Below are 72,089 nucleotides of genomic sequence, written 5' to 3' on the forward strand. Positions count from 1 at the left end.
GGTACTCAAAGGACACAATAACTTAACACATATACAGTAATAGAATATGTCAAAAGTAGATTTTGGTCTTGATGAGTAGTAGTACTACATAAGAGTTAAAAGACCATTCTTCTTCACCATGAAGCCAACATATAGGAATATGTTCTATGCCACTTGTATGATCGAAAGATCAAATACCTAAATTCGATTCGTAATGTCTCCAAATAGAATCTTAATCTTAAAAAACAATGGACAACACGAAAATATCTTAATGGCATCGAACTACCTAGTTGTACTATAAAAGGAGATCAAACATAGTTGATCATTTCACAAACAAAGCCAAACCGAGCAAAAACAAACACATAAATCATTTACGAATGGCAGGTAACACGTATGTGACAAAAGGCTACTCGACCTACACCAATATCCCAACTCAACGAGGTGGTTATTATGATCATGAACCCAAACACTCGGGTAACCAGTATGTGGTTGACACCAAGAACATTGAGCGGGTTCATGGCCCGACTCATGGGCACACCGACTATGTCGGTTCTCCTGCAAAAGCTGAGCTCTTGAAGGAGTACGGTCACTCCCCAAACTTGTCAGGTGGGCCCAAATAGGCACCCAAGAACCTTTTTGATGACTATGAGCCGAAATATGGGCGCAACTATGAAAACTCAAGCCCACCCATCAGCCCAAATAATTATAATCGTGGTTACTTTTCTGAAGAATCAAATCGGGTCCACTCAGGACCAGGTTATGTTAGGACCGGAAATGTTTCCGGTCCTAATAAGACTTGGCAGGCTGCCGGTCCACCTGCCACACATCATCCCCTCACAACCTCGACTAATAATGTCAATGAAGCTTTGGGATTACTTGAAGAATCCGTGTATTATTCACCACGTGCGGACCCAAGGCGAAGAGGGGTGCTTGATGATCTGTCTACCCGTTCACAACCGCTTGAACCACAGAGGCGATATGCACGACCTGCTTTCGTGGCTAAGTCTAATGATCCTCGTAATAACTTCACTAATATGGGGAGTGCTATTGATAGTCATGAGGCCGTGAGGAGGTACGGTGGCACTTATATGCCTTAAAAAGCTCGAAAATGTATGTTTTTGGGCTTTTGATCGAATCATAAGTGAGACGTTCATGTCTTTTTAGGTACTTTTATCATACTAATGTTGTACTTGAAGCTTTTATAGGGCTTGGTTATTGTCATTTAGGTTTGATTATGATGCATGTACTATGTATGAATTATTATTGGACACTCGGGTGTAACTATAATGATATGTAGTTTATAAAAATATCCATGTCTTTTTATGTAATCTAGTAACTGTTAATCAAATCCCTAGTTTTTAGTTTTCGTGTCTTTTATGGGTTTGATTCGGTTATGAGTCACTTTTCGGTTTTACATTTGGGCTTAAATATGCTGGGTGCAAAAATTGGCCAAAAATAAAGATGCGCAATTTTCTCGGCTCTGCACCGGACCCGGAACCAATTGCTACTCGTACCCGGAACAAGACTTGACCCTGACCCGTCGAAACCAGTTTTACCAATACTCAGTCAAAACCAACCCAACCACCCAAAAAAACCTGAAAAACCCAGTCAAATACTCAACTATAGCCTGAACTGGTTCCTACCCGATCCGGCGTTGACTTTTGTTGACCATATCGGGAATCGGTTCCTAAAAATGCCCGGTTTGTGCACCTCTACTTCTAGTAGTAGTAGTATTAATTTAATTATTAATGAACTTTGGAGGTAACTTTCTATTAACAAGCATTCAAACAAGTTTTGTGATTCATTTGTATAGGTCAGTTCGGTTTGGTTTAGAAGTTTGATTGGTTCGGTTTTATAACTTCAATAAACGATTACTAGTTTGGGTTAGTCACTTTAGTTCGGTTGGTTGGTTCGACTTCAATCTGAACTCGAAAGCAAGACGTTATTGTTAGCAAACGTCGTATAATGTGAACCTCCGGAATATAACCAGATATTTAGGAAATGCAAATTTAAAATAAATAAAACAGCGAATGAATTTAAAAGGATTAAAAAAAGAACGATTTAATTAACAACGAAATAGAAACAAAAGCGACCCGATACATATTCAATATCTAGCTCTTTGACGCGGTTTTTTCTTTAGCTTTCTGAATCTTCAAAACCTTCTTCACAATCTTTTGTTCTTCGACCAAAAACGCACTAACGATCCTACAAACAACCCAACAACATTTTCGTGTAAACAAACAAAACACTCAAATTTAACAATGAAGACAAAGTAGTAGAAGATGTATAATACCTTTCTCTTACAGCACCAGCAGATAAAACTCCACCATAAGCTCGGTTAACAGTTCTTCGGTTCCTAGGTAATCTTGATCTCTTGTATTCAGCTGGCCTCAAGTGCGGAGTCTGAATTTATATACAAATGTTAACCGTTTTATAAAACCAACTGAGAGACTGATCATTCGATACTTGCAAGATTAAAACAATGAATGTTTATAAAACTATTTGTTAATAATATTTAATTATATTTAGTAAATAAAAGTCGGTTGGATATCATGTTGAAAAGTCGGTGAAAACCGTTTACAAAACCAAAAAATACTTTATTTCGAACACAACTTAGTTTTCGCTAAAATTTATATCAAAATATTCATAATAAAAAAAATAACAAAATCATGTATCCCACTCTTTTAAAGCCAAGTTATTTGAACAACATAGAACTAAATGTTAAATTAAAAATTATCATAAAAACTATAAAAAAAATAAAAACTAAACAAATAGGCTATGTGAATATTGAATAATTTCATACCATGAATAAACCATTAATTGAATCCTCATGTTACATATGACAGCTCTCAAAACCACTCACAAGAAAGTGGTACGGTGTTCACATGAGCGTAGTCCAACTTAACTAACCTACCCCCACGGTCATAACGTGAGGGGCAAGTGAGCCACATTGGCTTACGCTCTCACAAATACCATACTACTCTCTAGTGAGATTGTGAGAGGTTCTATGAACCGATACAAAGAAGACACACAACACGATGATTCATACACGCGCCATAGATAAACAATCGAGAAACAATAAAAACGAAACCAATATAATAGTCTATATATGATAATGAGTCAGTAGTAGCTGGTTGCAAGATCATTTTCTCTTTAAACAAAGAGAAATCATTAATAATCCGTCAAGTTTTATCATCATCCTCATTATCATTATACAAATCTACAGGTGCAAACAAGCCAAGCCGTTCACAAGTTACACTAGAACAGATATTTTAAAAAAAAAAAACAAAACAATCCAAGCCTTATCAAGCCCGAGCCTCAAATAAAGCACGTTTAGGAACGTTCGAAATGATCACAGCTCAGGCTCACTCGATAAAAACTCAAGTGAAACTAGCTACAAAACTTGATTTGAAATGACATGAGCCAAGCTTGCTCAATTTGTTTAACCAAGTCGATCTCGACCCACGCTCAGCTCGGGTCATGATTCGGTTCGTTGGATCGTTATCAGAGCTTGAAGTTAAACGAGCCCAATAACGACCTACATCCTCAAATCATGACCGAACCAGTGGTGGGTTAGGGATCAGCTCGATTACAAAAATGAGCCAGCTCAGATAAGGTCATTTCAAATCAAGTGTTTTTTATTAGCATCATTTAAGCTTTTATCGAGCTAGCTTTGAGCCGCAAGCTTTTTTAACAACCTGACAATTTATTCTCAATATATAAAATTCACAAAAAGATGTATATAAAATAAATAATAAATAAGCTTAAAAAACCTAGAAAAAGTATATAACAATTGGGAAAAAACAGGCGAATTTGGGCGAATTTTTGAAGGAACAACGCCCCCCCCCCCCCCCGGCGCGATATTGGGGCGAAAAGGGGCGGAGGCGGGATGTTTTTGTCGCCAGAAAGGAAGAAATGAATATTATTATATTAGTATGTGTTATATATATATATATACACATATATTACTATTTGTAGCCCCTACACAATTACACCTTAAAAACAAATTTCTACCCTTTGCTGACTGGGCGCCACATGGCGCAAAACGCTCCATTTTGTAACCCCTCCACTACGCATAGCCTAACAGATGGACTTACTGTTATGGTTTATATTTACTAACATTGTCACTTTTTGTATGTAATGTTTTACAAACAAATAATCATCAACATATAAATAGCCCCAAAACATATATATTCTACACAAGAAAATTTGCAAATATCCATATTCAATCAAAACTTAAAATTTACAATAAATTCATTAATAAAAGATATCAAAATCCATATGTAACATACATACATACACCCTTATATTATATCCACCAAAATAAGTATAACCAATTTCTAGTTTTTACTAATTACTACATCCACTACTTCTTCATCTTCCTTTATAAAAAAAACAATGGATCAAAGATATAGAAGTGGGATTATTACAACTTCTACAAATAATATCTTTGATAAATTTTATATCTTTCAACATGGGAAAAGCAAGAACAAACTATCTTCGACTCGAACCTTCCGATCGACGAACTTTATGTTGTTTAATTTGCTTTGACACCAAATCAACTGATCTCTACTCAATCTTGGCAAGTTCAAAACTCTCGAAACTAACCTTAGTTCGACTTGTGACACGAACATGTGTTGGTCCAATATGGTTTCTTGTTGTTTTTGAAACTTCTTGACTATGCAGTTTCCGGTTCGTAGCAAGTCTTTTAGCTTCCTCTCTTTCTGTGAAATTAACCAAGAAAAGTTTTAGAATGTACAGATGTTGTTGCTAGGGGTGTGCGTGGTGCAGTTCGGTGCAATTTTGGACTAAAACCAAACCGAAAACCAAAACTTCGGTTTTTGGATATTTTTTAACCGTTGCGTTTCGGTTTTTGCCATTTGAGCTTGAGAATTTTAGACTGAAAAATAAAAGTTGGCCGAAAATAATGAAATTAGGTAAAAATAATTTTGTTAATTGTTAACTAAAAGACTATTATACAATTGACAATAAAATATTTGAGTTACATATTTATTTAATTCTTATAAATTACTTAAATAAAAAACAAAAAATAAATAAAAATTTAGGAATTCGGTTCAGTTCGGTTATTTCGGTTTTTATTACATGCAAAACCAAAACCAAACCGTCAGTTCGGTTTTTACAAAAACATAAAACCAAACCGTCGGTTTTTGTTTCGGTTCGGTTTTTGTTTTGGTTTCGGTTCGGTTTCGGTTTTTCGGTTTTTGCCATTTGAGCTTGAGAATTTTTGGCCCAAAAAAATTGAAATTAGGTAAAAAATAATTTTGTTAATTGATAACTACTAGACTATTATACATTTGACAAAAAAATGTTTTGAGTTACATATTTATTTAATTCTTATATATTACTTAAATAAAAAACAAAAAATAATAATAAAAAATATATTTGAGTTACATATTTATTTAATTCTTATAAATTACTTAAATAAAAAACAAAACAAAAATAATAAAAAAAATATTTGAGTTGCATATTTATTAATTTCTTATAAATTACTTAAATAAAAAACAACAAATAAATAAAAATTTAGGAATTCGGTTCGGTTCAGTTTTTCGGTTTTTTATTACATGCTAAACCAAAACCAAACCATTAGTTCGGTTTTTACAAAAAACATAAAACCAAACCTTCGTTTTTGTTTCGGTTTGGAATTTCCGATTTTTTCGGTTTCTTGCACACCCATAGTTGTCGCATAGAGTACAAGCAAGTTAAAAGTATAACCTTTTGGTAAACTGTTTTGATGTCCATAAAAAGGTTATAGTCTGCAGGGTCTTGGAGATATGCTTTACTGCCTTGAAGGATTATGGTTAAGAATAAATTTGTAGTGTCTCTATCGGTGTGAAGAAATTCCCAAAATACCCCCATGGATTCTTTGATCATTTTCACCATTGTTGATATTGAAACTGCTTCCTCCTGTTCTTCCTTCATTGCCTTCTTTTGTTTCAAATTGTCGTCTGCAATAAAAATCAAGAAACAAACTTTTTTCAAGAAACATTTTTTTAAATCAAGAAACAAACTTTTTCAAAAGAATCAAGAAACAAACATTTTTTTTCAAAAAGTCAACTTTTGACTTATAGGAGTTAAATTAACTATGTTCATTTTCTAATTTGATATCACTTGTGTATTACGTTCGACAAAAGGTGCAAATTTCGGCCCGTTTAGAAACGAACGAGTCGATCCAAGATCATGTTTATTTTTAAAATAACATGACAAACAGGTACAATTTAATTTTAAAAAAAAGGTTGAAAGTCATAAAAAGTGTATTTTTAATAGATAAGACCTCATAAATCATTTATTCAAACCGAGAGTAAAGCATAGCCATATAGAAGTTATCAGTAAAAACGACGCATTTTCACGATTTTTCCGTAAAATTCCATCCTTTAGAAATATGTCTTATTCAAATATAGATGTGTTTACCTCCAACAGAACGGTCAAGTTTTGTTGAGGTAGCATTTTTCGTATTTTTTGTGGCGGTTTCATTCTTAACTTTCACTATCTTGGTAGTTTGACATCTATTTTTATCATTTTATGTTATTAATACAATCATCATCATGATCATTTTAACTATTATTATATAAAACCTCCTAAATCATTGTAGTCACATCAAAAAATATACACATAATCGCATACGACAATGACAAACGAATAAACTACAGAACACTTCTAAAACATTAGACAAAAAATGTTTCATGTATAACTTAAAATATATAATATGTTCAACTTTAAAAAATACCTTTAATAGCGGGAACTTGAAGAAGACCACGAAGCGCACACCGTTGCTTTGTGTAATTCTGAACCCGAGGCCCTTGAAACAGTTCATCTTCAGTGAACCTTCTAAGCAGAACATGAAACTGTTGAAACTCGATGGCGATTTGGTTATACGATCGGTATCCTTGCGGATCATAAAGTTGTAATTCTTTTGTTTTTTTGTACTGCCAATACAACATCTCCCATGAAAGACAAGCGTGTCCAACGTATACGATCTCTAAATCTTTATGTAATTCGGTGATGGATTTTAATGTGGGGTCCGCGTAAATTCGTCTTAATTTGCAAGGCCATAAACTTGGTAAAAGAATAGATTTAATCGCGGAAAGTGACGCGTTTTCACCTGTGTTTGTCTGCTCTGGATGCTTCATCCTCAGAAAATCTAGAGAAATTATATAAATTAATTATTTTTTTCATTTAATATAAGCTTATAATACAGAAGTTAAATTTCCTGTTAACATTTTTAGAATGCCGATTTTACCCCTGTGTTACAAGTCATGTCCTTTAGTTGTAGGGATAAAATTGTCATTTTAAAAAATAACAGAAAGTCTAACCTATGTTAGTGGAAATGGCGTAAGAAGTTATATTTTCTGATAACTTTTTTAGAATGACGATTTTACCCCTGCGTTACACACTTTGTCCTTCTTTGTCCTTCATTTGTAGGGGTAAAATAGTCATTCCAGAAAAGTTAACAGAAGTCTGATTTATTTTAGCGGAAAGGACATATGAAGTGAGATTCTCAGTTAAAACATTTGTAAAATGACGATTTTACCCTTACGTTACAAGTGAAGAAGTTATATTTTCTGATAATTTTTTAAGAATGACGATTTTACTCCTGCATTACACACTTTGTCCATCACTTGTAAGGGTAAAATAGTCATTTCAGAAAAAAAGTTAACAGAGATCTTTTTTTAGCAGAAAGGACATATGAAGTTAGATTTCCAGCTAAAACATTTGCAAAATGACGATTTTACCCTTAGGTTACATACTCCGTCCTTTAGTTGTAGGGGTAAAATTGTCATTTATTTTAAAATTTGACAGAAAATCTAGCTTCTATTAAAGGGCATTCATTGTAAATTGTAATTGTAATTATTGAAGTTATAGGACACAACCTACAAGCTAACCTATATTATAGTTGAACAACACAAAGTGTAATTTACTACTATATAAAAAATTTAAAAGTGTAAAGCAAGAACCATGTTATATGATTATTGATTACAAGGGGCATACCCCTTGAGCTCTTCATTTAGATGTGATAGTGACATCATGTACTTAGGACAATTATTAATATGCAAGTTGATAGTATCAAACATCAAACAAAACCTACTTTTTAAGCATTTTTCATTAAACAAATCTTTAAAAAAAATATTCTATTTTAAAATTAACAGTCTTTTTCTTATCCTCGTCGCCGTATGAAGACAGATATCATCATCTCCATAACAATATATACACGTGTCGGCTTACATACTTGTTGTTTAACTTCTCTTGAAAAAGCCATCAAAAACAAATACTAAAAATAGAAAAATATGCAAGGGATGGTAATATGGTATAACCATAAAATCTAAAAAAAAATTATCAATTCTATTTCAAGATAAAAATTGGATCTTGAAATAGTTTGCATAATTCTTGTGATTTTACTTTTAGACTCATATATTCAATAACCTTTAAAAAAATATTTTATTTTATTTTAAAACTAACAGTCTTTTTCTTATCTCCGTCGCCGTATGAAGACAGATATCATCGTCTCCATAACAACATCTACACATGTCGGCTTACATACTTGTTGGTTAACTTCTCTTGAAAAGCCATTAAAAACAAATACTAAAAATAGAAAAATATGCAAGGGATGGTATAACCATAAAAACAAAAAAAAATGTTTTATCAAGATAAAAATTGGATCTTGAAATAGTTTACAAAATTCTTGGGATTTGACTTTTAGACTCATACATTCAATATAAGTAATGAATGGTTATTTGTAAAGTGGAGAATATATGAAAAGCAGACTTTGATTGCAAATGACATTTAGATGATTATTCACCATACGCGAGTCTAGGGGCGCATACGAATAATATTCATGAAAGAATTTGTATCATGCAATTTGCAGAGAATAAGTATCTTGGTACCAAATATTAAAGGTCATAAAAAATTTGGTGACCAACTCATAAAAACAATTTTTACAAATAGAAACACTAAAGTTAGATGTTAGGTCAACTTTTTATGTTAAAAAAGTCAACTTTTCGAACGAAAACCTTTTTCACACTAAGAATCATAACTATTAAATTAGGGGTGTGCGTGGTGCGGTTCGGTGCGGTTTTTGATTGAAACCAAACCGAAAACCAAAATTCAGTTTTCGGAGTATTTGAAACCGTTCGGTTTCGGTTTCAGTTCTTCGATTTTCATTTTGGTTTTGGTTCGGTTTTGGTTTTTTTGGTTTTTGCCATTTGATCTTGAAAATTTTAGGTCAAAAATAAGTTTTCAAAAAATAATTAATTTAAGTATATATAATTTTGTTAATTGTAAAATAATAGACTATTAAACATTTTACCAAAAATTATTAGAGTTACATGTTTATTAAATTCTTATAAATTACTTAATATAAAATATAAAAAACAAAAATTTAGAAATTCGGTTCGCTTCGGGTTTTTTCAGTTTTTACAAAAACATAAAAGCAGACCGTCGGTTTTTGTTTCGGCTCGGTTTTTTCGGTTTGGATTTTTTCGGTTTCTTGCACACCCCTATGAAATTAGAAAATAATATAGGGTTAGAGAACTTACTAATGGCCTGCAAAGTTTGGTAATTTAAGACGTCTAATTTCCGCATTCTCTCGTTATAGCTTTTGTAAAACTTCTGGATTTCCGCCATTTGATCTCTATGCTCTAACTTCTCGTTAACTTGTAACGGTTTATAATCTTCTTCCACTCGGGGCGTCTCGCATTCTTCGAGAATGGTGGGAAGACCTCCGGTTCTCGAGTTCCTTAACTCCATTTTCATTTGACCGATTAATTCTTGATGTTCTAACAACACGTCCGCATCATCTTCTTCGTCCGAATCAAATTCCCATATTCTTGAGCTTTCGAAACAAGAATCTGATTCATCCTTATCGTTACTATCAAGATTTTTTAATTCTTTTTCGAGATTGGGTTCGAGTTCAATGTAATCACCGTCAACCTCTTCTTCAAAAGACGAAACCAAATTTTCTGACTCAGGTTCGTTAACGGAATCAGCGTCTTGAAGACAAATCGAGTAAAACCCGTCACTCGATTCGTCTGATTCGGTTTGATAATCGAGAATATCGTATTCGTTTCTCATAATAAACTCTCCGAGCCAATTATTCGGTCCCGGTCCCGGTTCCGGCTTCAAAACGACATTTTCACCGAAACTCGACTCGGGTTTCTCGTGTAAATCTCGAACTTCGTCACAACCGACTGAATCAACTTCATCTGTATAGGAAACATTAACCTGTTGACCAGTTTGACCCGAAAATGCTTCTTTTTCGGTAAAAATATTATCTTTTTCATCAAGATTCAAACTTTCTTTAAAAATCAAATCTTTATCAACTTCATCTGTACCGGAAACATTAACCCGTTGACCAATTTGACCCGAAAACGCTTCGTTTTCTGTAAAAATATTATCTTTTTCATCAAGATTTAAACTTTCTTTAAAAATCAAATCTTTATCAACTTCAACCTGTTTTATTATACCCTTTTCTTTAATAATATTAATATCATCTTCAACAAACATTTCTTGAACCGTAAAGCTTCCGAATTCTGGTTCCGCAACGAACCCGCCAAAATCTTGAACAGACATAAACTGGTACTTACTTGTACTCATCTTAGTTTCCAAATTAACTTCATGGGTACCTTTATTTTTAACCAAATCGTGTTCTTGCAGCTGAAACTGAAACCGGAACCCGAAATTAAACTCCGATTTCTCCGGTTTCTCATCTTCATCGAACCCGCTTAAGTTCGGGACTATACTGTCTTCTTCCTCGTTGAACCCCACAATTGGACTCAAATTCTTCTCACGTGTATCGTCAATTCGTGATCTGTAAACAAAAAATAACATAATTAATATCAAATTAATCAAAATTCCCAAATTTGAGACTTACCCTGCCAGGTGTTCGACGAAATGCCAGAACGAGTTCAAAGCAAAATCACGTAATAAAACCCATATAAAATTGCAGACTTTGATCATGGTTTTCTGAACCAAATCACTTGGAAACGATTCATATACGAATCTGCAAAACAAAACAACGAAATTAGCAACAAAAAGTTTAAAATTTTTGAAATTTAAACATACCCTGCCAGGTGTTCGACGAAATGCCTGAACGAACTCAAAACAAAATCTCGCAACAAAACCCATATAAAGGTGCAAACTTTGATCAGGGTTTGCTGAACCAAGTCAGCTGGGAACGATTTGTGGGTGGGATTGAAGTGGGTTGTCATGATATTGGTATTTAGATGATGATTTTTGTCATTCTTGAAGTGAAGATAAGTGATGAATTAGTAATTGAGAAGAAGAGATGTGTTGCGTGCACCCTTGGTGGCGAGGATTGTGGGGTGATAAAGATTTCCATATGATGATGTTTTGGAAGAAAGGTACTTGGATGGGAAAGAATTTATTGGAAAGATTCTAAATTTAATGGATTATTATATTTTATTAATATTTTAAACTTTGAATATTTCGTGTTTGAAGCATGATTAATGACACTTTTTTATAACCGGCGACGAATTCGTTAAGGGCGCGTTCGCTTAACGGACTTTTTTTAAAGGATTTGGAATTGGAATAGGAATGGAATGTTTGAGAATCCATGTCATGTGTTTGGTTGGTTAATATGTATTGGAATTGGAATCTTCTTCATTCTTGGGTTTTTTTTTTTAGAATGAAGGCAAAGGCGGAAACGTTTTAGTATTTTACATTTTTCGTTTTTGATTTATATTTTGAGTTATGCTTTTTTTATTAATTTTTTGAATTTATTTTGAAGGGGTTTTTATTGTTAATAAGAAAATCCTTAACAATCCTTTCAAATAGGTGAGATTTTAAAGTCCCATGAAATGTGGGATTTGATGGGATTTAGTTTCCATCTCATTCTTTCATTTAATGAAACGAACATATCAATTCATGGGATTTAAAATCTCATTCCTTAGAATTTCTTACAAATCCTTGAAACAAACAAGCCCTAAATGTGTTATTGGCCGAAATTCATTATATTGTGATGTATTTGTCTTTTGATTAGAGAAAACCCTCATTTAAGGCCAACACCCGTGAACAGGCACCTGAATGTATGGCAGTGCGGTGAGATAAAACTCGTTCAATTCAAAGAACATCGTCTGCTCGTCTAGTCTCACATTATCATCTGTTGTTGCTGCAGCTAATGATAAAGGTAGGAACCGAATCTGAATCACATATAATACTAAGTATCTCTCTTATCACTTCACCATTAGTTCATTAAAGACTAATGACACACTTGATTTTTGCTTTTGCAACAAAGACAAGACTCATTTATAAAAAAGGTAAGATTGTTTTAGATTTAAATTCAATAGATTATATTTTATTATTATTTTAAACTATGAATATTTGGGGTTTGAAGCATGATTAATGACACTTTTAATTTTTGGTTTTGTTAGACAAATTCATTTAATAAAAAGTGAGATTGTTAAGATTTTAAATTAAATACATTGCATAATAATAATAATAATAATATTATTATTATTATTATTATAAACTATGAATATTTCATGGTTGAAGCATGAGTAATGACACTTTTAATTTTTGTTTTTGTTACCAAAGACAAATTCATTTTGAAAAAAAAAGAGAGATTGTTTTAAGATTTTAAATTTAATAGATTATATTTTATTATTATTCGGAACTATGAATATTTGGTGTTTGAAGCATGATTAGTGACACTTTTAATTTTTGTTTTTATTGACAAAGACAATGTTGTCTTAAAAAAAGAGTGAGATTGTTTTAGGCAACATATATGAAAGTATGAATTTGGGTTGAAAGCATAAATAGCAAAGTTCAATACGCACCGAAAAAACGAGGGATCTTGGAAAAGAATAAATAGTAAGTGTTCTTTATGCGATGATGAACTCGGGTCGATGAAACATGTCTTACTATCTAGTTATGTGGCGTCGGTCATATGACAATTTGTGAGTAATTGGTGTGGATTAATACCATTGATTTATGCATTTGAGGTAAGAGACTTATTATAAACAAATAGTATATACTTTAGATTATTAAAAAGCATAACCTAGTTTTGAAGCGGCTATGTTCCAATCCAAAAGTCTACTCAAAACTTAAAACATAAGTTAATAGGGGTCTTTCAAAAATTTACATCCAACTTAGCTAACTCACCCGAGTTGTTTTCATGGGCCTGGGTTTTAATTTAAAGGCTAGTTAATAGAGGGGTCTGTCAAAAATTAAATTAAAATAAAAAAAATAAAAAAGCAAGAGCAAAACTAGTGATTAAAAAAAGAAAGGGAACTCGAGCTAGAGTTTCAACTCCACCTACTTTTATCAACAATTCCATGATTATATTTGGTAAAAGAACTTTTAGGAATCTTAAGTTTTATATTTTTAAAGAACAAGGTTCTAGAAGGAAAAAATAAACACTGTTTGATGTGTAGCTTTTCGAAACTCTTAAAAGCTTTAAAATACTAATATAATTAACATTTTCTTTTTGAAAACTCTAGCTTCTATATAAAAATACCATTTTGTAAATTGTGCAAATAGAACAGGGTTTATTAGGGTAGGCTCTTACTATATTTAATTAGCATTGCAACAAGGACTGGAATCATTGCCCCTTAAGCTATCACTAAGGATCACTTGATATGATATTAAAGTGTTGCTATGGGTGTCACACATATAGTAGCGGTTCCACCTCTCACACTACGTGTTGTCGAGTGGCTTTGACGCCCTTCACGTCATCATCACTTAGAAAAACATTGCTTCGAAGTCTTTTTTCATAACGTCTCGCTGTATTGTAAAACTACATTTGTGTGTGTGTATGAGTGTGAATAAAAGAGAGAGAGAAAAAAGCAGCCATGGCCCACAAACAATCCTCCTTTACCGCCCATTATCCGGACCCCCCCCCCCCTTTTATACCCCACACGGCCACACCATATGGTCTAAGGTGTGTAATTTTCAATTTTTAGTTACTAATTAATCATTGTCACTAAAAGTATAAAAAAACAGATGATTGTTAGTATTGTGTATCCATTTAACGATATTATTATGATAATGCATACCTAAATCGAAATACATATTATGATAATGTGTACCTGAATCGAAATACATGTAACTGCAACCATTACATAAGCTAGTTTAAAAATCAATTGCAACAATAAATGTTTATAAAACTTATTGAATTATAAACTGTTATAATGTTATGGTGATTAATGTGACTATTTGACAATGATACATTGTCTCCATTGTTGTTGATATTTGGTTCAACAAGTTTTTTTGGTTCAGCTGTTGTGCACACATTCATGATTCTAGTATTTTCAACTTGTCCATTTAAAAAAGTATTATTTTATTAAGATGTATTCTTAAGATACCAATTCAAAATGGGGTCCAACTATTAAAATATTAATAGCCGTACGTGTGTGGCTTGTTTAGTATAAAAGCAAAGAGAACGGGTAGAACTTGGAAGAAGTGATTTAATGAATAAAGGTTTGTCGGTTGAGTCGTTTAAGGTGCTGTTTGTTTTTGCAGACATAAACTGTCTGCAAGCTGATTTCATCTGTTTTCATGTCTGCAACTGAAGATGTGGTCTGAAGATCTGCAAGCTGAAAATATAAGACTGTTTGTTTTTATAAGCTGATACTGTCTGCATAACTGTCAAACTTATCTCACAAGATAGAAGTCATTTATTCAAGTTACATAGAAAATATAATAATAAAATTGTGGCGGCGGACGGTGGGTAGTGGCGATGGATGGTGGTGGTGGTGGACAGTGGGTGGTGGTAATGGACGGTTTTGGTGGGTGGTGGACGGTGGTAGTTGACGGTGATGGCGTCCGACAGTGGGTGGTGGTGGTGATGAACGGTTGTGGTGGGTGGTGGACGGTGGTGATTGGTGGTGGCTGTGATGGATGGTGGTGGTGGTGGTGGTGGCGGACGATGGGTAGTGGTGGTGGATGCTGGTAGTGGCGGCGGACGGTGGGTAGTGGCGGTGGATGGTGGTGGACGGTGGCAGTGGGGGATGGTGGTGGTGGCGTACGGTGGGTGGTGGTGGCGGACGGTGGTGGGAGGAGTGGATGAGAGGGTGGCTTCAAAGGGATAAGAGTATGATTTTTTTGCGAAGATGTTTTAAGCAAGATTTCTTTGCTTTTCTTTTAAGATGAAAGAAGATAACTTAAGATCTGTTTTAAGAAAAAAAACAAACAGTCTTCAAGGGTAATGTCTGCGCGCGTGCAGACATTAGCTCCCTTGAAGATGTTTGAAGAAAAAACAAACACCCCCTAAATGGACGGTCTAATTTTCTTAGTGTTATATTTTTTATAAATATTATTGACTTATTGCATGTGCTACATCTATATTTATGGTTTTTGTAATGCACTACTTTTAATTTTAAATATATATAAGTTTTTAATAGGCCAAATCTTGAGATAGTAATCTCTCATTTTTAGGATGAAATGAAAATAATCGAGTGAGTCAGTAGACTATATGATCTAAATTAAACCTTAAAAAAATCTCTCACTCTCTATCATGTGTAGAGTCAGGGGAGTATTAGTTTTATTATATTCTTAATTTTGTTTATCATTATTGACTATAGCTATTAAATACTTTAGTATATTATTTTATAACTTTTTATTATCATCTTATTAATCTATTAAATCAACACAATGTTTTCACATGTTCAACTACTAGGGTGTCTACCTAGGCTTCCATGTCATCTTATTTCCATTCTAAGATTGTCTAAAATTGTGCCATTTGTCATCTTAACCACAAAACCCTATCAAAAAAAAAAAAAATCGGTCCATTTTCCATAATCCACAAACAATCCAGCCACTCATTTTTCTCTCTAATCTCTATACGAACATACCAAACTTAGCTAAACCTAATACGCCGCTACTATTCTACACTAATTCCGGCCGTCGTATTCCGCCTTCTCCGTTATTCACCATGTTATTCTTCAGTTCCATCTTTGGAAAGGTCTACAATCGTTTGGTTTCCGTTCAATTCATGGTTTGTCATACCAGATGCAATAAGGTTTTTTTCTCGCAATTGATGTTTCTTATAACAGATCGATTCTCCGGTGAACATGATAAAGGTAATTAACAGACGATTTTTTTCACCTTTAGATTCTTAATTATTATAATAACATCCGATGAATATAGTCCAGCCAAACGATTAAGTTGTTCATAATTAATTTTTATAACATAACCTTATGTTAAAATAAATTTTACGGTCAATTATATATTATTTTCTTTAGTCAACAATCATAATTGAACTCTTCATTGTTTTCCGACCACTTTGTTATTTATATTTTTATTTCGACCAATTTCTGTTTAGATTTTCATTTTATACCGTATATTCATTTAATTTGCGGGCAATTTCAAAATATTTTATGTAGTCAACTGTCATAATGTATTCTTATTTGGTTTCCGGTGATTTTCCAATTTATGTTATAATTGTCTATCAATTTCCGTTCACTATTTGATTTATTTTCCTGCAATTTAGTATATAATTAAATTTTAAATTACATATTAAATTATAATATTCATGTTCCAAAAATAATTTATTCAATGATTTATTACAATGTAGCTAACTAATTCCAAGATTAGTTTACGTTTTGACTTACTTTTCAACTCATAAATTTTGAAAGTTTTGACTAAAATAACCGTATTCAAATAAATAATTTACAAATTGAATGTTCTTTATTTATTTTGATATTATTATTTTTAAAGTTTTTGACTAAAATAACCGTATTTGATATTATATTAAGAAACAATAACTTATTTTTGGAGTATTTTATTTAGAATATATGAACGGTATGATTATATTCAAATTCAAATTCAAATTTCTTTAAAAAAACATTTATATTTTTAGAAACAATCAGTTATTTTTGGATATTATAATTTAATATAATACGGTTGATTATATTTGATTATATTTTAATAAACTTTCTATACATAACATGTTTAACAAAATTAAACCTCTCTACATTCTACTATATAATATGTAATCACATATTCATTTTTCATAATCATATTCATTTTATCCCATTCGTATTTTCTTTATCATGTAAGCTTCTACACTTTTGATAATTGTTTTTAGTTTTCTGTCACTTTATTTAACTGTTTTATATTTCATTTTAAGCATATGTTAATAGAAGCTCAGACCTTTACCATGCTAAATGAGATTGATGTTCTCAAAACATCAACATCAACTCTTAAGGTTAGAGTTCTGAGGCTTTGGAGTATCAAAGATAACAAAATTGTCAATGATGATTTTTTGATGGAGATGGTTTTAATGGATGAAGAGGTAACACTGTATTTATTAATCTGTACATATGTTATACTTTCTACATTATATCATTAAATTAATACTTATATCTTTAATGACAGGAGAATCGAATCCAAGCCACCGTTTACAAACAGGATATCTTTCGATTCAAAAGATTCTTGAAGGAAAGCTCTACTCTTACTATTGTTAATCCTTGCGTTGGTCTAAATGGATCAAACTACAGAGTTATTGATTCTCCCAACAAATTAGTGTTTGGACCAAACACTCATGTTAATCCATGCCAAGATTTTGAAGGTCAGATTCAAAATGATTTCATTTGAATCAGTAATCAATAAACAAATTTCTTTGAAGTCCACAATTGGTAAATTGTTATTACTATTCAAAGAAATTATTTATTCAATTTATCCTTAGATTTCCAGTTAATGTTTGCCTTAATTTATTTAATTCTTTCTTTTAGATATAATTGGTCATGTGGTTCATGTTTTCAAGACGAATGTTTCAAACGTCAAAGACAAAAACAAGTGTACAATGGAGTTATGTGATTTAAGGTACCACTGTTTGTAGATATTTTATTTAAATAATTTTGTTAACTTACATTATCTTGATTCTAAACACTTATTCATATTTTAGTGGAAACTGTGTGTATCTCACGCTATGGGATCATTATGCTTCCGAGCTCTCTAAATATGTCATTGATCATTTTGATGAACCACATGCCGTTATTGTTCTCCAGTTTGGTAGGGTTAAGTATTACACTGGTTCTGATGGTAAATGTAATAATATTTAGTGTTTTCAAGTTAATTGAAATAGAAGCATAGCACCTTAATCTAACTTAATCTAATTTATTATTCATTAATATTCTATTTTTGTAGAGAAAGTCTATGTGTCCAATTCTTTTGGATCTAATGTTAGCCGTTTGTTCATTAATGACTACTTATTTGAGATTGAAGAATACAAAAACAGGTATATTATTTTGTTTTCTTTATTTACTTTATTTTCTTTGATATATTAGATTTGGTTATTTAAATTTTAGCCCTTATACTTTGTATTAAATGTGTAAATTTTATATACGTAGTTTGGCCGAAATCCTGATTGCCAATGATGTCTCTATTCGTAAGCCGATTCCAGTCAATGTGCTCTCTTCTGTTGATGATGAGTTTTTGAAAGCTACAGATTTGTTTAACATTTGTGATATTTGTACCATTATATTTGTAAGTTAATTATTAAATTCACTATTTAAACCATTATATTGCATAATTTGTTTTTTATGCTATTGCAGCTTAAGAATATCATTATCCTTGGTACAACTAAGGCCATATGTCCAGATACAGAGTGGTATTACATTGGGTGTAATACTTGTAGCCGTAAACTAATGGAAAATGTTGGTGAGGGGGTAACTGAATATGAATGCAAAACATGTTTTAGGTGTTGTTCCTACACCTAGGTAATTAGTGAAAACAAATTCAAATATTTATTTACAAAATATTCAGTATTCTATTTTGGTTTGTAGTAACCTAATTTAAAATTTATATAGATTCAAGATAAAGATAAGGGTTCAAGATTCGACTGGTGTGGTGTCGTTGACTCTCTTCGATAGAGATGCTAAAATGCTGATCAACAAAACTGCAGCTGAATTGATTGATTCTCAAAAGCAGGTTAATTTTTAGTAAATTTAAAGATTTTTATACATAATAGTTCACAATTTGTATTTTTAAGTATTTTTTTTATTTTTATTTTACAGAATGATGTTGAAAATGATGGATTCCCTGCAGAGTTGGATTCTCTGTTAGAAAAGAAATTTGCTTTTAAAATCGATGTGGCAGAGTTCAATTTCAGAAACAGTGTGGAGGATTCCGGTATAAACAAGCTTACTGATGACACAAATATTCTCAGTGAATTGCAGAAAAGGTAGCATAGTCGTTTGGTAATTATTTAATGCTACATTTTTTTTATAGTTATTGTAATTTCCATTAAATGAATTTTTTGTTACCCTTTTAATTTTCAGCAAACCGATTCTAATTCTGTTTCTTTGGGAGCGTCTATGTCGGAATTCAATCATCTGGTTCTGTTTCTGTTAAGGTATATATATTTGTTAAATATTATAATTCAAATTTATATATATAGGTGAAACAAACATTTGTTACATGATTGTCTGATGTTGATTACTTTATTAATAACAGGTTTCAGATATTGGAGATAACCAGACTCCGAATTCAAATGTTGATGATTAGGATGTGGCAAGTGAGGAAAAGGTAGTTTCAACGTCTTCTGACGACAAACTAAAGAGAAAGTTGGTTGAAGTTTTTGAAGTTGATGATCAACCTAGCATGTCTGCAACTAAGGTTAAGGCGAAGAGTTTTGAAGAGATTGGGAAGACCAATGAAGCATGTGATGTTACAGCTATTTTGACTCCTAAGTTGGAGAACCCTTCTAAGTGAACGGTTAAACTTTGTTTTTAAATTTATTCGGTTTTGTTTTACATCTTAAGTATTTCTATTACTTTTGGATATTTTATGTTTGGTTTTTTTAACATTTGTTTTTTGAAGTGACTATCTTTGGAAGTTGGTTGTTTATTTGATTTATCCTTAATTGAATGTTTGGTTAAATTTCTGTTTGTATTTAATTTTTTTAATGGTTGCTTTTTTATTGTATATAAATTCTATTAAAAATGACTCTGCCATTAATTTTGAATGTGACACAAACATAATTTATATTATTCAATTGAATTTTATTTACAATAATGTTATCCACCATCTTCTATAAACATAATTTTAATTTAATCCATCATCTTCTATAAATATAATAATTTGTGCTTTTTAACTTTGTTTTTTTGGTAACACCTTATTTATATCATTTTGTTACATTTTCTATAACATGTTTTTTTATTTAGTATTTGTGTTACACTTTTAAAAAACTAACTTAAATAACAAATGAATATAGATTCTATTATACATATTAACAATCTATTTTTTCTATACATATATCTTTATCAGATATTTAATTTATAGTTATATTTGTTAAGAAAATACACTTTAAACATAATTATATTTTCTTATCAATATATCGTGTTTTAACTTTAGTAAGTTTAAAAAAAAATAATTTAAATCTTAGAAAAAAATAAAAATTTATTATATCTAATTATATTATAATTTATCAATATTTGTATAACTTTTTAATTTGATCCATTTGAAATAGCCCATTACTTTAGGCCCATATATATCTTTTTTATCAATTTAAATATTAACGACTCTTCAATTACATTTATGTTAATTATCATAATAAATTATATGTCTTCGATTTTTCAGTAGTTTATGTCGGCAAAGACGAACAGAGATTGAATCAATGATTTCGAGAACTTCGAAGCGTTTAATAAATAACTCAATATATGGAAAATGTAAGTATTATTTGGTCTAATAATTTAATTGTGTTAATTCAAACTGTTCCTATGTATTTAGCCCTAATTTAAAGCGATCGAAGATTATTTTTAGTCAGAATCTTTAGTTTTGTTGTTTATGTTTTGGTTATAACCCTAAGTCTATTTAGTTAGTTCGTGTTCAACTTATTTAAATTTTATTATAATCTCCTTGCATGGTTGAGGATGATGACTGTAATATTTTAGTGATTAAACAACAAGGATTGTTTATTAGGTTGGTAATATCAACTGATTTGTTGTTTAGTCTTTGTTTAATGTTTTAATGGATTTGTTTAATGTTTAATTAAGATTTTGGCATACAAATGTTTGTATTGGGCTTATTACTAAATCCCGTGGAATAAATTAAATAATCATTTATGTTTTTATATAAATTTTATTATTAATTTATATTTATTTTTTGGACAAAACAGATTGTTATTCCCTCGGTTTGCATTTTCTATGGTAATTCCAATGGATAGACGGTATGTATTTGTAAAATTGTAATTAACCACATATTTTATTCATTTTGTTAATTCTTCCATTATACTTTAATTACCGCATCATATTTATTTAAGGTACTTCCATATGAGTTCTGTCAAAGAATTTTTGAGCCAGGTGCTAATATGCACCCGGTTGTAGTGTATCACAAAGACAAAGATTGGTTTATTCAAATTGAATTTATAAACGCGAGTTTTGTTTTTCAAAATGGCTGGAATCAATTTGTGGAAGACAATGGTTTGATATTTGGAGATGTTTTGGTTTTTGCTCCCGTTAACGAAAATGAATGGACATTCGTTTACGTTAGAGATAGTCCAGATATAAATGACATGGTTCTTGATGCTGTTGTTCTTTATCCCACTCTTAAATATCTTGTAAGTAACGGTGTTGTTTTTTTAATAAACAGTGAACAATATGTTTTGTTAAATAAAATGTGGATAATAAAATTAGTTTAATCTATTTCGTTTTATTTATAATTTATTGTAGCCATTGTGAGATGATCAGATACAAAAACACTTTTGTTTAGAGCCTGGAAAGTATGACGAGATCATTGCTCATTCTGCAGATGGAATGTTATGGAATTTAACCATCCAATGCGTCAAACTGACTACTCCGAGATTTGCTTTCGTTGGTATGTGGGAAGACATGTCCGCTCATTGTAAATTGGCTGTCAATGATTATTTGGTGTTTCAACGTCTTCAAGATACGTGGACATTTAGAATGTTTTTGATAGCCGTGGTATTGAACGTGTCAATTTCAATGATGAGTTTGTATACAACGGTCTGACGAATCATCCGGAGTACGGTTATGTTCCAATGGTGATAGACATTGAAAGTGATGATTAAAATGAACAACAACTACTACTGGAAGGTAGTTATTTACACTTTCTTTTATCTTATAATTTTTATTACAGTTTATATTAGTAATACACTGATAACTTAAATTTATATTTATAGGAGTTGATGTTGGTGTGGAAGATGATGATGAGCCGGTTTTGGATATTATTGTTCCTCATGTTCTAGAAGAAAACATTTTGGAGGTGGTTATACGGAAAAGGCTTGTAAGTAAACTCATACTATACATGAATATTAATGTAATGTTATGGATTGTTTAGTAACATAACTTTGTAATTATATTTTTGTTTGTAGCGTTTGCCTGTTGAGTTTGCACGGAACAATAACTTGGATGTTGAAACAGATTTGATGTTAATAAATCCAAATGGTGTTGATGTCGAGACTGAAATTGCTATTGAACTCAATGGTTATAATGAGAGGTATCGCGTTAGACATTGGCTGGCTTTTGTTCGCTCGAATGGTCTTCATATTGGAAGTTTAGCTGTTTTCGAGTACAGCGCCGCTACTCATTCGTTGATACTCACTCATGTTGGTGGTTAATTATGATGGGTTGTTTTTGATGTTTAAACTTGAACTCTTAGTCCGTCACTTTTCTACCTGGGTGTATATTTTATGTTTATCCGTATGCTTTTGTAACCAAATAACTTATTTAGGTTTGTTTATGTATGGTTTGTATTATGACTTTATGAAATCTTATTATTATTATTATAATTATTGTTATTATTATTATTTTTTTATACAAATACTTATAACTTATGTAATCATAAATAGTAACAAAATAATATCAAGAATATCAGAAAAGATTGTCACATACTAACATCATAAATTTGTTTATTTTGGTCCATATATATTTTTAATTATGATCATATTACCCTACTAAAATAAACTTTCCTTAATATCTAACTTACCTTATTGTTTCCTTGAGAATTAATATAAATTACATTATTTTTTATATATAAATCATTCTAATCTAGAACAATCAAACAAAGGCTAGCCATTTTCTTTTGGATTATTGTTATATCTTTCTTCCTCAGGAAAAAAAAGTTAAGTATCGGTTGTTCAAACAGTTTAGGTAAAAAAATTTTCATTGATTTTGAGTTCGATGATTGTTTGTCACAATGTATATTTAACAAATATTTTCTGTAAATTTGTGGTTATTTCACAATTACATATTTTCCCGGTTTGGTTTTTACATTTTAATCTTGATTAAAACATTAATTAAAATCCGTATATATATATATATACTTTATTCCGGTATTTCTAAATGATAATGAGTTTCATTTAGAGTCATGCTATCTAATGGTGTTTTGAGTGTTTAATCTATAATACTCCATGTTTCTATCGTAGGGTTCGTTCAAGTCGGCTTACGTCACGTGTAAGGTTTGTCTGCTATATTTTTTTTCAACATGTCCACATCCAAAAATAAAAGAAAAAAGGAAGCGTCTTCATCTTCTCAAAAATAAGCTAACTAACGTTGGTATGTTACAAAATATAAGTTTATTATACCCACTTAAATAATGTTATATTGTTTATATTTGTTTAAATAACCAATAATGTGATTTTTGTAATTTATAATATCTTTATAATGTAGTACAAAGTCAACGATTACCATTGTCTTCCATTTCCAATAATGCAACTTTCATGGATTATCAACAAACACCCATTCTCAATCTACCATATCATTTAAATCAAAACCACATTGAAACTTCAAATATCCACTCTTCGAATGTACAAAACAACGGTTAGTATATAAAAAAATTTTGCACAAAAAATATACTATATACTTTGCTTAAATATTGATATTATTATCTTTCTAATTTCAAGACCCTCAAACATGTTCACCATCTGTGAATCATGCGGCTTCCAAAAGGAAAGAAAGACGATTAATTTTAGATGCTAAACGAACTGCTTCAGTTGACAGTAAGAAAAGTGGTGTACAGAAGAACTCATCTGGTATTTTGTGTTTTGGTTATTTGTTTCTTAAAATTAAGCACTTATATATGGTTTATGTTTCTTTTTAAGTAACCAATAATGGTAATTTATTAATTTTTATTATGTATCAATTTAGACCAAAGTCAACAGTCACCATTGTCTACCATTTCCAATAATACCAATTACATGTGTTATCAAGCAACACCGATTGTCATGCTACCATATCATTTAAACAGAAATCAGTTTTCAAATTACAACGCCAACCAAATCCCGAGTATGTAAAGTTTAATACATTATTATTTTATAATAAAACATTTTTGGAAATGAAAACTAAATTTTACTGTATTTAATTTAGGTGGTTCTAATAGACCGATTTTATGTTTAGAAAACAATATTCACCGTTTATCTTCTCTTGCAAATTCTAATCCGCATACAACACATTCCTCCCTAAATTCTTGTGTCCCTGGTATGTTAATAAATTTTTGTTCACTATATATTTTGGTTATCAATTATTCTTTCTCATGTTTATGTTTAATATGTAAAATGATACAGTTAATCGGATCTTCGACACTTTGCGAAATATTACCACGTCAACACAAGTAACGCGTTTACAATCTAATAAGGAGAATGTGTCTCCATCAACAACTTCAAATGTAGTAAACAACGGTAAGTATTTAAATGTATTTCACATAACTACATATACTCTTTAAATTTATTCATCGGTTTTTAAACACTTGCTTAGTCTTAAATATTTATATTGTTACCTTTAATTTCAAGATCCTGAAACATGTACAACATTTGTGATCTATGCTGCGTCTAAAAGTGTAAGGCCCCGTTACCGGTAGCCCTACTTTGGTGTTGGATTTACTCATAAACACAGTTCTAAATATCAGAGTTAATTAAAACTTTACGCGGAACATAAAACTTCAACCATAATATCTTACAAAACTGTCAAATCTTGTCTTAACAAACATTCAAATTTATTTAAACATGAACATAGTCTTTAAAACATCACAACATTTCTTCGAGATGCCAGTATCTTCGATTCCATGCCATGTGTCTTCAATCATGCTAGCTGCCTCAACCTATTTGCCTGCGTGCATACTAAAAGTCAGCTACGCTGAGTGAGTTCTAGTTAATCACATAACTTACTTTACATACACATACACGTGCCCGTAGGTACACATTACATACTTAACCTGTCCATCAATCTTTCATACACATACATATCTAACCTTACGTTATAAAGAGCATTCGCCCTACATACCTCGGATATTATTAGGGTCCGGTACCCTCCATCCTCAAATATTATTAGGGTCCGGTGCCTTCCATCCTCGGATATTATTAGGGTCCGGTACCTTTCATCCTCGGATATTATTAGGGTTCGGTACCCTTCATCCTCGGATATTATTAGGGTCTGCTGCCTTTTCTTCCTAACCTTTTTAACATACTTTTCTATATACATAATCGTAAGTTTCATACATACATCATTCATTCTTCATCTTACAACATACGTATAACATCAACCATTTCCTGGCAATACATGCAATTCCGAAGATCGTTCATGTATCGACAAGAAACCATTCATACATTTCACATAATACATACATGGCATACACTTATCACTTAGGATAAGTGTATTAACTAATCACATCGAGTATGCACACAGCCCCGAAAACATAACAAGGAATGGGGCTAGAAACTCACCTGAAGTCGGTTACGTTCACCGTTAATTGTTATTCCTTTCTTCAGTTGGGCACGGCTAACTGTATAATAATTACATGCATCAATTACTATCACTACTCATCCCGCATTTCTAGTCTAATTATAACCCTCAACGAACGGGGGTCCGGGTACAGCGCCCCTGGCAGCGGGGTCTAGGGGCGGCATCCCCTAGCAGGGTCCAAGAGGCAGAGCCCCTGGCTGGGGTTGAGCTGTCTTAACACATTTTCCATTAGAATTTTGAATCATTATTAATTTACTAACTTAAAAAGTTCAAGGGCTCAATTGTAATTAATTCATTCTTTTCTAAGTCCAGGGACTGTTCTTGTCATTCCGCTAAAATTCTAATTCGTTACTAGTTCATAACGAATTGGCTTATCTTAGCGAACTGGTTCATATAACGAATTGGACCCTTTAGCGAACTGGACTCCTTAACGAATAAGTTCCATAACGAACCAGCCCATATAACGAATCAGTCCATCTAATTCGTTATCTCTCTTAACGAACTGGTCATAACGAATCAAGGGTAATTCGTTACCCTTTTCCCCTAACGAATCAGAGACGAACTAGAGCTAGTTCGTTGTGCTCCCTTATGCGAATCAACTAACGAATCACCTTCCAATTCGTTAAGTTCCCATAGCGAACTAGGGTTAGGTCAAAATGTCAGGGAACATTCCTTGACATATTCATTATCCTCGTACACTTTTCCGGCGCTGCCTTTCCGGTGCTGTCATTGCCGGAAAGACGCCGGAAAAACGCGAACTCACCGGAAAAACGAGTTTTACCGTTTTTCGCCCCGTTCGATCCAGATCTGAGCAAGGGTGATCCCTAAGCTCATCATAGGTTCGGTTTATACCCGATTCCACCCGGATCTCGTGATTTAAACGGTTAAACGGTGTCGGCTCGTCGTTTCGCAACTATATCTAACGGGTTTAGCTCATACAATATTAAACTATCATTACCTCGGGTCGGTGCTCGGTTTCCTTCTTGATTTCGGCTAGGGATAAGGAAGAATTAGAGAGAAATCTTAAGTGTGTGTTTTGGTGGTGTATGGAATATGTGTGAATGAGGATTAAATGGTGATTAATGGTTTATATAATTATGGATCATGGGCTTAAGCCCATGGTCTTTCCTTCTTTCTTTCCTAACCCAAGTCCATAACCCATATTCATTTACCCAACACTAGCCCATCTCACATTCTATTTATCTAAACTGATAACGACCCGCTATAAAATAACGAAATTTATTTTTATTAATATAACCGAAAGTAGGATGTTACAAAAAGGAAAGAAAGAAGATCAATTTTAGATGCCAAAAGAACTGCTTCAGTTCACATGAACAAAAGTGGTCTACAAAATACCTCTTCAGGTATATTCTTTTTTCCTTATAAGTATTGTTATCATTTTTTTTAGTTTTTTTTAAATAAATGAAAAACTTACATGTTAATGGTTGTCTAATTTTTTGAAATGTATATTTGTCGGAATAATTTTTACTACCTTTATAATTAATTTTATTGATTTAATTATTAACAGGTCGTATATTTGGAAGTAATGTTCACGAAGGATCAAACGCGTCTTGTGTTGTTGATGATATTCTTGAGTCATCTAGGACCGTTCGTAGAAGGTCAAGAAAAAGAACTCATATAGTACCTATACCTATGGCTGATTTAAGTGAACATGCAACATTTGTTGGTTATCAAAATGTTTTAGATGTTTATAAAGGAATATCATCAGGTATAGTATATATTTTCTATTTTTATTTCAATCAATTATTATGTGTTTATCTACACGAAGTAACTACATATCATGATATATTATTGTGTAGAATATCTTGATCATGGAAATCAATCCGTTATGTGTCCAAGTTGCAATGCATTGTTATTGAAAGCCGAAGTTAACAGACCAAGCAGTACTAATGAAGAATGAGCTTTTTCCCTTTGTTGTTATAATGGAAAAGTCGAACTTCCCGATCTTAAACAACAAGATGAAAGTTATCTTTAATTATTTCGTGGTGAAACCGCCATTAGCAAGTACTTCTTGAAAAACATTAGACGTTTCAATTCAATGTTTTCGTTTACGTATATGGGAGGAAAGATTGACCATTCCATAAATAGAGGCAATGCGCCTTATACGTTTCGACTTAGCGGTGAAAACTATAATTGTTTAGGAAGTCTTTTACCGTTAGATGGACGTAAAGCACAGTTTTCTCAACTTTACATTTATGACACGGAAAACGAGATTTCAAATCGTCAACGTGTATTTGGGTAAATACCTTAACGATATTCTTCTACTTTATTAATCATATTTTTGTTTTAGTTTAATTTTTATTGTATTTAATCAAACTATAATTTTTTTTTATTGGCAGTGAAAATAATTCAAAGGTCAATGACCAAGAAAAGCATATTATTAATTATTTGAAGACAATGTTAGATTCAAATAATCATTTGGTCCAAGCTTATCGAATGGTACGAGATTGTTTTGAAGAAAACCCACAACTAGATTTGAAGTTGCGTATTATTGGAACAAGACAGCATGATGCCAGACAATATAACTTACCATCCAGTTATGAAGTTTCTGCTTTAATCGTTGGCGATATTGGTGACGCTGTTGACAACCAAGATATAATTGTTAAAAAGAAGTCTAGTTCGTTAAAGCGTATCAGTGACTTCATTCATCTTATACACCTCTTCAATACCCGTTATTTCATCCTTTTGGTGAGGATGGTTATCAGGTAAATATACTTCATAAGAATGTTTCGTCTTCATCAACCGCAGCACACAAGAAGGTTACAATGCGTGAGTTTTTTGCTTATCGTATTCAAGATAGGCCAAATACGTTTTCAACCATGTTAAATGGTAGGCGTTTGTTTCAGCAAATTTTAGTTGATAAATATACGATGATTGAGGCTCAAAGATTACATTTTATACGAGGTAAACAACATGAACTTAGGTGCGATACTTACCAAAGTTTACGAGGTATGCAAGCTGTTGGAAATACTAATGTTTCAACGGCTGGTCAACGTGTTATTCTACCATCTTCATTTACTGGCGGTGCAAGATATATGATGCAAAATTATCTAGACGCTATGTGTCTTTGTAGATGGTTCGGCTTTTCAAGGATACAAAGTTAAACTCGGAAGATAGACCTGATATATTATGTCGGCTTTTCAAGGTCAAGTTTGATGCAATGATTAAATTGGTGAAGGATAAGTCTTTGTTTGGAAGGGTTCAAGCAGGTAATTTTATTTAATTATATGAATATACAATTATAATAGAAGACCTACTTGTATGTTATAAATGTTAATAATATTTATATGTTGTTGAATTATAACTTTTATTATCTTTATTGCAGTTGTTTACACAATAGAGTTTCAAAAAAGGGGTCTACCGCATGCCCATATTTGCATATTTTTGCATCCGGGTAGCAAGATTCATAATCCAAAAGATGTAGATAAATTTATTTCTGCTGAGATAGCAAACAAAGACACTGATCCAGACCTATACAAGCTTGTATCTGATCATATGATTCACGGTCCATGTGGTGATGCTAACCTGAAGTGCACCTGCATGGTAAACAAAAGATGCTCCAAAAATTTTCCTAAAATTTTTAATGATGAAACAACTGTTGATTCAAACGGTTTTCCGGTATACAAAAGAAGAGATAACGTTTAATATGTTGTTAAGTCAGATATAATGATGGATAATAAAACTGTCGTTCCATACAACAAGACTCTATTAAAGAAATTTCAAGCACATGTTAACGTTGGGTGGTGCAATCAAGATGGATCTATAAAGTATTTGTTTAAATACATTAATAAGGGTCCAGACCGAGCAACAATTTCGCTTGTACAAAATAAAAATGGTGATAACCAAGATCCTAATTTAGATGAAATCAATGTGTTTTATGATTGCAGATATGTGTCTGCATGCGAGGCTGCATGGTGGATATTCGGATTTGACGTGCATTATAGGTTTCCGTCTGTTATGAGGCTTGCTTTTCATTTACCCGGTGAACAACAGGTAATATATGGTGCTAACGAAGATATTGAAGATATTTTAAACAAAACAACCAATGCTTCTTCCATTTTTACCGGTTGGTTTGAGTGTAATAAGAAGTATGACCTTGAAAAGACTCTCACATATGCTGAGTTTCCAACAAAGTATGTTTGGAAAAAACAATGTCGTAAATGGGAACCTCGGCAGAGGGGTTTTGCAATCGGTAGAGTTCATGTTGTTCCAGCCGCATTCGACGAAGCTTACTATCTAAGAATATTATTAAATAAGGTTAAAGGGCCTGAATGTTTTGAAGATATTCGAACAGTTGATGGAGTTGTGTGTGAAACTTTTCGAGATGCATGTTACAAAAGGGGTCTTTTAGATAATGATAAGGAATACATAGAAGCAATTGAAGAAGCAAGTCACACTTCTACCGGATATTATTTAAGGAATTTATTTGCTACAATGTTGATTACTTATAGTTTATCTAGACCTCATTTTGTTTGGGAAAGTACTTGGCAACTTTTAGTTGACTGTATTCTATACAAACAACAAAAAGATCAAAACAACCCTGGTAAGATTTATGTATATTTTAATCTTTTCAATTATTCCAGTAATCTAACATCAATTAATTTTTATATTATATTAATTTTATTTGCTTATTCATTTTATTTCAGGTTTGATTCTTAATGAAGAGCAGCTAAAAAACTTAGCACTCCTGGAAATTGAAAATTTTTTAATTTGCAACAACTCAAGTCTTAGAAGACATCAACAAATGCCTTTTCCAGATATAGAAACAATTTCAAGAGCAACTAATCCGTTGATGGTGGAAGATCTTTCATATGATACAGAGACCATGAATAACGAATTTAATCATCTATTTGATTCGTTAACTGATGAACAGAGAGGGGTTTATAATGAAATAATGAACGCTTTGGTGGATAAAAAGGTGGCGTGTTTTTTGTGTATGGTTACGGTGGTACTGGAAAAACTTATTTATGGAAGACATTATCTGTATCTATAAGGGCAAAGGGAGACGTTGTGTTGAATGTTGCTTCAAGCGGGATTGCTTCATTGCTGTTGGAGGGTGGAAGAACAGCACATTCGAGATTTTTGATACCCATTAATTTGACCGAAGATTCCATCTGTCCGGTAATATTACAAAATACTTTCTGTTACTTTTAATATTATTAGTTTTTTTTATATATATCGTTGTATTTGTTATTCGAATATAAATTCACTTTAAAAAGGTTACGCTATGTATTTATTTTTTTCTTTTTTCTTATAATTAGGTTAAAGGAAATACCGACGTCTATGAGTTATTGAGACAAACAAGCTTGATAATTTGGGATGAAGCACCAATGATTCATAAGCATGCTTTTGAAGCTTTAGACAGAACTTTAAACGATGTTATGAATGGTGATTCTGCAAATACTTCCGAATCACTTTTTGGAGGTAAGGTTGTTGTTTTTGGTGGTGATTTTCGTCAAATTTTGCCCGTTGTAACTAACGGTACCAGAAGTGAATGTGTCAATGCTTGCATCAATTCTTCTTATATCTGATCTAAGTGTAAGGTTCTTAAACTAACTAAGAACATGAGGTTTACAGTTGGATGTCGATCTTCAGACGTTGAAAACATCAAAGAGTTTGCGGACTGGCTGTTAGACATAGGTCAAGGAACACTCGGTGGTCCAAATGACGGAGAGTCGGTTATTGATATTCCAGATGATCTGTTGATATTGAACTCAGTTGATCCCATTGGTGATTTAATAAGGTTTGTATATCCTAATCATAGGTTGGTTCTTAAAGTTGGTGTTCCCATCATGCTATTAAGGAATATTAATCATAAAAAGGGTTTATGCAATGGAACGCGCCTTCAAGTTGTTAGTCTCGGTAGGCGTGTAATTGAAGCAAAAGTTGTGTCTGGTACGAATATCGGATATCACACTCTAATTAGTCGAGTAAGTCTTACACCAACCGATAAGAAAATCCCGTTCAAATTAAAAAGAAGACAGTTTCCTATATCCGTATGTTTTGCCATGACAATCAACAAGAGTCAAGGTCAATCATTGTCAAGAGTTGGATTGTATCTTAAAGATCCAGTATTTTCTCACGGTTAGCTTTATGTTGCTTTGTCACGAGTGAAGACTAGAGATGGTATTAAGTTAGTGATACTCGACAAATAATCAAAGCTTATAAATAAAACAACAAATGTTGTTTACAAGGAGATTTTTGCAAACATAGAATGTTAATTGTTTAAATTTCATATGTAATTCAATTTGGAATCTTATAATAAATGTAATGGTTATAAAGTAATTTATTTTGTTTTACACTTTACAACATTTGTACTTAAATTGCTTTGTTTAATATTTTTTGGTATCCTATATTTAATTTTTTTATTTAATTATAAATAATTTGTTATTTTTAATATTATAAACAAATTTTCTGTATATAAACTTGTTTTTTTTAAATTTGTTTTATAAGTTACCTTTTAATATTTACTTTTTAATGTAAAATATTTAAGATATTTATCATACTATTTAATTAAATATTATTAACTATAGGCTAACTATACATTATAATAACTAGATAGGTTTCATCATTAATTTTCTTGGAACAATAAAACCGTCACTTCTTATATTAATTTTCTTTTTTTCCATTTTAATCCTCTTCATCTTCTTCTTCTTCTTTAACAATACTAAGTTTCTCAACATACCTAAACTCCAATAATGGCAACGATTATGAACTGGAGGTTTTGCAAACTATTCCATATCAATTTATATTTAGAAATTTAGCAACGTTAGAAAAAGATGATATTGAATTAGTCATGTTGTTCGATAATCAGTTTAAACATCAGATACATCAGATCGGTCTTAGGAAGAATTTGCCATGTGAAGAAGAAACAAATTTGATAAATGTTTTACATCATTTCTTTCATGATCTTTATCAAGAGGTTTTACCTTATGAACATGTAAGGGAGTGGTTCTTTTACCCTTATCAAAACAAGGTTGTTATCTGGTTTGAGAATGAAGAGTATAAGAATTTTAAGCCGAAACAACTATTGTCGTGTGATGATTTGGTGATTTTGAGGGAGCTTGACATGTTAAAGTTAGCAAATACAAGAAAAGAACTTGCGCATCTTGAGCTGGAAGCTGAGGTTAGTTCGAAGGTCAAATGGTTAGAAGAATGTTCTAATTATGAGAGTGATTATGAAGATTTTCCCAACAATTTTGAGTCTGATGACGAACATTAAGGTAAAATATAACTCTTTACGTATTGTTGTTATATTTAATACAAGTAGTAGATGTCAAAGACCTTTTTACACTATCAAAGTTATTATGATTGTTATTCCGAAAGTTTGTTGTCCGATTAGGAAGTAAAAGGTAATATATTAATACTTTACATTACATATTGTTCATAGATTTAATAAAAGAATGATATTGACAACAATTTTTTAGACTTAGTAACAATCCTTAGATGTTATTAATTATTAAACATGTTGTTATGTTAAATTAATTTTAATGAATTTTTGTATTGTTTTGTAAATTTTCAGGTGTTTAGGAATTTGAAGTTTGTGTTGGTATAAGTTTTGAAGATGTTGCTGATGTTTTAATATCAAGAACCTGTTTAGTTGTTTTGTTAATGTCGTTTGTTGGCATGGTTTAATTTAAATTATTGTAAATTTTAAGTTTGAATCTATAAATAATGTAATTTGATAATAGTTTTGTAACAAACCAACAACAACTATTATCTTAATTTGACCGTATGTTTAAATTTATTATTTGTAGTGACATGTTCTTTCACCCGCGTGTCACGCGGGTCTATACCCTAGTTATTAAATATTGAAACTCAATTTGACCTTTTTGATATTTTTAGTGAAAATGGGGTTTTTATTTTTTTTAAAACGAAGAACGTTTTATCTTTTTTGTTTCTAAACTTAGTCCCTTAATTTTATTTGTAACGTGTGCGAAAAAGGTGTTAAATATTAAATTTACTCATAATATTCATTAAAGAAAAACATTGTAATCATACAAAAAGTATACAACTACGTGATAGCAATCAGAGATAAAAACAACGTACTTTTGGATTAAAGATAGAGCGAAAGCTCACAAATTTATTTGCGCCCTTTGGCGTATAGTAAGTGGTATGTCCAAATGCCTGAATGACATTAACATTTTGTACTCTTTCTTGATCATGGCATCTTATCGCGCTTTAGTTTTACGACATTCTGTCGCCATTCATAAAAATGGTCCTCATATTACAATATTTGTCATTTTGTCACTATAACATTAGAATGCAAGTACTGTGTGTACTTATCTATGCAACCATGATATGGTTTGATCCTAAATAGTAAGCATCTCCATATATTCGTTAGTACAATGAGAATCGGAGACATGTATATTTTTATCGGTATTGCTAAACTGAAAACAGTGTTTTAAATAACATGTGAAATCAAATGGGTCAGGCTAAACGTACCCCCCTGGTTGCTTGTCATACCCCCCCTTGAAAAAACCAACTTTCATATTACCCCTTAAAATCATATAATTACCAAATTAGCATAAAATTAAGGATTTCATATTTTTTTTGCAAGTCGCGTTTTTTTATGATTTCGGGTTTAGGGTTCGGGGTTCGGGTTTAGGATTTAGGGTTCGGGTTTAGGTTTTAGGTTTTCAGGTTTAGAGTTTAGGGTTCGGGTTTAGGGTTTAGAGTTTAGGCACTACAAAAAAGATTGGTATTTGGGACTGAAAAATTAGTCTCTGATACTTGCCAATCAGTATCTAATTGTTATCGGGGACTGATTTGCCAGTCCCTAGCCAGTGACAGATGCCTAGTCTTAGATGGTGGTTTTGGGTACTAAAAATCAGTCTCCATTGTATGACTCTAATAAAGACTATCGATTAGTCTCTGATGCATTAAACTTCAGTCCTAAGTATGTCCCCTGGTACCACCTCATTTCAGTCCTCGAAACATTTCTTCAGTAACTGCAATACAGTCTCCGATACTATGGTATTTCAGTCCCTAAACAAAACAATATTGCCCCTAATACATTTTATTAGGTCCGTGATTTCATATCAAATCAGTCTCCGATAAAAGATTTCAAACACTAAGAATTAGTCTATGCTACCAACACATTTCAATCGTTAATATGTTTCTTTAGTGACTAGTTTGTTATTATTAGTCTCTAATATGTAATATTTAGCATGTTTTCTCTGATGACAATTTTTTAGTAACATTTATTTTTAGTTCCCAATATTTTCTTGCTTTCCCAAAATTTCAATAAATTGATGCAATAAAACCATAACAAAAATCAACCAAAATTATACAAGTCAATCAATTATAAAGTATAAAACAATATAAAAACACTAATAAACATCTTAACTAACGTCCTGGATTGTGTTTCCACTATCGCTTAGTAGTCTATCTTATCCATCAACTTCATTACTCGCAGGTATTGACATTGTGCTTTGACACTTTCATATTTCTCATTATGTCTCAGTTTCTCCATGAGTGTAATAATATTTTTTCTTGGATCTTCGACCTCATTGGATCTCTTTAAGATGGTTTGACTGTAGATTTAAGTTGTTTGTCTTTGTTCCTCAACACAAGCCTAGCACATGCATCCCATGATGATTGTATTGTTTTACTCCTGCACATTAATTAAAATTTATCCCGTTAACACAAATAGTAAGATCTACAATTTCAATATATACCAACAATGTAAAAATTCTAAACAATTTACAAGAATGATCTAATTTTACAAGTTGTACTTTCAAATAGGTATTTAAAAAAAGAAAAACAAAAGCACAAATTGACATTTTCCAAGAGTTTTAAGTATTAAGCAAACCCAAACATATTTAGAAAGAGCCATAAATTCAATTTGGGGAAAAAAAGGCGCCTGGAGCAAAAAAATTGAAGAACTTGAAATGTTTTGAAAACCTTCGCCATTTTTTAACTACCTTTTCATTGTAAAAACTATTTTTTTAATCTTACATTTCAATTGTTATTATTGGAGAACTAAATATAATTTTCTTACAAGATACAATAAATTCAATCTTCAAAAGTCATATAATCTAAATAAATAAGTTTATTTAAAACATCGTTTGGAGTACCTCCAATACATGAATGAGTCTTTCTGAGATTAGATATCAACCATTCATATCGATTTTGATGCTCAAGACAAACTTACTCAGAGATGCAATCAAGAATGAAACCTCCACTTTAGGAAAACCCCACTTGGTCAGGTTTTGAACCTGCCCTAAAGAACCATAATTGATCAATGTTGACCATGTTTAGCAATCATTAACTAACATTAACGATAACTTGCTATCAACATTGTGGATTCGGTTGGTATGAGTTACGTTTGTTAAGATAGCGCCACTAAATTAAAAGAAATTGGTATGTCAACGCTAGTGTTGTGGCGGTAAGTCGGTAAAACCAGGGCGTTGGTCAAACCCGAGCATTGCTTTAGTGGGTCAACGCGAATTTTGTCAATTTCGGTTATGTTCATTACGGTACGAAAACTAAATAAAAAGGTCGGTAATACATGGTCGTTGGTAAAACCCGAGCATTGTTGGTACCGGAAGTTGCGGTGGTAAAACCATGTTGTTGTCGGTCCCGGGCATTGTGGCTGTGAGTTGATGCGAATTTGGTCAATTAACACGAACGTTGTCTGTCCTGGACGTTGCGATTTTGAGTAGACGCAAATTTAGTTAGTTTCATTAGTGTATGTTACGGTACCCGCAACTAAAAAAACATAAAATTGAAATGGGCCAATTGTGAACCGCCACTTGGCCCATTATGGGCAACGCGATACCAAATTTCTCTTTTACTTGTATTAGATAATAATATATTTTATCGAAACGGTAGAACGTGCTTCAATATTTTCTAAAAATGGTAGAATTGTTCCAAATAATTGAAAACTGAAAATCAGTCATTATTTTCATACACAAAACAAAATACAACTAATTATCAGTCTCTAACTTAAACAATTTGATGAATATTAAGGATTGATTGTTAGTCTCTAATACATTTTATGTATGTTTGAGACTAAAGATCAGTCACCAATACATTATCGACATTTTTATTATAAAGCGGACGTAGTTGACACTGAAATTTAGTTGCTAATAAGTTTTCTTTCAAAATTTATATTGCGCAAACATTTTTGTCACTGAAATTCAGTCTCAAATAAGGTTCCTTAATATCAGGGACTAATTATTAGTCCTCAAGAATATTCATATAAAATTCAGTCCCCAATAATATCAAGGACTAATAAATCAGTCCTAGATAGTATGTATTTGAGACTGGTATATTAGTCCCTAATATTTTAGTCTCTAATTATCACTTTTTTTGTAGTGAGGGTTCGGGTTTAGGGTCTAGGTTTTCAGGTTTAGGGTTTAGCGTTTAGAGTTTATTTTGTAAAAGATAAAGAGGTAAAATAAGGATATTATAAATACATATACTATTAAAATTAAAGAAAATATATTATAAATATTTACAAAATTAATACTAAAAATATAAATTAATAGTAATACTTGATAGTTTTTACTTTGATATACGTAGTGGAGATTATTAAGTGAAAAAATGTTGTACGGACTAATATGTATATAAATAATGTTATGAGGTAATAGTTATTAATCTAATAACTTCATGGGTGGGTGTATATTTAGTAAAAATTGTGCAAGAGGAGGTACGTTTAGCAGCACCCAATCAAATATATAAAACTGAAGCATAAAAATATAAAATTATAAATGCATAATTTAACAAGGATATGATTAGCTTTCGCATATTCATTTTCCTTTCTTTTTTTCTTTTAAACCATCTTATAATAACTTGAAAGTTGATACTTAAGATGTCTAAATTTTATTCTTTAAAGTTATCCTCTTTTTGTCTCGATTTTAATATAAGAAGAATCCCTTTTAAATTAAAGAAAAACATTTAAAAACATATGGGTAAAGGGGTGATATGTTAGTTGTATGCTACCAAACCAACCCCGGATCCAAGATATAAAAAATGAAAGGGGGTAAAGGCTCTGCGACAAGGGCACGAGAAGAATGTCAGGGTGAGATACCAGTGAAACGACGCCACATACACGCTCCCATGCATGGATCAAACCGGGATACCTGTATGGGGGACAGGCAATACAACAGAGGGGGGACCAATGCAAACGAGCATCCACGATCGCCATTGTCGTTGCCATAGCATAGATTACCCATCTTCGGACGAGCTCAACTATATATATGGCCTCACATTCAAACGATATAGGATCTTCTCACGTTCTCCATTACACCACACTCTTTGTGCTTACACTTACGCACAAAGAGACCTTGATGAATGCAATGATGACTCCTTGCTAAGCGTCTCTTCTTTCTAATCCATATCCACAGTTTGTTTCCTGTGTCATTGTGCATATACTTTACCTCACGACCATCTTTGGACCCTTGACTTAAACGATTACCACATGTGGAAATACTTGTTCAGCCCCCGGTTGAATCCGTGTTTCTTCATTATTAGCATATGTTTATGTGTTTGTGTTAAGTCATGCAATGACTTAATTAATTTACATGTCTTATATTCATGACTAGACACAACAAATTCTTCATGTTATTTTATGTATACCTTCACATCCAATTAGTAATTCAAGAATGTGATTTTAACATCCGTTTAGTAACTACATGATTGAAAACAGATGCTAAAGCAATTAATTAACATTCTAATGGTGCATATTTAGCAACATAAGCATATGCATCAAATAATATATATCATTCTTATAAAATCTTAGATAATCAATAGGGCTGTCACTTTTACCCAAAACCCAACCCGAAAAAACCCGTACCCGAACCCGAACTAACCAGACTCGAAGAACCCGAACCCGAGAAAAGACTAACCCGAACCCGAACCGAAGTAATTCGGGTTGTTTCTCGGGTTTGATTTAGAAGATTTGGATCAACCTGAAAAACCCGAATAAACTTTTAGTTTTGAAATTAAATATATTTTTATGTATAATAGGCCAAGTTTTAGTCACCAAAGTTATCAAAATCTAGCTCTAATCGACTGTTGTCATTCTGACTATTTGGATCGATTGCTTATTAATAATTTATGAATTTCGTTTATTACTAATAGCAACCATAATCGAACAACCAAATCACGCCCGATTGAATACGATTCTGGTTCAAGTTAGTTTTACTCTTCTTTTGAATTGTTTTATCAAGTTAGGTTAATTTATTATTTAATTATATGTGTTATAAGCAAAGAAGAACATTTTGTTTTAATTCTAGCATTATAGTTTTTAATTTTTTTTTGGTTTTGTGTTTTTTTCTAGGATACACGAAACCCGATTAACCCAACCCAAAAAAACCCGAACCCGAATTACCCGAACCCGAAAAACCCGTGAGAGATTTGGGTCGGGTTTCGGGTCAAGATTTAAAACTTTGAAACCCGAAACCCGAAAAACAAACCCGAAGAACACCCCTAATAATCAATATGGCTTTAAGCTTATTAATGGTACCATATGCTTTCAAATAAACATAAAGTTAAGTATAATGATAGCTACACTTTTAAAATGACACATCAAATGTATAAACTGATAAATTAAATTGTATTTTGACTATTTATTATTATTTTATTTTAATTAGTTACCCATGTAATATACGAGTTTTAAGTTAGTTTTATAATATTTTAATACATGAAAAAATAAATTTGCTTTGAGTGTCAAATAAAAATATTATGCATTATTATTTTCAAAATATCAAATATTTGATGATTTGCACCGTGTGATTTACGGGTCTTTGCCGGTTGAAGAATTTTTCAGCTCTTGACCGAGACAAAGTGACAAACACAGGCGTTGGCTAAGTCAACTCAGGAATATAACTTTGTTTTTAAAAATCAGAAAAATGAAAAGGCAAAGCAATTGGATATTATTATTATTATTATATGAAGTTTTTGTTGTGTACTAAAACTATAATTTCAAGATACTAATTTGTACATTAATAAACCATTTTCTTGACATTACTACTTTTAATAAAAAGTTAAAAATTATTGATGTTTAACTACTTTTAAAATGTTTCTTATTATGTCTTTAACATAAAATTAGTTAAACTAGTCTATTACTATTAGCTCAACTGATTAAGTCTAAGTATACGATCTTAATCTTACCATCTTCATTGTCAGTCAGTCGGCCTATATGCCTCCACATCGACAAACCACATGTATCTCCTCCGTCTCCCGCATCTTCCTCATGAGTTCGCCCTTACATAAGTATTTCTAACTATGTCACTCCCTTCCACATCCTTCTATTTTGTTTATCTTTTGTTCTTATCAGACCAATGGCCTTTACTACGTGGTCGCAATGGAGGCTGTCTAAAGATCAAATGTCAGTAGGCCAAGCTTAACAAAGTTGCCATGCGTTATCAAGATGTTGTTTGGTAACCTCCTAACAATAATTAATATGCTTTCTTTTAATGATTCATACTCTCTGAATGATTAAGAGGCTGCGTCTTAATGGTTACCTTTAAGATGTTATAAACCATTAAGAGAGAGCCTTTAAGTATTTTCTATTTAATGCAATATAATAAGGAAATTTGGATTTAAATAATCACACCTTTAATGGATTGGCCAATAATAATCCCACCTCCGGTATTTTACGCTGGCAGTCCCACCTTTTCAATGTTTTTTGTTTTATAAACCAGCGTTAAAAAAACTTAACGGGGTTAAGTTTTTGCTGATGTGGCTGGTGAGTTGGCAGTGTCATAATCCTACATAGCTTTTCCCTTTGGATTAAAATGCAATTACTATATTTTATTATATTAAATCCTATTATTCAGATTTATTAACTTGGATCTGACCCAAACCTGCGACCCGATTAGCGAACTCGTATACCCAAATCACTAGCTTGCACTATAATTCTCGTCCTAAACTTAGAAATTGAATCTTGCATATCCTTATGCATACCATAACGAGCCCACCGACACCATAAACATGGAATGAGATCAATTATTGATTCGTATTACTCGTTTGAACGAACCGACGTAACCTGTTAATCAATATACTTTATATTGTTCATAATAATTCAATTAAACTTTCAGAAAGAACCTCACATACATCGCCTACAGTTACCCTATAATGAATTATATTATCATTGATGTTTTGATGCGTGTTCTTGAGCCCCTTCCGCCGTCACTGCCGGGATCAAATTAACCCTCTTCCAATCATCTTTATAGGTAACTAATTATACCTTTGTGTTCGTCGTCATTCACTCTTTAATAGCCCTAATTTCAATCGGCCAATCAAATAACGACCTGGCCGATTGATGATCTAGGGTTCATAATACTCTATGGGTTGCGAATGTCTGGTTATATAGGTTCTGTTTCTAGATTTTTATCAAAGGATCACTCAAATCAGTTGGCTTATGCATGTGCGTGTTGACTGCGAGGCTGGAGGCGCAGGTTCGAATCCCCTGCAACCCGTTTTTGTAGGATTAATATAGTAATTGCATTTTAGGATTAAAAGGGAAAAACCATGTAGGATTATGACACTGCCAACTCACCAGCCACATCAGCAAAAACTTAACCCCGTTAAGTTTTTTTAACGCTGGTTTATAAAACAAAAAACATTGAAAAGGTGGGACTGCCAGCGGGTATTACCGAAGGTGAAATTATTATTGGCAAATTCATTAAAGGTGAGATTATTTAAATCCAATTTTCCATATACTAATTAATCTTATCTATCCATCTGTGTTTTAATCTTTTTGCGAAACTAAAGAAGCTCAAATACTACATCTATGATATTAATATCCACAAGCATCGAAAAATCATTTTCAATTAGATTACGGAAATGTTATGCCTTATAATAATTAACATAAACATTTTAAATGCATTTACACAACTATAACTGTTCCTAAGTAGAACAAAATATACAAGTTACATCAATTATTTAATTATTTTACTAACCATAACTTAAAATTCAAACCCTTTCAATTTTAGTTCAACAAACACACAGATAAAAGTAGAAATCCAGCAACAAATAATAATAATAAATTTCACAAATTTCACAAAGTAAATAGTAAAAGCAAACAACTAAAATTATTTTTCACAACTAAAAGTTTACTTTTTCACAACTAAAACACCAAAATTCCTTTTCACAACTAATACGCTAAAGTTTTTACACAAATCTTATGATTCTCTAAAAAATAAACATATACTTAGTTGAAGCTGCCTATGACGATGCTGGCTTAAATAAAAGTTCTTTCATGAGTAACGCATTTAGTTAGAAACTATTTAAATTACCAATTCTGAAAACGATAATTCCATACGAAACTAACTATGGCATCCTTAACTAAGCTGCTAAGGTGGATTTGACATGGTCGATTGACTCACAACTACAAAATACTTTTAGTGAACAAAAGATTGAAAACATAAAATTTGCACAAAACATTTCACAGTCCAAAATTCAATTTGTCAAGACTCTATATAGGTTGCCCTGTCAAAGGACGGGTTGTCAGCTACAGGCATGCTTCATTACTTCACTATAGGAATAGTCTAAAGTAGGTCTCTGCATGAAACCGAATAAACCGATATGAAACTGCAAAATTCGAAAAAAAAATTGCAACGGAAAAAAACTGATAACTTGATTTTATGTTTTTGTGTAAACCAATTTAAAATTTGGTTTTGATTTTACATGTAATAAACACCGAACCAAATCGAATTTAAACGTTTTCACCTTTTATTTTAAATACTTAATAAGAGAAATTAATTATCGTTATGATTTAAGCCCAATTCTTTATTTTAGGCCACAAAAAGTTTTCAACCCAAAATTTCCAGTCTCAAAATGGGAAAACTGAAAAAGCCGAAACCAAACTGAAAACCAAAAAACAAAAAGTTCTAAAAGATCAAAAATTAAAATTCCGGTTTTAGCTCAAGACCGACCCAAATCAAACCATACAAACCCGTAGTACTATTATAAAGAATTCTTCAAGAACAAATTTAGCCCAATTAATTTTCTATTGCAGCCCGTTTAATCTATTTTTTGCTTCCCGCGTTTCCCAGCCCAACTATAATATATTTTCGTTTCTTTATTTGTTTTTTTTTTCTCGTTCTCGTAAACCAAATAATTTCATCACTCTTTCTCTTTTACATGCCACGTAATCATGCATAATCATATTAATTTGTATCATAATTTCGATTTAACTTTGCCTGCCCATTCGTGTTGGTTAACCTATGTTTATATCGTTTTGGCCTTAAGGGATATCAAAACAATCTCAAAAGTGTTTTAATTTATAATTGTAATGACGTATGACCAGTAGTTTAAGCATAATAAAGTTGCGCACAAAATGCGTTAATCAATCTACACTAACTATTAACCAAGCTCATTGTCGAACTATCAGCTTTCCTTGATGTTGATGCGTTAGTAAGTTTAACTAATTCAGCTAAACATGAATAAGCCATCATTATCAGAGGGATTGTACTTGCAGTCTAATGGTGTATAATGGTATCAGTGTGTACATATGTGCAGCGACGGTATTCTGTCCCAGGTGGTTGGAAATGCTAGTCTCATAGTAAACAATGTAGCTAGATTTAAACCATTACAAACAAGAGTAAAATGCCTACACTGACCAACATAATTAAGCCTTTATTAACGATTGTCTCGAATAAATTGTATATCAAGAGGTGACAAAGTGGTAAGCACTTGAGTCCCTATATCACATGTCTAACGTTTGAATCCAGTTTCCAATAGTTTTCTGCCTTTGAGGCTTTGACCCCATTGAATGTGACTTGTCCAACGTAAGTTGCAGTTTACCTGGTTTCACTGATTAAAAAGATACGATTCTCATGGCTATAGAAAAACAAATCAACAAACACGCAAAAACAAAACTTTTACATAAAACAAGGATGTCTTGTAGATTGAGTTTCATCTTTGAACATTATAGATTCCAAATTCTACCAATTTTATAAGAATAATAAAAAGATCCAATTACAATAGAGAAGCATGTAAGCGGGCAACAAACTGTGTCGTTAACCCTTTTTGAATAGCAAAACCGATCTTACTGAAAACAAAGTTATTGTAGGATTGAACCCCTCTTGATAACCGACATTAATTATTATTTCGTTGATGATTTCATTACTTAAAACATGTATACTATTTCATAAATAATCATGATATTAGGTGGGACATGACCGGCCAACTTGTATCATGATCGGTCGGGTTTAAGATACTACTATCAGTTTTATTCGAAAATACCGGTTTTACAATATTGGATTCATTTGTTTGAACATAAAGTCACTTAGGAATCCACTTGTGTGATTATTAGGACTATGATGATCATATTGGTCACGTTGTATTGTTATACACCATAAAATGACCAAAAATCCAAGAAACGTAGCTGTCTAATATTCCATTTATCGCAATATGATCATGTCTCCTAGTCGCATTTTGTTATATCTCAAAATACAATAATTCAATGAATTAATTTTTGAATAATCCATATAGTCATATAGTATATCATGTTAATTATTATTGTTTATTATTATATAACTATAAATTTTGTAATGAAAAAAACATGGAGTAGAATGCTTGACATAAATATCAATTATGAGGTGTACAAATCGATGAGAAATGGATTTATAGATAGATGTAGATTGTGCATAGGTTGATTTGGTCGGTTTTGGGCTAAAAAATAAAATAAAAATGAAAATTTGGTTTTTGAGTTTTAAAAATAATTAGTTTCTTATTTTTTTTATTTCTCATTCTATCATTTAAGCTTTAAAATTTTGAGTCGAAAAAAACGATTGACAAAAAAAAATCAGACCTAAGACTTTGAAACTAAATTCTTTTAATGATTAATAATTAACTGGTTATTATACATTTATGTTAAAATATAGATAACACGTAAACAATGGAATTAAATTCCATGTCTAATAAACCTTATTAAAATGCAATACTTATTAACAAGTGAAATTTTGATTACAATTCCATTACTATTATATATTCCGTAAATCTAACACACCTATTTCTCTTTACGATCATACATATTACGTAAATATGCATACTTATGACTATAAAGCAAAAGTATCATATAATTAAAAAATTCTGAATTAATCGTCAATATATAGTCTAAATGGATGCAGCCTTTACATAACGATTTGCTGCTCGATTACAAATAAACAAATCTATAATCCCTCCAACCTTACAAGAAAACATGTTTTTCTTTTTATTAAATTAGATTATTTAAAAGTTTTTTTTACAATCAATAAATAAAGGTTGACTACCTTACCCAACTCATCATCAAAAGACAATACATTATTAAGAAATGAACTTTTGATTACGATTATATTACTATTATATTCCGTAAACCAACACACCTATTTCTCTATGCTATCATACATATTACGAAAATGCATACTTATGGCCTATAAAACAAAACTATCATATAATTAAAAAATTCTGATAATCGTCAATATACAGTCTAAATGGATGCGGCCTTTAAATAACGATTACCTTGATGTTGTTTGCTCGGTTATAAATAAACTAATCTATAATCTCTCCAACCTCACAAGCAAACATGTTTTTTTTTATTTTTGTTGATTAATCAGATTATTTAAAGGACTTTTTTTTAACAACCAACAGATAAAGGCCGGCTACCTTAGGTAACTTAACATCAATAGGCGAACCTATACATCCGCAATCACAGACAGCACCTAGTAACTCAAACTCAAAATCTCCTATTTCAGGAAGACCCACCACCTAAAGGCCTGCTACGGTTAACTTGAGGCCATAGAGTCATTCACTTTCTCTCAATTACCCGTTTAGCTAAAGCTTGAGATTATTTAAAGGATGACACTGACATATTATAATTCACGTGTTAGAATAGTTGATACAGAAATTTAGGCATACACTGTTTAGAGAATATATTACTTTTATATATTATTGAGAGAAACAAAAGTGACCTCCGACAAATCCAAGAAAAGAAGGAAATGTGTAAGATTACAATTTTCAATGCTAATATTAGACCTTTAGGCTTCCTTTTTATATTCTTTCAACAGCATAGCTCACGGCATGACACCCGAGAAAACCTTGACAAGTAAATCACCTTTATGTTCAAAAACAGTATATGGTGACCCGGTCTACACATCTAGGAGAAAACCCAACTGAAAAACCCCATGCTCAACCGTGTACAAATTGTTTCATACGAGACTTGAACCCAAGAACTATGTGTAGTGTTTTTAACTAAAAATTGAAAAACATTATGTAACGTCACTACACTTAGGTATTAGGTTTTCACTAACTTTTTACTTAAAAACGCGAGTAGTGGCTTGGCAAAGGAATGGCAAGAAAAACGGGACCACCGTCGCCTGACCACCACTACCACCACCGTCGCCACCATCATTTTCGTTGTCGGAGCTACCACCACCACCATCACCGTTGCCATTGTTGTTAGCTTCTTTTTTTTTTGGTAAATAATTTACTTTGAGATAAGAGTGTTTTTATTGTTTCTATTTCACTCTTACAATTTTTTTGGATACTAAGCAACATTAACTAATAATTCATTTCATTCCCATAGGTTAACCAAACAAGACATATGAATGGTATAATTAATTTCATTCCATTCTTTTTCTAATTCCATTCTCCATTCATTCCATTACCTTCAATCAAACATACCTTTAGGATGATAACGGGACATGTATTAATAATTCAAATTTTATACTTGGTTGTAAAATAGTGTTACATACCCGACCCCCAATACCGGTCATTAAAAGCTCAAAGTTAGTCAAGCTAAAAAAAGCTGGAGTATAAAATAAAAGTCTCCTCGATCGGGCATGAGTTTCATATACCATGCTATGTTAGACTCACGAGCTTAACCGATCATATTATTTGATAAATATTAATAATTTTTGTATAATATAATAACTATATATTACAAAATAAAAGTTATATATATATAATCAATCATTATAGGATGCAAATAAGCAAATAGCTAAACTATATATAGTGTTATATAAAACTATAATTGATTAATTTAATAATAATAACTAACAATCTCTAAACCCAAGCTTGATTTTGAAACTATTTGATGAATTAAGCTCGAGCTTTTGATATAAAACTCGAAGCAAGTCGAGATTGTCCTCGACTTGGATTGTTAACACCCTCGTTCGCAACTGAATAGGATGAGAATTGACCAATAACTCCAAAAAGTTTTATACTTGTCTAAATCCGATTATTATTTTAACAAGAAAATTTCACATTTCTTTTTATTTGCTAGAATTTGAATACACAACCTTATATTTACGTGGAGACATCATACCACTAAATTAATATATTTGATTGTGAAAGTAGAGTATAGAATACATAACAAGATCTATATTGGTATTTCACATGGGTGTTTCCAATATATATATAAGAATGGCCCATGACCCACTAAAGTTTCAAGTTAGTAAAAAAACAATGATGGAAAGGAAGATTAGATGTTAGAACAGATCTAACAGGGTTGCTTCAATCCAAATTCAACAATTGTGAATTCCTTAGAATTACCCATACTACCCCGAAGAATCTAGCAATAAAACAAGTGTGACAAGACCGGAAAAGATCAAACCGCCGTTCACTAACAAGGACGAAATTGGTATTTTATGCATAGCCTAAATGTCCTAATTAAATGCGACTAATTGATGTATATTTTAATAGTAAGTTTAAGAACCATTAGGATGTCTGGTCTGGTGGTCAAGGGGTTTTCTCTAAGGGATTCATTTGTTGGAGGTCTCGAGTTCGATACCCTAAAATTCTAGAGCATGAAAAAATTGGGACGACTGAAATCTCGTAAAAGGATTTGAACGTGGATAATGATCCAAACGATGTTCAAGGAAAGAAGTAAATTAAAGAATTCACATAGATTATTGGATGTGTGAGCATGTTTAATTGTTGAAAATGTAATGATTATAAGTATAGATTAGGGGGGTTGTGGGGTTTGCTTCAATCAAAATTCAAAGGTGTAAATGCCAACTACCACAATTAATTTGTTGGCAAGGTAAGTGTGTGCTACTCTGACATGCACATAACTTCACTGCAAAAAAATGACCAAAGTCACCATCAACAAATACAAAAGAGAAATTGGTTAAATAATTCACTCCATCCACAAACTCATCAAGAAACTAAACCATGCTGCATCTTAAACAAGAGATTTTAGACCCCCAAAAGTAACACCCCCAAAATTGGGTTAATTATAGCATTATAAAGGGTGTGTACATAACCATTTTTAAGTTTAGAACTATGATATTATCATATAACCATCTATAATAAATTTAATTATGTTACATTAGACGATTGTTTAACTATACAATAACCTTTTGTCTGTGATATCATGTATATGTATTTATGCGTTTCTTTACTTAAAACCAATTACACAAGTGTCGTTTTCCACCAGCCTTTGATGACAGGTTACTAACAAGTCCTTATCCGGTTATCCCCATCAAGGAAGATTACCGACGAATCTATTTTTCACCGAAATTATAATGTAGTTATCTGAAAAGAAACTACGTTGCAATATTATTTCTAACCAAATAAATCAAGAGTACTTATTAAAAGAAACTACATTACAGATGTAATATAGGTAAAATAAGGTATAATAACACTCTCTTAATATAAATTACATTAAAAAAAATTAGTTTTCATTACAAACACTCTAAAACTCTTAGTTAGGGTTGTTAAAACTTAAAACAAAACAAAACAAACACAATAACACTTTCTACTTTCAAATAAACACTTCTCTCATAAATTCAAATTAATACAAGCATAATATAATCATCATGAAGAAGACAACCCATTATTTGTAGCATGAAGATTATTAACACAACCACCACCACCACCAACACCATTTTCTTGATAACCACTCTTACTAATATTATTATTATCATGTCCATCAACATTAACATTATAAACATCTTGGATTTTGTTGCAGTAAACTTCGGTGGCTACCGCGGTGGTAGGAGAAGCTGTCTCTTTATCTTTCTTCCCCAAAGTGTGTTTATTATTATGCATCCAAACTTTAAAAACCCCTCTTTTTATCCCAATCTCATTACAAAACTCCGTCACCTTTTCATCATCAAACCCTTGCATTTTCCACCCCATTTTTTCGGCGAAAACGTACATTTTTTCCTTTTGGGGTTCACTAAATTTTGTCCGAAACCTTTTTGGGGGGCTGTCACTTTTACCCGCGGCCAGTGTTCTTAAGGAAATAAGCGCATTTGGTGCATGTGTTGCATGGGTGTGAATGTGATCATGATCAATTATCTCACGTCGATGGAAATTACGGTGGCAGCCACACACGGCACATTTTAGTGAGGTGGGTTCGTGTGGAGTGGATGTTAGTGATGGTAAGAACTCACCGCAGCCGTCCAAGGCGTGGCTGCCTATGGCGGCTGCGTGGTTTTTAAGACATTGTTTGTATGTAACCAACGTAGGCGGTGGTTGGAGGAGGTGGTGGTGGTTTTTTTCTTTTGGGAAGGAAGAAAAATGTGGGGTTTGTTGGGAGTGAAATGGGATTTCGATGTCGTCGGCATCAGGGCTACCGACGACAGCTAGGGAGGTTGTGGTGGTAATGGGCATGGTGTATTTTGGGTTCATATTTTGTGTAGTGATTTTTTTTTGGAATGTTAAAGGTGTGTTATTGTGGATTTATATGCTAAGAAATGTAAAGCACTTTGGACAATACACGTTGTGTTGGACTCTTGGGAAGTATACAACTTTTTCCCACTAATATTATCATAATTTTGTTTTAGTCACTTGTATAATAAGCATGCATGTGATTTCATAAAAAATATGAATAACCTTTTTTTTTTAATTTATTAATTAATTCTCAGTTGCTTTAGTTTTGATGAGAGTATTTACGGTCGAAAAGTTTAAAAACGTTTAAAACATACGCATTTAGCTGTCATATCAGAAAATCAAAAACACTTATTTTTATCTCGAGTAGAAAAGGCTAAAAACCTTGTAACGTCATCTATACATTCTACATTTGTTTTAACGAACTATTTATTTTCTAATTTCGTGTTATTTACTATGGTAAAAATGTTAAAAACTATATTTAGATATTATAAAATCGTGGGTAGTTTGTAAACTTTGAAACTCATAATTTACATAAATGAAGTTCAATAAATAACATGTAAACAAACATGTATCCGGTAAGATCTCACAAAAAAAAACATGACAAGACAAAATATACATATAAGTTTACTTAAAGAGACCATATATTTCCATGTAAACTTTCGAACATTATGTTGGTGCTTCAAGTTCATAAGTTGACGGTTCATCATTTATGGCCTAATCAATTAGATATGCTATAACATTGATCTCAACCGCCCCCCCCCCCCCCCCAAAAAAAAACACACACACACACATTGTGCATTAGAATGCATGCTTGCATAGTTGTATCGCCGGTTACTTGCAAACTCCAAGCCCCTACTTCACAGTTCGTCTACGTTTGGGCTAATTATATAAATGACTTAACAGTTTTCACTAGAGCTCAAGTATCGTGTGAGGCTATAGCTTGTTGATAATTGTACATTATTGTAACATTACGCGTTGTAACATTTATAACTAGAGCTAGATATACCTCACTAAAGGTGTGTTACTAAAATTATTACAATTAGTTTAGGATAAACTTATATATTACTATTAATTAATTAGATATCTTGTAAATGCTATATAACTTTATTCTTTTATCAAACTTGTAAGCCAAGAATAAAGCTACTAGCTCGGTATGATTATACATTCATACATTGTAACATTGCATTGTCATAAACCATGTGAGATATATTACTCTTTTTGTGTATTACTTTACTTAGAGAACATGTCATGGCAAATACACTCCTTTATTCTTGTTCTCTTTTTTTAGTTAAAGATTTATTTCATAGGACAAATAAAAAGATCCAATTATAATAAAAAATAGATAAGCGGGAAACAAGCTGCGTCGCTATCCCTCTTTTGAATAGCAAAATCGATCCTACTGAAAACAAAGTTATCGTTCTTTGGTGTTGTTTAGTTACTGTGCACGACTGGCTGAACTTGTTTGGCGTGGCAACGTGACATAAAAGAAACACCCAAAGACTGAGCCGAAAGGGTGTTATGGGCCGTTACATGTGCGGTAAGGGCGGGGCGGTATTGGATTAAAAAAACATTTTAAAACTTTAGTAGGTGGTGCACATAGACACAGAACCATATTAATATCCATTTGGTTCCAATTGTGGTTTACATGTTTTTGACACTTCACCATTCTTGACATCCCAGCTATTTTGGATGTTATTTTTAATGTTTGCAAGCTCCAAAACTTACATCATTCTCTATCAAAAATAGTTGCTCCTAAAAAGTTCATAAACGCATGTAAACATATATGTTTCTAAGTTTTCTTAAGGCGCCGTTTTTCAGATAAAACTATGATTTTTGTATCGGTCGCTTGCTGACAATTTGTTCTTTTATTTCGATATAAACTTTGTTCTCCCGTTGTCTAGATTTCACGTGTAAATTTATTGATTCGTTAGATGATGAGATTCTTTGAACTTCTTAAACTTTGTTGTAACAAGATGTCGAGTTTCATGGTTTGATGCAGTTTAAACTAAAAGACTGTCCACGTCTCAAACTAAGCAAGTAGTAAAAACTGTAGGAAGCGAGTCACAATTTTATTAAACAATATTAATAAAACAAAGAAAGATATTCTCTTTGTATCATTGAGAAATTGCAATACATATACCGCACATGCATTCAAACGAAAATGACATAAACTACAACATATACATAAACCTTGATTCATACCGAGGTCCTTAACTTTTGCTCTAATAACAAATTCTTGATCAATCTTTGGCGTGTTGAAACGGGGCCGGAACCACGTTGACTATCGTCTAGCTCGTGTTGATCGAGACCCGATCATCACCTCCGAGTCGTGTCTTCTTGTACGATCTTTCACTTGATGAACCCATATTGATCACCCGAAGCCATCCACACCTTCTTAGCTGCAAGACTGAACATTTTTCCAACAAGAACTATGCTTTCATTGGTCGGAAACATAGTTAAACACTATAATACACGAGTCAGTATTAAATTAAATTCGGTCGACACCGAAGATGTAGCAACAGAAAAGTTTACAATCATTTCCATGTTAGTATAAATCGTTTTTGTATATTACAAATTATCGGCTTAGACTTAAAATTCACCTTTACCTTTACAAGGTTTATTAGCCCATAATTCATAAATGCCACAATTACAATTGTGGGCTGACAAGTTCAAATGATGGGCATAATAAACCAATGGTTACTTTCATTTGAACTCAAACCCGCCATCAACGTTTTCTCATCTTGAATACTTCGAATTCAAGAACTGCACACAACGTTTTCATAACAAATTTTCTTGATATAATAATAATAATAATAATAATAATAATAATAATAATAATAATAATAATAATAATAATAATAATAATAATATATTGTTATTACTTTTGAACTTATAGACATTTATGAACTTATGAACTTAAGATCTAATCTTATTTTTTGTATTTTTTATAGACATATAAGATCCGCCAACACAAATAACGTATTATTCATGAAATATTTGATGTAAATAACGTATCATATTTAATTGTGGTTAATAAAACGATAACTATTTCGTTTATGTTCTATGTTGTGAGAACTTTGCAACAAACTAAACCTTGTTCAAAATGGATGTAATATTAAGTGGGATTCCCACATTGGTGGACGAGACAAAACCTTAAATGATTTGGGTAAGACCTATATTTATTTGATAAGGTTTGGTTTTGGTTCCCCGGTTTAACATTTTCGGGTTCGGAGTGTAAACGAAATACATGCGCTTGTTTAGTACGAACTCAAATTAAGTAGAGGGCCAAAATGAAATAAAAAACTGCAACAAGTTTATTATTGTATATAATGTTTGTGATGGGCTTGTGGTGCGCACGTATAACGTTTGTATATAATGTTTGAGATAGGCTTGTGATTCGCCCTGTTTGCGGGGTGCGTACATATAATGTATATATGTGTGAACCCTCGGGTGGGCAAAAATGAAATTGCACTAATTTTGACGTTATTTTACTAATATCGTGAAATTAACGTTAAATGTAGCGAAAGGTTAATCAGGCATCATGTGGTGGCGTTGATAGCTGAAAGACAAGGGTACATGCATCAATCGGCGGTGTCTCGATGATTGAGTGTTATGCGCCTTATGTCTAAGCTGCGGGTCTCATCAGAAACGGCCTCTCTATTCCTAAAGGGTAGTGGTAACACTGTCTACATCTTACCATTCTCACTATAACTTTGCTATTGATGCGATATACTGAGTACGATGATGATAATATTTGAGATATTGTGTGAGAAAAAGCAAGGTGCTTCTGTAAATCACATAATTGTTTCATCGATCACATACGAAACAATATACACAAACGATGCAACTCTTTATTTAATTTTTCACAATGATTGCACACTAGTCATAAAGGGTGTGCCCAGTGTACCTAAGCTAATTTGCGTAGGGTCCTAGGAGGTGCGGATCACTTCACGATATAATGCACAGTTTTTGTGCGAGAGGTTGTGTTCATAGTTGAACCCGTGACCTCAATTTCATAAAGCAACAATCTTACCTGGTAGAAGTTAACCTATTTAATAAACGCATCATGTTAGTCGACTTAATATCTATTTATTTCCTTGCAAGCCCTGTTTTTTTTAATGAAAATTAAATTAATACTTTTAAATTATTTAAAAAACACATTTTATTTACCAAGTATATAACTCAAACGATATATTCACACAAGCCCCCAAAACAATGGTTCATGGTTGTAAGGGCATCCTAGTGGGGCTTCGAGGACACCCTTCTTCCACCAAAAAGCCTCCCACACTGCTACAGTGTTCGGTGGTTGTTGGGGGAGGGGGGGGGGGGGTTCCGCCGTATTTCAAACCTCCCTGTCGTCACCAACAGCTTTTTTCTACGAATAACGAATTCCAGTTATATTGAAGACTTGAACTCAATACCTCCTAACCCTTCTTATAGGCAAAGGAGAATGAGCCACCAACCTCCCAAATGACTTTTTGATGCTTTAATAATTTTTTTTATTTACTTTGTAAATAACCAAAAGTACAATGAGTGTGGTAGGCCCCGGTAAGCGAAGTACAATGGTGGGAGGCTGAAAGTATGGAGCTAGAAGCATTTAGACCAGACCCGAGTTTGATAGCATAACGCGTACCTAACTTGGTTAAGTCAGGTGCCTATTTAAACCCAAGCCCACTTCACATCTCAACCATAATCCAATTTAGTAATAACCATCACCTTCAACAATCTGCCGTTAACTTGTCGGAATTCTGTCCACAAATGCGGTTTATTAGATTATGTCAGAACAAATCTACAATGGTGTCTTATTCAACGTCTTCCAAGGAGGTGTCAACATATGACGTGCTTTTGAGCTTTAGAAAGGTGAGTTCAATATTGAGTTGAAACTTTCTTATCGAAATCATGAATCATGATACAAAAAACTGAAATTATTTAGTTAGGGGTTTTTTGTAGCCTCTTAACAGTCATTAAGAAGCTTCATCTTAATGGCTCATAACCTCTTAATGGTTAAGATGTAGCTTTAAGTTTGAATAGTTAAGCCATTCAAACTTAAGGCTACCTCTTAGCCATTAAGAGGTTACGAGCCATTAAGTGGTAGTCTCTTAATAACTGTTAAGAAGCTACCAAACATCCCCTTAGCTGTGTACAAGTGGTATAAGGGTTTGATGACCGTTATTAAATCATTAAAAGAAAACCGGAATAACCTAAATAACTAGTTAACTACGAAAATTGTATTATTCTATATATATAAAAGGAAATCGAATTGCTACTGAAGAGGTAGGTCCCAGCAGAGCCCAGTTGGACCCGCAAGACTCACCTTGAAGAGGGACGTCTGCGCAAGGACCAACTGGTTCCGCAGGACCCACCATGCTCAGAGATGAAGACCTTACGCGCAGTACGCCAGCTGTTCCCGCAGGGAAAGCCTCCTAATGGTGAAGTACCCCGCCTGTTCCCGCAGCTGCGGATACAAGCCATCAGGGAAGGCTACCCGCACTAATAGCAAGGCTACACGCACAAGGCATTAACTCTCAATAATCCAGTGTCACCTGAAGGAATGAGCAAGGCGGGAATACTCCCGTTCAAATGAGCCAGTCCGTATGCTTCTGGAATATCTTTTGTACTATACCTGCCAAGGTATGGACAAAATAGACAAGATCTGACCAAAACAGTCCATGAACCAATCACAGGGTGACAGCTCACCGACAACAGTACGAGGAGGAGCACGCTTTAGTACTGTTTGTCACCATTAGCCGCTGCCTACTCACCAACCCTTGTCGTGGCACGCACATAGCCTGCAGTTGGTGGAAAGGGAATAGTACACAGCCAGCGGAAAAGGAATAGTACATAGCCGGCGGAAAGGAACAGTACACAGCCGGCCTTGTCATTATCAGTCGCTGCCTACCCACCAACCAGCATGGCACGTGCGTAGCCCATAGTTGGTAGAACAGGAATATTATACAGCTGGCTGTACCTGTTTGGAAACCTACCTTCGGCTATAAATACTCCAACACCTTGGAACGGTATCATTATCTTGTATCTTATCTTCTCTAGCAATCTCTCTTTATATACACTTATATTCAGAGCAATCTAGTCTGATTCTCACGCCGGAGGGTGGTCACAAGGAGGAACCCCCCCTTCTCAGTGACGAGCTCCCGGTATTTGTTTTGCAGGTCATCAGAATAACCATCTCTGCCGGACCTAACCCTCGTGGGAAACATTACTTAACCCCCAGATTATCCATAATCTACTCGGGGTCACCTAGTGTTTCTTCATTGGCGCCATCCGTGCATAAAAGCTAGAACTAATTCTCAGTTTTTTCAAAAACCTCTGAAAAGATGGTTAACGTTACTCCGGTCCCAAGGCCAGTGAGTGACCAAGAAACCCCGGTAACCACAACCCCAGCTACTGGGGGAACACCGGCGGTTACACAAATTTTACGAACACTACCCCGGTTATCCAAGCCGGGGCAAGTGCAGTAAACAATATTTCACTGGGGTTCACTGATGCCCAGTTGGAGAAACAGACGAGGCTCCCTCGCCAAACACTCGATCAAGTTAAGGCGTGGGCCGAAGCACGTCAGAAGGAATTCAAGCTGAGTTGGATGAACGCTTGCGTTCACTCCAACAGGCTGACGAATTCGGAAGCACTCGACAACAGCTCAACATGAACAGTGAGTGCGAGTACTCGGACGATGATCGGGAGGAATCCGACACCGACGCAAACCCTCGCCACATGGCGAAAGGGAAGCGTAAGGAAACGGACTTCCAACCAAGGAATTTTGGAGAAACCTTCAAACCAAGGAACGCGGGGGGAAACCCACGTGACTTCTCCAAAACCTTTAGACCAACTGCTGCAAATGCGGGAACGTCCAAGTTTGCAAGGGATATTGCGGAAGCAATCGCCCCGAGAAGTGCCAAACAGATGTCCAACATCGGCACTTATGATGGTATATCCGACCCAGACGATCACTTGAACAGATTCATAGAGGGGCAACCGTCAGCAACTGGACGGAACCCACGTGGTGTTATATGTTCCAGATGACGCTGGTTGGAGCGGCCAGGGCGTGGTTCGATCGTTTACCGTCCACCACATCTATGATTGGGCGGACTTTCAGCACAAGTTCAGCCAACACTTCAGTCAACAGAGGAAATATACTGAAGAACAGTGGACGATCCTCAACTGCGTTAGAGAAGAAGATGAATCTTTACTAGACTTCATCACTCGCTTCAACTCCAAAAAGCTGAGTCTGGGCAACATAAGTGAAGATCTTGTTCGCGCCGCTTTCATCCAGGGCGCCGAATACCCAGAGCTTATCCGCACGTTGACGGGTAAGGATGGCATGCCATCCACATGGGATGCCATCATGACGGCGGCCAAGCGCTTTGCCGAGACGGAGAAGCAACTGGGTAGGGATCTTCCCCAGAGTACACACCTATACAAGCAGAGGACCAGAGAAAACAACGTTCGGACCGCCTGGCAGAAAAAAAAGAGGAAGCTAGGTATTTGGCAGTCAAGGGTAAACTTTGACACCACATCCAGCTCTCGCCCTCTCGTAGGTGGAAGGGATAACACGCACCCTTCAAACCGAAAACATCGGTGGACGCCACTCACCAAAAGCGTCACGGAGATATTTGCCACTGAAAAACTCCCATGGCCGAAAGCTCCAGTGATTCGGCAGCGATTTAATGCGGATCAGAGCAAGTCCTGTGACTTCCACGGGACAAAGGGTCACAACACTGAGGAGTGTACATCCTTGAGGGATATTGTTGAAACATTCGTCAAGGATGGAAGACTTACACACCTTGTGGCATCAATCAAGAATGGAGGGAGGAATGATAACCGGTACAAAGGCAACAGACGAAAGCCCGTTGACATCAGCATCCACATGGTTCAGAGTAACATCAGAGGAAGAAAACGACGAACGACAGAACCATGCGCGTGGAAGGAAGCTGAGGTGCGCTTCCCGCGAGTGCCAGGAGGACCCAGCAAAGAAGGCCCTATCGTCATCAGAAGCCAACTGGGGCACTACATCACTTCCCGCACTCTTGCTGACAACGGCGCCTCGTCAACGGTTATGTACAGGCAGTTCTTCGACAAGCTAGACGACGAAGACAAGGAACGCCTGGAAACGGTCTACGCCTCAATGGAAGGGTTCGATGGCAGCACAAACACCCCCATGGGTATCCTATCTTTCCCCGTCATTCTCACGGACGGGAAACACTCCCGCACAGAAGACGTGGACTTCGTCGTGATGAGGAAGCCACACCACACATACGACATTCTCTTCGGGAGAGACGGGATGGCAAGATTCAATGCCGTGGTATTTTCAGTCCACGGCATGATGGGATAGCCAACAGCTGAGGGTGTAGCGATGATCACCGGTATTCCCCAGGTATGCATCGCATCTGTCTCATCTAAACCCAAACCAAAGATGGCTAAACCAACCATCACCGAACCAGAAAAATGGGCCCTCAATGGCAAATACCCTGACCAGGCTGTTACCATTGGCCCAACAATCACTGATCCTACGCGCACCTTACTCAAACGCTTACTACAGAGAAACGCTGACATCCTCGCGTGGACACCAGCTGACATGACTGGTGTACCTCGAAGTAAAGCAGAGCATAAGCTCAAGTGTGACCCGGCTTTTATGCCAGTCATACAAAAGCGTAGAGTAATGGGAGCGGAACAGGCTAACGCGTGTAGAACCCAAGTCAAGGAACTCCTTGACGCGGGCATCGTACGCGTTAGTAGATATCAAACATGGGTTGCAAATCCCGTTATGGTACCGAAGGCTAACAAACAATGGCGCATGTGCATAGATTTCAAAGATTTAAACAAAGCATGCCCCAAAGATTGTTACCCGTTACCCGAAATTGACCTCAAAGTGGATTCATTAGCACCGTTTCGCCTTAAATGCTTCCTTGACGCATATAAGGGGTACCATCAAATCCACATGGCCGTAGATGATCAGGACAAAACCGCATTTCGGACGCCCGATGGCACATTTTGTTATCAAATGATGCCATTCGGACTTAAGAATGCAGGGTCCACATACCAACGCCTGATGGACAAAGAGTTTCATGCCCAAATTGGGAGAAACTTGGAAGTCTACATGGATGATTTGGTCATCAAAAGCCCTGAACCAGAAGCGATGTTGAAAGACATCGAAGAAACTTTCAACACGCTCAGAAAGATAAACATGAAGCTCAACCCGAGCAAGTGTTCCTTTGGGATGGAAGAAGGGAAGTTCTTGGGAGTCATTGTTACTAAAGATGGCTTCAGAGCGAACCCTGAAAAGGTCGAAGCCATTATCAAAATGGAATCACCTACTACCATCAAGCAAGCCCAGACACTGAATGGACGCCTAGTCGCACTTAACCGCTTTCTGTCAAACCATGCGGATAGGTCGTTCCCATTCGTGTCAACATTGAGAAACTGTTTAAAGAAAACGCACTTCCGCTGGACACAAGAAGCGGAAGCAGCTTTTCAGGAAATTCAGTTACGCCTGATCGAACTCCCGACGCTCACAGCACCAGAAGTGGGGGAGGAATTAATCATATACCTTTCCACCACAGACAGAGCAACCGGGGCAGTCCTGCTAGTAGAGCGAAAAGGTATCCAGATGCCTATTTACTATGTTAGCCGTGTCCTAACAGACGTAGAAACCCGGAACACTACCCTGGAAAAATTAGTCTTAGCGCTTGTACAGGCTTCACGCAGGCTAAGACGATATTTCCAAGGTCACCCAATCACCATTCTCACCAACTTCAAACTTGCAAACGTTCTAGGCAAACCCGAGTTATCGGGACGTCTAGCCAAATGGGCAATTGAGTTGGGGGAATATGCGATAAAGTACAAGCCAAGACCAGCCATAAAAGGCCAGGTCTTGGCCGAATTTATTGCAAAAGTCCCCGCTTCGCGGGAGAAAGAGTGCCAGGAGGAGGCTCAACCCTCCCCAGCACAGGACATCGATGATGTCTGGCGACTCTACACTGATGGAGCAGCTAGCAACGAGGGTTCAGGCGCAGGGTTGAAACTAACCAACCCAGCAGGCCAAGAATACACTTACGCTATTCGACTGGATTTTCCAAGTACGAATAACGAAGCAGAATATGAAGCATTCTTGGCCGGGCTGAGAATTGCGCGTAAGATGGGAGTGAAAAACTTGGAAGCCCACGTGGATTCCATGTTAGTAGCCAACCAAATAAACGGGACGTACACGGCCGTGAATGGCACAATGGCCATGTACCTCGCACAAGCAAAAACCCTTATGCGCGATTTTAATGATTGTAAAGTCATACACGTCAAGCGTAGCGAAAACAAATCTGCGGATGCGTTAAGCAAGCTTGCATCATTAGCCTTCACCCATTTGGGAAAGGACATCCGCATTGAACTCCTTGGAGCACCATCAGTCCCGCACAAGGAAATTTGTGTCATCCAAACCGGCACAGAAACGTGGATGACACCGATAATAAATTACCTTGCAGCGGGTATACTACCAGAGTCGAAAACACAGGCAAGAAAAATACGTTGTAAAGCATTAAACTATCAACTCATCGATGGCATCCTTTACAGACGTAACTTTCTTGGCCCACTCTTAAGATGCGTGGACAACCAAGATGCTGGCTACCTCCTAAGGGAAGTGCACGAGGGCATCTGTGGAGTACACGCAGGTCCACGCGCTGTTGTAGCTAAGCTAAACAACGCGGGATACTTTTGGCCGGGGATGCATACAGATGCGCTGGCATACATCAGAAAGTGTAGGTCTTGCCAGCTCTACGCACCCAACAAGCATCGCCCGAAGAATGAACTTGTTCCAGTCACCTTTTCATGGCCATTTCAGAAGTGGGCAATCGATGTGACAGGCCCATTTCCTACAGCAGCAGGAAACGTTCAGTTCCTAGTGGTAGCCATCGACTACTTCACCAAGTGGATAGAAGCAAAACCCTTAGCCCAAACAACCGCAAAACATATTAAAAAATTTATTTGGTAATTTATTATTTGTCACATACATATTTGTGATACCATCTACACAGTACATATATAAACCTTACACTGTATAAAATAAAATATATTGTTTTTTTCAAACTAAAATTGCATATATAAATAACATATCATATTAATAACCTACAATTGTAAAATTTTCACATACAGATCTGTGATTCCACCTACACAATATATGAAGATGTGTAGGTAATACCTGATATTTGACGGATTTGAATAAATATAACTGAAGATATTATGATAATTGATTAAAATGATATATGTTTAACATTAGTTTGATTAATAATATCAGTTAAACAAATAACAATTAAAAATTTTACATGTAACTTTCAATTAGTTAGTAATAATAACAAATAAATGATATTAATGGCTTAAGTTTCACTTTAAAAACTCTACAAATCAAAGACCTAACTACCCTTATTTATTAAATTTTTGGTAAATTAATACCTTCATAATTACAAGTTTATTATAATCAATCTAATCCATTGATTACACATAACCTATGTTAATCAATGGTTGATATTGATTTCTCGCACTTCTCGCTATAACTTAACTTATCGCATTATCCATCCCCTATATATATATATATATATATATATATATATATATATATATATATATATATATATGAATGTATATAATAATAAATTTTATAAATTTAACAATAAAATAAAGGATGTTTGCTTGCTTGGGTGTCTGGTTTTAAAATATATACATTTTATTATGTAAAAAGATAATCAATGATCATCACTTTCAAATATATTAATTTGATTTTTGAAATATAAAATACCAACTTGGTTTTGTTTTAAAATTTCTGAAATAGTTTTTTATCGGAGAATTATATGTAAAAATAATAATTTCACACACAATTATTTTATCATTTTGTTTTCAATAGAAATACACAAACATATATGTTTAATTTATACGTACACACATATTTATTATTTTGTAATAATACCATGAGTTATGAATTGGATTCGAGTTTAAATTTCAATGCTGTGTTATTTGACAAATTTTCTTATTCAGGTCGGGGCGATCTCCATCCTAGATCGAGAACGGAAGGTTAGTTGATTGCTACCTATAGATTGTTAATTACTTTTTTGTCATCTTAAACAAAACCAGTGCTATGTTTTTCCTATTCAACCAATCTATGTCTTAATAACATGAAAAGTATAAAAGCAGCTAAACTAGCTCCTTTATTGAGAACGTCCATTTATGCTTCAACCTGAAATTTTGAGAACGTCCATTTATGCTTCAACCTGAAATTGTAGTTATGTTCTCATTTAGCTCTAGTACTCATGGATGATAGCTTCTGTAGGTTTATATTGCATATATGATGTAACATGAGGATAAATATTCGCCTTCACTTCATCACTCACAAGTTATTAAAGTTGTTGTTCATCCTAGATATATATTCTCTCTAAAATCAAGTTTTTGTTTTTGAAACTATATGTTAATCATTTTGTAAATTTCCATTATATAATAAAGCTTTGCAAGCAAAGCATTGATACGAAGCTATAAAAGAAGCTTTAATGAATTTGCTGCATATCTTTCCAAGGAAGAAAAACAAAAGTTAACAACTAGATTTTACAGTCAGAGCAGTTTAAAAGTTTTGCAAGTCAAAATTGACACGGAGCTATAAATGAAAAATATTACTTTTGATCGAAACATGTTTTCTTTACACGTTTTGTTTTTACTTTTAACACACATATATAAAACTCACTAAAACTGTTTAGTTTCTTGTATGTTGGAGTTGAGTAAAATGTGTTAAGATCATCTAAAATTTAAAAGTTTAGTAAGATGACATGTTTGAAACAAACAAAAAAAAAATTGTGTTAAAATGTCTATAACTTTATTAGTATTACGCTTTCTTTGCCGATATTACCAAATATGCAGTTTCCATTCCTTCTAATTCTATAACCTGCAAGGCATGAATTAGATGAAAAAGCATAAGTAAGTAACACAAGTTTTTTTTGTTAGTTATGAATGATTAATAATTTAATATCATTAAAACCTGAATTGAAATCCTTTGGTAATTTTTTTACCTATATAAACTCTTAAAGTTGTTAGTTTAGTAGTAAAATATGTTGAAACTAACACAACAATATACTTAGAAGCGGTTTGTTTACATTTTTCAGCTCTTGTGATTTTTCAAGAGTTTTGATGTGTTTTTTGTATATGATTATTGAAACTTGAAAACCAAAATCATATAATAAGATAATGAATGGGATTTCATTTTTCAAACCCGTGTAATACACGGGTTTATAACCTAGTTTATTAAATAAAGGCACATTAACAATTTGAAAAACTATAATTGAAATATGAAACATCCTAAGAACATTTTTTTCTAACATAGTTTGAACTACCCCAATACCTGAGTGGATATATTCTTGAGATGGAATGCTAATCGTTTATACTGATTTTGACGCTCCAGTAATTACTCACCAGGAACAACATCAAAAAGGAAATTCACCACTCTTGGAAAACCCTTTATTTAGGCTCTAAACCCGAAACGATAAGATCTCGAGCCTTAATAATCACTTACATGACACTGAATCATAAGGCCAACCGTACAACATCCTAAAAAATGTTTTTTATATTTGGAAATATATGAATTTATATAATAATAAATTTAATAAATTTTATAAATTTAACAATAAAATAAAGGAAGTTTTCTTGCTTGGGTGTCTGGTTTTAAAATATATAGATTTTATTTATCTATGTATACCGATTAATAATAAAAAGATAATCAATGATCATCACTTTCAAATATATGAATTTGTTTGTTTTAAAATTTCTAAAATATTTTTTTACAGGAGGATTATATGTAAAAATTAATAATTACAAACACAATTATTTTATCATTTTGTTTTCAATAAAAATACACAAACATATATGTTTAATTTATACATACACACATATTAACTATTTTGTAATAATACCATGAGTTATGAATTGGATTCGAGTTTAAATTTCAATGTTGTGTCATTTAACAAATTTTCTTATTCAGGTCGGGGCTCTCCATCCCAGATCAAGAACGGAAGGTTAGTTGATTGTTACCTATAGATTGTTAATTACTTCTTTTGTCATCTTAAACAAAACCAATGCTATGTTTTACCTATTCAACCTATCTATGTCTTAATGTCTTATGATTAGGTCTTAATAACATGAAAAGTATAAAATCAGCTAAACTAGCTCCTTTATTGAGAACGTCCATTTATGCTTCAACATGAAATTGTAGTTATGTTCTCATTTAGCTCTAGTACTCATGGATGATAGCTTCTGCAGGTATATATTGCATATATGATGTAGCATGAGGGTACATACTCGTCTTCATTTCCTCACTCACAAGTTATTAAAGTTGTTGTTTATCCTAGGTATATATTCTCTCTAAATCAAGTTTTTGTTTTTGAAACTATATGTTAATCATTTTGTAAATTTCCAAAATATAATACAGTTTTGCAAGCAAAGCATTGACACGGAGCTATAAAAGAAGCTTTAATGAATTTGCTGCATATCTTTCCAAGGAAGAAAAACAAAAGTTAACAACAAGGTTTTACAGTCAGGGCAGTTTAAAAGTTTTGCAAGTCAAAATTGACACGGAGCCATAAATGAAGCATAAAAGAATTTGTTACGTATTATTCTGAGGAAAAGAAACAAGTTAACTAATTTTAGTGTCCAAGCGGCATAACACTCATGAAAGCTAAGCATCGGTACGAAGCTATGAAAGAAAATTCAAATGATTTGAATTTGAAAAGCGATTTAGTGATTGTTTTGTTGATGATTGTAATAATAAGTTATTGATATTTCTAGATTGAGTCAATAACAAGTCAGCAAAATACATTTGATGACCTTTAATTACTTCTTGTCATGTTGTCCTCATCCTTCAATTTCTTCAACAGTCTTAGATAGTTACATTAATTAATTAAAAAGGTGAACTGGAGACATTAGATGCCTCAAATATCAGATGATGATAGCAAAATCTTGAATTGAAATAAGAATCAATTACTTGGATGCTCTCTACGATTTATCTATTGCAAGTTTGATCCTTTTTTTTCTAAAATGATATGGATGGTCCAAATAGTTTGTCGTGGGTAACACTAGTGCTCCGTAACATGGATAGCCGTTAAATTTTTCAGTAAAGTTGGTGTAACATACTAATTTACCAAAACTGTTAAAACAAGAAATACTTATCGAAAGGTATACGTGACAAAGTATATCACTCGACCACAAAGTATAACATTGTATTTTTTCCTATGATGCATCCATAGCTCAATATATGGAAACATGTCATACGAACGAGTTATAGATCATGCACGACATTCGTGCCTAATTAAGTGTACAAACTAGCTAGTTCAATGAAATCTACAATGAGTTTTTAAAGTTCCCGAGTTACGTCTTTCTTCTTCCCTTCATGTACGCTTGCTAAACCCTTGGCAACTATGAAAAGTGATATACTATTTTTTAATTATGACGAATATCATGTAGGAAAAGTGGTTCACTTTTAGTTAAAATAATAATAAAAAATGTAATAACGATACTCTCGTTAATCCTGGGAAATTCACTTAGTACAATACCGTTTATAAAAGTACATAAAAAGAATATAAAATGCAATTTTATATACCGAAATGATTCAATCCATATCTTACTAAGAGAGCTTCCATAAGCTTTCTTCTAGCATCCATGTCACAAGTCTTCATCACTTGAGTCTCCAACAAATGTTTCTTCAAAATAACAATTCGTTTATTGAAATTGGGTAACGGTTTTGGTTGAGGATCGTGTTAGACACAGGGCCCTTAAAACAGATTTCGTGCCTACTCTCAAGTTCGTCTGTTTCCCAGGGTACAACAACCGGAACAGTATGTGTACTGCCGGAGATGGCCACGAACACGAGGAAGTCACCGGCTATATTGGTGTTTATCAAGATGTAGGAAAATTTGTTGAAGTTGTTTGACATAAATATAGAGAATGTTCCTTTCTAAATTTTGTCATGAGCGTTTGTAAGTGATTCCAAAATATTTTTTTTAAGTGTTTTTACAATATGAACCAACAAGTTTATTATATACATACACAAAATGAGAAATTATTTAACCAAATTAATATGTCATAAACAATAAAATTAATTTAGTCATAAACAAGATAATTAATCTTGTAATAAACTTGAAATTAATTATTGTAATTAACATGGTTAAATACTTTTAATTAGATTTAAGTGGTGAATTAAAACCATCATATTTATTTTTTGACATGAGTTGAAGCAAACTATTTGACCAGGTTCAAACAACTGTTCGCAACAGTCCGTTATGCAGGCGCGACACTCATGCGCTCCTACGTGGGACATGATGTCAAAGATAAATCCAATTTTCTCTTGTATGGTTATTCCAACCATACAACTTCGAGCATTGATATTCATTCATCTAAGCTCCGTTTTGGACACTCAAATCAATATTTATATAACACATATATAAATATATTATTTATGTCCAAAGTTAGTGAAAAACCCATTTTCACTAATAAATTTTCCAACAATACCCCACATGAATGGAGATCAATCAAAACACATAAAATTTCCAATGAAAACCTTGACAGTTGAGTATTGCAGGATAGGTAGATGTTACCCTTTGAACCTTTCTTTGTGAAGCATACTTAGCCTCCTAGCGGTTTGTAGACGCGATGTCTTTGAACATACCCCCATTTGTGGAAACGACAATATGCCTTCACACAATACTCTCCTTAGCTGGGCATATCCCCTCACTGTCGTGTCCGTTATGGTCATGGAACACTAGCCTGGTTTTGTGAAAGCTCTAGGGACTGCGCACCCCACAGTTTCATTCGAAGCGACCCCACTTCTCTTTCACATAGGTGATTTTATCTCAAATCATTAAAAACATTAAGGTTAACATGATTTACACAAAATCATCAACCATACATTATGCTTAACCTCACAATATGTCACCGTTGTTAATAGGAATGGATTAGGAAGTAATTAAACTCCATTTATTATTTTTTGGAGGATATTTATATATATATAAACATATATATTAGCTTGTATGTAAACATATACATTAGCGATGCCCCCACAGTGACTACCCTTCGGTTATATGATTAAGTTGTCCTATTGAACTTAGCTCTTGGGATCTCCAGTCTGCTAAGTTAGGTTTCCCTCATACTTCCTTTTTCCACGGGCTTTAGTCCCACTCCACAACTTCATCTCTCGTCAACCCTCGGGTTGTTGGATCCAAGATATTATCTATGACTTTGTCAAGCCATTTGTAGATAATTTCAGTTTGAGATGAGTTGTTATGATGTGTTCTTAACTTGTAAGTTAATTTGCCTATATTCAAGCTTCTATGACTATAACAACAGGTATCACCTTGAACCTTGTTATAATAAGTGTCTTAGAAGAACATAAATATTATGTTTTAGGCGAACACGTGTTTGCAATATCTATTTGGATCACCAAATTCTTATTGCCAAACATTAGCAACCAAATATATGCCTAATATTCAAATGCAAGTTACTCCCACATTTAAGTGTTATTGGATAGCATCCAAATGGGGTAATGAAAGGTTCTCCCTTTCTACGTGTTTGAGAATCTTCTCATACAACCAATTTTACATACCCAAAGGGTCGGTTCTTAAATGTCTCATCCCCCCACATTTCTTTCCATTTGAACTACTATTTGTAACCTTACTTATGACAACAAATGTTTATAACGACATTTAGATACCCGTGATTTGAACAAGAGTTGCCTCATTGTATCAGTGAGTTCATCAATGTTTATTTTGGTACTCAATAGCTTTTGAGTTGACCAACCAACATATGTCATTGTCATAAGTTTGTCATCAAACCAATGAGTTTAATGCCCTTCCTTATAATGAATGAAAGTATCTTTCAACTTTCTCTACACGCTAATTCGTTGTGTGTCCATATATACATTTTGAATATATAAAGTTAATTAGTCTCCGGGGAGTACCATAATAAACTAAGTACTAGTCTAGCATGCTTTAGACTACAATACTTTAGCATGTGAACAGAAGATGCATCATTCTGATTCTTCACAGCCTCAAGGTATAACGCCATATACATTGTTCACATTCACTTAGACACACCACAAACTTCAATGTTTAGAAAAAGTCTCTAGATTATTTCATGTTACAAAACATGACTTTATCATTCAGTTCAAGAACACAACTTTTTTCCCCTTGATCTTCAAGGCTTCAACATTTGACTTATGTGGACTTACACATAAGTCTTAATCCAAGTCAATTTTGGTGAAGACCTTGTTTTCTTGAAACCATGTATTAGGATACTCTCCCAAAATGAAGGACACGTCCTCCACATAGTTCAAACAAAATTGATGGTGGTAGAAGCATCTACGAGTCCATCATTAGTAAAACTCTTATAACAAATCTCGAACGATTTATTATAAATGTTAATAATAACATATTTTTTTTCATATGTTGTAATCAAATTAGAATTCACACTTTGTGAAATTCTCATGTTGATACTCTCAACGTTTAATGATATATTTCATTCTTGTGTATATCCTTTCAATATACGTATAGTTTTTATCATGATACTCTCACGATGTTAAATGTTTGATATCTTGTCTTTCGACATATCATGAGATACTCTCTCAATAAATTGTCAAGTATTCATAAAGACAAGTTAGTTGTTTCATTTTGAAACTCCAAACTTGAACAATGAAAAATCTAGTCCAAAAATAAAGTTGTTTACATGACAAACTACTCACAAGTAGTTGAACAATTAATTATGTTCACAACTGAAGAAACGTGGATCGACTCACTGGTAGACGATCTACTTTCCTCGGGTGTGATTATGCTATTTCACCGATGGTTCTCTTGGACCTGATGGATCTGGGTTCTTCCACCTACAAAATGAACAGCACGGTCAACTTACCCCTCAGAAAGGGACAGAGGGGTCCTCTTTGGGGTAACCCTCCGGTGTGAGAATAAGTGTTTGTAGGAGAAGATAATAATATATGAGAGTAAGGAATTTGGAGTGTATTGCTTAATAGCTGAATACTCTGTTATTGTGTGTAATTGGATGTGTCTTCCTTGTGGAGTTGATGTGGTATTTATAGTGCTAGGGTTTCCACTGATTGGGCTCAGCCTTGTTGGCCTCCTCCAATTGCTTTGCGCCACGTGTCCTTGGGACACCTGGTGCTTTTTCATTGGTTATAATCACATGGTAGCACATGGATTTTGCTGAGTCGTCCACCTTTCATTAGCAGCAGTCGACATCAGCATATTCTTATTCCTTAAAAGATACCTTCTGGAAGGTTGTCTGACGTGCACAATCAAGGTTGCCCTAATCCTGATTTGGATAAGGACGAGGTTGATTATGTGCATGTGTGATACGCGCCTATCCTGAGGATGCGCGAGGTCTTCTCTTTATTCTCACACGCATATGTGATATGCACAAGCATGTGATATGCGCCACGCGCGGATGCGCCACGCGCAGATGTGATATGCGTGAGCATGTGATGCGCGTGAGCATATGTGATGCCTGAGCATGTGATGCCTGAGCATGTGATATGCGTGAGCATATGTTATATGCGCCATGCGCGTAGGTTTTGGCTTTGTGCCTTCATAACGTCTTGATTCCAAGCCTCTTGTCTATATTTTGTGGGTTGACCCGCCTCGCTCGGTGTTGAGGCGGGTACATACCTCTTCAAGCCCCCCCAGTCTAATGTGTGTCTTGTCTCGCGCGAGCGAGGTAAGATAGATATTAGACTTAATAGTTTGCTCTTTTAATAGGGTTGTCTTTTTCTTCTTATTATTCATCGTTGCGCGAAAATCTATCCTTTTGGTTGAAAAGAATCGTCTATGTACGTGGTTGGTTGTTGTTGACATGCGTCAGTGATGGAGACGTGTCAGACTTTTCGTGTTCTCGAGGTGCTACAGTTGCCTTTCTTGCCCCCTCATATAGTGTCAGGAACACGTGTCGCGCTCGCGTTGGTCCGTACCTGCGAGTGGTGGCGCGTGGACTCTGGCAGCAGCTGTATCGTTTCTTTTCGTGTCCTCTCACACAGTGTCAGGGACACGTGTCGCGCTCGCGTTGGCTTACACCTGCGAGTGGGGGCGCGTGACGTCCGATCAGTACCAAAATTTCTCTCTCCTGGGCCTATAAAAGCCAGCCCTTAGAGTTTTTTATCCTTCATCTTCTTTTTTATTATTCAGAGCTCTTTTCTTTCCTTGTATTCCGATTACCTTTGTTCTGCTTCCGGATCTCTGTTCTTCAGAAGCATTCTCCGTTCGTTTTTACAGTTGTATGTCTGATATTTCAGACAACACAATCTCCCCTATCCATCGCCGTGTTAAATCCTTAGTAATGTCTACGTTGAAGAAAACCGGCAAGGGGAAGAAGGCTGCTGAGGCCTCATCGGAGGATGTAGGGAAAACCAAGGCGATGAAGAAGTGGGATGAGATCCCCTGCAAACTTAGGCAGTCCGATTTTGACAGCCTTATCGCCTCTCAGGGTTTTCTCCCTGAGTTTGGCTGCATGTTGCCTGGTGCCGGGCAAACGGCGGCGGACCCGCCTGCCGGCTATATATCCCTTTACTGTCATTTTTTCACCCACTGCAACCTTCGTCTCCCAATGACAAGGTTTGTGGGTGCGGTGCTTAGGTTTTATGGGATTCATATATCCCAAGTCTATCCGTTTGGACTTGTGCGCATGACTCATTTTGAGTTCATGTGCAAATCTCAGCGCGAGGAGCCCACCCTCGGCGCTTTCAGTTTTTTTATAAGCCCAAGATCCAAGATTCTTGGTTCTCATTTATTCCTCGCAGTCAGAAGGTCAAGTGCTGCACTGTTTCATTCAAAAGCCTTCATGACTGGTCTGAGAGATTTTTTTACATTAAGGCTGGTGTGATCCCCATCCGCATGACCATGCGCGAGATCTCTTCTGCGCCTGCGGATGTGGGTGTCTTCAAGAACCCAACTGGCGCCTGGGTGAAAAAGTTGACTGCCGAACCATCCCCCGCCAAGAAAATTTGCGAGGAGGCGCTGGTGGGGGTTGGTATGAGCAGGAGGTGGGCTGACAGCGCTACTGAGCCCGTTATCCAAGTTGACGGCTTGTGTAAGTTAATCTCATTGCATTACTTCTGCGCGAATACTTATCTATTTGCTGATATCATTTGACTTGTTTTGTGCAGTCAGCAAGGAGTATATCCACGCCGCCTATGTTGAGCATATGGAGGGTGGATCCGTCGCGCTGGGCGCTGGGGAGGTTGGCTTCCCCGATCGCTTCGATGACATGTTCATCCCTGTTGATCTGGGATTTGTCTTCGACAGCGATGCGCCTGGTAAGCCTTTGCATTTTCCTTTATAATACCAATTTTGGCTAACACTTCTGTTGCACGTATTGTAGATGCGCTTGAAAACTACGAGCTGGAGCTCGCGGAAGAGGAGGAGGAGGAGGAGGCGCCCCAGCTAAAGCGTAAGGCTAAAGGGAAAACTGGCGCAGGGGCCAGTAAGAAACAGAAGAAAGATGTTGCCCCTGTTGTTCAGGATCCTCCTACTCAGGCGGGGGGATTTGAGAAAGCCCAGGAGTTTCCCTCCAAGTTTCCCTTGTCCTCCCTGCCTCAAAAAGTGGGCAGACCTCCTGTCCACACGAGGTATGGTGCTACTACCTCCTCCCTTCGCGCGGTGGAAAAGGGAAGCGGCGTTGCGCCTTCGACAGGTATACTTTGCTTATCCTTTGCTTATCTTTTATGGTTCCATGAGCGCGATTATGATAGAATTACTAATGAATCTTTGCTCACTCAAATGTTTGTAGAGCCGGCGACCTTGGCGGATCAACCTCAAGCGCAACAAGACGCCGAGGCTGCGCCGGAGGTCGCTTCGAAGTCCCCTGTTTTACCCTCGAAAAAGGGTAGAATGGACTTCATGGCGATGTTTGCCTCGCGAACGGAGTTGCGCCAAGGTACGTATTGTGCTTTTTATTTTCTGACTTTTTCTTTTAGATCAAGTCATGAACCATTTCTTTTTGTTGGTTTTTTCATAGGAGTCGTAGCTGGCGTACAAGCTGCTGGCGGCACTCCTGGCGCCGGTGCCAGCGCCCTTGGCTCTGCTACTGCTCCTGCAAGCGATGAATCTCCCCTCATCGGGATTACTAAGGAGCAGGAGGCCGTTTTACGCGCCGATCTGGCGGCGTCGAGACCTCCCTCACCTCCTCCTGCGCACAGCCCTCCTCGCGAGACTGATTTTGATTCTAGGTCGCAGGAGAAAAGGCCTGTTTCTGAGGAGGATGAGGAGTTTGAAGTCGAAGACAGCGACGGCGGCCGCGCCAGCCCTGCAGCGCCACGAGATTTTCCGGCGCAGCCTTCTCGTGGGGCTGGCGCTGACTTTTCTGCTTCGTCCCCGCAGGTATAGGTTCGTTTTTGCTCCGCTGCGCGGATTTCCATATTAGTGTTTTGACCGATCGGATGGCGCCAATGAAGAAACGTGGATCGACTCACTGGTAGACGATCTACTTTCCTCGGGTGTGATTATGCTATTTCACCGATGGTTCTCTTGGACCTGATGGATCTGGGTTCTTCCACCTACAAAATGAACAGTACCGTCAACTTACCCCTCAGAAAGGGACAGAGGGGTCCTCTTTGGGGTAACCCTCCGGTGTGAGAATAAGTGTTTGTAGGAGAAGATAATAATATATGAGAGTAAGGAATTTGGAGTGTATTGCTTAATAGCTGAATACTCTGTTATTGTGTGTAATTGGATGTGTCTTCCTTGTGGAGTTGATGTGGTATTTATAGTGCTAGGGTTTCCACTGATTGGGCTCAGCCTTGTTGGCCTCCTCCAATTGCTTTGCGCCACGTGTCCTTGGGAC

At 34.3% G+C, this 72,089-nt stretch overlaps 2 protein-coding genes, 1 non-coding gene and 1 pseudogene across 3 annotated transcripts; 1 reads left to right on the plus strand and 3 right to left on the minus strand.

Annotated features, from left to right (window-relative positions):
- Window positions 1-3,094: 3,094 nt before the first annotated feature.
- LOC143597368 (small nucleolar RNA R12) lies at window positions 3,095-3,184 on the minus strand. Its single transcript, XR_013146893.1, has one exon. It is a non-coding gene; the product is annotated as a small nucleolar RNA R12 (small nucleolar RNA).
- Window positions 3,185-4,257: 1,073 nt separating this feature from the next.
- LOC143597367 (uncharacterized) lies at window positions 4,258-11,405 on the minus strand. The gene is made up of 6 exons (XM_077075884.1): window positions 11,056-11,405; window positions 10,865-10,993; window positions 9,531-10,801; window positions 6,725-7,138; window positions 5,713-5,945; window positions 4,258-4,703 (listed from the first exon to the last, which is right to left on the minus strand). The coding sequence occupies exons 1-6, from the start codon at window positions 11,199-11,201 to the stop codon at window positions 4,449-4,451; spliced, it is 2,448 nt and encodes an 815-aa protein (XP_076931999.1). The 5' UTR covers window positions 11,202-11,405; the 3' UTR covers window positions 4,258-4,448.
- Window positions 11,406-27,726: 16,321 nt separating this feature from the next.
- Window positions 27,727-32,892, plus strand: LOC143597361 (uncharacterized). The gene is made up of 12 exons (XM_077075880.1): window positions 27,727-27,908; window positions 28,010-28,271; window positions 28,376-28,666; window positions 28,744-28,879; window positions 28,996-29,213; window positions 29,328-29,437; window positions 29,558-30,213; window positions 30,317-30,588; window positions 30,672-30,791; window positions 30,932-31,151; window positions 31,248-31,741; window positions 32,497-32,892. Exons 1-12 carry the CDS (start codon window positions 27,727-27,729, stop codon window positions 32,890-32,892), a joined length of 3,357 nt encoding a protein of 1,118 aa, XP_076931995.1.
- Window positions 32,893-48,281: 15,389 nt separating this feature from the next.
- LOC143597363 (zinc-finger homeodomain protein 11 pseudogene) lies at window positions 48,282-49,541 on the minus strand (annotated as a pseudogene).
- Window positions 49,542-72,089: the final 22,548 nt, after the last annotated feature.

This window comes from Bidens hawaiensis, unplaced genomic scaffold (genome assembly GCF_021521415.1).
Source record: "Bidens hawaiensis isolate Kalapana, Puna unplaced genomic scaffold, B.hawaiensis_p1.1 tig00048168_1, whole genome shotgun sequence".
Classification (NCBI taxonomy): Eukaryota; Viridiplantae; Streptophyta; class Magnoliopsida; order Asterales; family Asteraceae; genus Bidens; species Bidens hawaiensis.

Excerpts from the sequence above, each read along its gene's own strand:
- LOC143597361 (XM_077075880.1), top strand. The coding sequence starts at position 27,727 with ATGGGAGGAAAGATTGACCATTCCATAAATAGAGGCAATGCGCCTTAT. Across the intron at positions 29,214-29,327 it reads ACCTGAAGTGCACCTGCATG|TCAGATATAATGATGGATAA; the intron begins GTAAACAAAAGA and ends TATGTTGTTAAG. Across the intron at positions 31,742-32,496 it reads GATTGTATCTTAAAGATCCA|ATACATCAGATCGGTCTTAG; the intron begins GTATTTTCTCAC and ends TTTAAACATCAG.
- LOC143597367 (XM_077075884.1), bottom strand. The coding sequence starts at position 11,201 with ATGACAACCCACTTCAATCCCACCCACAAATCGTTCCCAGCTGACTTG. Across the intron at positions 10,802-10,864 it reads TTCGTCGAACACCTGGCAGG|ATCACGAATTGACGATACAC; the intron begins GTAAGTCTCAAA and ends TTTTGTTTACAG. Across the intron at positions 7,139-9,530 it reads CCAAACTTTGCAGGCCATTA|ATTTTCTGAGGATGAAGCAT; the intron begins GTAAGTTCTCTA and ends TAATTTCTCTAG.